This window comes from Podarcis vaucheri (assembly GCF_965113315.1).
Source record: "Podarcis vaucheri genome assembly, chromosome: 15".
Classification (NCBI taxonomy): domain Eukaryota; kingdom Metazoa; phylum Chordata; class Lepidosauria; order Squamata; family Lacertidae; genus Podarcis; species Podarcis vaucheri.
This window is the reverse complement of record NC_138753.1, coordinates 38,700,919-38,751,719: the sequence shown is the minus strand read 5'-3', so window position 1 is coordinate 38,751,719 and position 50,801 is coordinate 38,700,919. Positions and strand designations below refer to the sequence as shown.

The following is a 50,801-nucleotide window of genomic DNA, read 5'->3' as shown; positions in this document are numbered from 1 at the left end:
TCTACGACACAGCCTCTCCAAAAGTGATGATAAATACAGTGGTTTCGTTTTTGAAATGTATATATATTTTAAAAAATAAACAAAATATCAGCCAACAGGTTTCAGAGAAAGTAGATTTATTTTTCTGTACAAGGGTAAAACAGGAAGAAAAAGTTCAAAGGCCACTTAAGAAAATACATCCCGCCCCTCTTTCAAATCAAAAAGAGGAATCACACCTGTCTTTTGTTATCTCCTCCTTCCCCATGACCTGTGCATAAGGAATGACGAGAGGCAAAGTGTGCCCCCCACAACCCCCCCCCCCACTTCTAATGCAACTATGTGGAAAAGGCAAAAACACCTTTGTGCTCTGAAAGCCACAGGTCGCATCGACACCATACATTTAAAGCACTCTTGCACCACTTTGAACAGCCATGGCTCCCCTCAAAGAATCCTGCGAACTTGAGTTTGTTAAGGCTTCCGGGAACTGTAGCTGTATCCTATACAACTCTCCATACCCTCAAACTACAGTTCCCAGGATTCCTTTAGGAAATCCCTGGCTTTTGTAGCAGTGCAGGAGTGCTTCAAAATTGATGGTGTGGACACGGGTTTTGGTGTGGAGTGTCTTCTGCAGCAGCCAGGAGGTTTCCATTTAAGTCTTACTGTAAACATGGACTCTAGGTTTTGCGGAGAAGAACCCTGCAATTGGTCTAGATCAGGCGGCGCCCAAGCTAAAGCTCCCGATTTTAATCGTAAAACGGACCCTTCTGAGGAGGGGCCCAAGTGGGGTTGGGGAACTGGCTTCCTAGAACGAGTTCATTAGGCCTGCTAAAAGAGCCGAGGGGTGGGGGGTGGGTGCAGGGGGTCATCACCCAGCAATTGGTTCTGACCAGTATTTCCTAGACGAAGGGAAGACTTGGCATCGTAACGTCCTGTTGTAGGAACCAAGTGCGAGAGACTTGTGTTGTCCTTGTAGGATGTCCTCTGCTCCTAAGCCCTTTTGTGTGCCGGAGGACCGAGACAAACGCAGAACCTGGCACAGGTTTGACCAACCTCCCCAAAAAATTTGCCCCCAGACCGGGGACGCACAACAAGGCCAGCTTGTTGGCACTAGGTACAATTCCCCTTTGGCTCCTTCGAGGAGGAGACAGTCCCCAGTGGGAAGTGTTTGTAGCTGGGGGCACGCGTTTTAGTGCGGACCCCTCGCCCAGGCAATCATCTATGTCAGTAGAAGGTCTGCTTTGGGGGAAGCGGGAGGCTGGACGTCACACCAGCTCGTCCAAGAGGATGCTAATGCTCTGGTGAGGCTCCGCAGGGCCTGCGATGGGCTTGTTGCACATGGGGCAGACGCAGCGAACTTCCAGCCATTTCACGAGGCACCTGCAGCCAAAATGGAAGTGGGGGGGGGGAGAGGTGTATTTTGACAACATTAAAAGCTGAGCTGCTATAGCTTAGTGGGAAGTGCATGAGACTCTTAATCTCAGGGCCATGGATTGAACCAAAGACTGCTGCATTGCAGAACCCAACCCTATGATTCTAGGATGATGTTTTAGCTCAAAGGTAGGGGTAAACTTCAAGGGATGTGGGTGGCGCTGTGGTCTAAACCACTGAGCCTCTTGGGCTTGCTGATCAGAAGGTTAGTGGTTTGAATCCCCACGACGGGGTGAGCTCCCATTGCTCGGTCCCTGCTCCTGCCAACCTAGCAGTTCGAAAGCACGTCAAAGTGCAAGTAGATAAATAGGTACCACTCCGGTGGGAAGGTAAACGGCGTTTCCGTGCACTGCTCTGGTTTGCCAGAAGCAGCTCAGTCATGCTGGCCACATGACCTGGAAGCTGTACGCCAATTCCCTCGGCCAGTAAGCAAGATAAGCGCCACAACCCCAGAGTCGTCCGCGACTGGACCTAATGGTCAGAGGTCCCTTTACCTAGGGGTAAACTTCACAAATATGGCCCTCTGTCAGGCCCTTGGGAACCTCCCTAAGTCAAGCCCCCTCCCAGTCACACCCATTCTCCCCGGACTGTCCCCTCGCTGGCTTTGCTTTTTGCCGGGCTAGAATGTGACCTTGAGCTCTGATAGAGTTTCTAACCTTGCTTTGATGGGGTTGCCGGGCAGGCTGGGCGAGTGTGTAGAAACTAGAAGACTCTGAAGGCAACATTCACATTCATCCCTCTGCCCATTTTTGCCTATGGCCCTGCCGCACCACTGGCACACAGCCCCTATGAGGTCGCTGTGAAGGAATTACAGCACTTGGGCTCAGAAGTGTTCCCCAGCCACGAGGTAAGGTATAGCCTGGCTCACAGAGAATGCTATGGATCTGCACATGCGTGTGCATGCTCTGAGCACACATGTGGCACTGGAACTGGCATGTGCATGTTGCTTCCAGCATTTCTGGTTGCACAGGAGCCCGCAAGTGTGCAGACAGAGCCTCCAGGGGCCCAGCTGCTGCAATTCTCCTTTTCCTGCCTCTTCTGCTCCTATCCACAGCCAGACAGGGAGGCAGGGAAATGCAAGCTGCAAAGTGATCCTAGCCCTGGCTTCTCCAAGTCACTTGCTCCCTGTTACCCCACTGCCTTGCCATGGCTCCCGATTTCTCTTCGGAAAACGCCAGGGTCGGCTTGCACAAGCCAGCTGGGATTTTAACCCCAGGCGACTGCAGGTGCTGTGTTTGGCCTGACTCCCAGGGTTCTGGCACCCGCTGCATGGAGAGGATGCCAGGGGGTTAATGAATGGTTTGAACACAAGTTTATGGGCCCAGACAGATAATAATGGAGCCACCATTCATCCAGAGCAACCTGGATTAGAATTGGGGATTCTGGGCTCTGTGAGCAACTGCCCTGTGTTGATCGTCTGGGGTGTTATTCAGTCTACTCCTGGGCTGGTCCACAAGACAGGAAGATATCTCTAAAGCAGCAGTGCCTAATTTGGTGCCACCCAGATGTTGCTAGACTCCAACTTCCCTCATCCCTCACCATTGACCTTGCTGGCTAAGGGCCGATAAGAGCTGGAGTCCATCAATGTAAGAAGCGCACCTTGTTGGTACCCCTGCTATAGAGGGTTTCTTCTTTGAGCTGGGACTTCACCTGAGGCTCGGCAGTGTTGGGGGGCTGCCCCACCCACCATTTGCAAGCTCACTTTCAGGCTGGTCAAGTGGAGGCGGTCAATTGGCAGGTTACAATTCAACCCCTGTAATAACCCGCCAAACACTATCAGGGATAGGGGAAGGAGCTTGCAATCTCAACATGTTCATGGTGGGTAAGCCCTTAAAAAAAACAAAAACGTTCTCCCCTTTTAATTTCGTTCCAGTTCTGTTTTTAATATAGCTTTTTAAGGCCTGCTCCTTTTGCTCCTAGCACTCTTGACGCTGACATTAGTGAGGAAGGGAGGGGGTAACCCTATGAAGCCCCCCTCCTGTGAGGATTCAATCTGCCACCAAGGCAGCTGTTGGAAGGACAAATATTTCAAGCACGTTTGAAGCCCATGGCTCCCCCCACAAAAGACTCACGGCAACTGTAGTTTACCTTTCACAGAGCTACAATTCCCAGCACCCTTAATAAACTACAATTGCTGGGATTCTTCAGGGCGATGTGCTTTACAAGAAATGTGTGTATGGGGCCTGTGGGGCAGGAGTTGTCCTGACCCCCTGCCTGGAACATAATCACCATCTCTGTTTCCAGCTCTAATCTAGTTGGGGGGGGGGCTGTTTCCAGACAACAAATGATCTTTATTAAGAGCAAGACAGCCAGAACTGCCACAGACATTGGCTGCAACTGCAACTTGGAAACTTGTGCTTGAGCTTGCTTTCCCCTCCTCCCGTCCACTCCTTTTTTCCTTTCATGCTATGTCTTTTCTTTTAGATTAGGAGGTCGAGGGCAAGGGACCGTCTCAGAAGATATATATATATATATATGCAGGTTTTGGTGTCTTCGGGTGTCTTCCCGTGTAAGAGTCGGGGTGTCTGGGCGACGTTTCGACGAGGTCTCACTCGTCATCTTCAGGCTGGTGCTTTCGGCTTCTTGTTACTGTTCCAGTAACAAGAAGCCGAAAGCACCAGCCTGAAGATGACGAGTGAGACCTCGTCGAAACGTCGCCCAGACACCCCGACTCTTACACGGGAAGACACCCGAAGACACCAAAACCTGCATTCCTGTACCCGTGAAAATCTACGAAAGCATATATATATATATATATATTAGCCTTTGGGAATAGACGGTGTGATATAAATGCCACAAACAAATGAATAATAATACGTAAATTTCCCAGAAGCCCTCCAAGAAGGAAGGATGGGGGGGAGCAGCAGGCAATATGCTGCAAACCAGCCAGTAAAGCTGGCAGCTTTTTTTTATTTTTAAAAAGGTAATAAGAAAGAAAACAAATAGAAAACTTAAAAGAAGTTTAAGTTTTACCTTCAAATCATTTTACCTCTTCCCTGATCATTTCAACTCTATTCCAGTGGATGCTCGGGTTGCAAATGTGATCCGTGCGGGAGGCATGTTCACAACTCGCAGCTTTTGCAACCCACAGTGCCGCGTCTGCGCACGCGCAGGTTGCGATTTGGCGCTTCTGCATATGTGCAAAGCACGATTTAGCGCTTCTGCGCATGCGCGACTGCCAAAACCTGGAAGCAACCCGTTCTGGTACTTCCAGGTTTTGGCGCATCTGTAGCCTGAAAAATCGCAACCTGAAGTGTCTGTAACCCGAGGTATGATTGTATTTTGCTCCAGGGGTTCAGCCAAAATCTGCCCCAGAATTCAACTATATTCCTCTCAGTTGAAACAAACGTAGCCCTCATTTCGATGGGTTCTTTGTTCCTACTCTTGGCTTGGCAGATGTTTTAGCCCACCTTAAGGTGCAGAGCGGATAATAAACAATCCATCAAGCAAACAATAGGTGCAACCCTGGCTCCCTTCTGACCTCCGACAATGGCTCTGAGCCTTGGCATGTCACGGTCCGGTTTGATCCAGGCCTTGGCCTACTCCTGCCAACCTCCCGTCTCGCAAAGATGCCCTCCCTCCTTGCAGCCCGAGGTTTTCAGAAACAAAAGCCGGGCTCCCTCCCCTCGCCTCTTTCTGTGGCCAAAGGCGCCCATCTCCTCTCCCCAGCCGCATGCACCAAAGGGCGTTAACTGAACGCCGGGCGTCTTGCCAAGCCGAGAGGCACAAAAGCAGCTATTTGGCCCATCCTTGGCAGCTACTCACTTTCTGTGGAAGGCATGTTGGCATGGCAACACTCCCAGCTCATCTTTCACTTTAAAGTCTTCTAGGCAGACGGCACAAGTCTGCTGTGGAGAAAGGGGGGGGGAGAGAGAGAGAGAGAGAGAGAAGAAGAAGAGGCGTACATTACAAAGCTGTCTCCTGCGTGCCCACCCACGGCAGATCTCAGTGCAAAAGACGCGCCTCGTCATGTTTTGCAAAGGCTGGGTGAGAAACAGGAGTTAGAATGGGGCAGAGTCAGAGGAACTGCCCAGTTTTGCTTCTTGCCAAATCATTTGGCACCCAGTTGCCGCGGAAGAGACACAGCTCAGGGGTTGTGGATCTGCCTTGTAAAAGGTCCCAGGTTCAGTTCCTGGCATCTTCAGGGCAGGGCTGGGGTACTACTGCAATGCGCTCTACGTGGGGCTACCCTTGAAGGTGACTCGGAAACTGCAGTTAATCCAGAATGCGGGAGCTAGACTGGTGACTGGGGGCGGCCGCCGAGACCATATAACACCGGTCCTGAAAGATCTTCATTGGCTCCCAGTACGTTTCCGAGCACAATTCAAAGTGCTGGTGCTGACCTTTAAAGCCCTAAATGGCCTCGGCCCAGTATACCTGAAGGAGCGTCTCCACCCCCATCGTTCTGCCCAGACACTGAGGTCCAGCGCCAAGGGCCTTCTGGTGGTTCCCTCGCTGCGAGAAGCCAAGTTACAGGGAACCAGGCAGAGGGCCTTCTCGGTAGTGGCGCCCTCCCTGTGGAACGCCCTCCCACCAGATGTCAAGGCAATAAACAACTATTTTACTTTTAAAAGACAACTGAAGGTGGCCCTGTTTAGGGAAGCTTTTATTGTCTTGACACTGTATTGTTTTTAATATTCGGTTGGAAGCCGCCCAGAGTGGCTGGGGAAGCTCAGCTAGTTGGGCGGGGTATAAATAATAAATTATAATTATAATAATAATTAATTATTATTATTATTATTATTATTATTATTATTATTATTATTATCATCATCATTATTATTATTAATTGTCCTGGGGTTGTGTTGAGTTGTGTGGATCTGTGACAAATTCCATTTGGGCTGCAGCAGCTGGAGGAAGCTACCCTGGTCCAAGAAAATGTGTGGCCCCCCCTCTGAACGGCAACAACTCTTCAGGGTCTCTGGCAGAGGTCTTTCATGTCACTTACTACTCACGAGGTGCCCAAGATTCAACCTGGAACCTTCTGCATGCAAAGTAAAAAAAACACACGAGCTCTACTCTCTTAGGGTTCCTTCTTTCCTTCCTGCCAGGGATTTTGCTTCAGTCTCACTGATATTCACGGAATAACAGTTTATCTGTGTAAGTGTTTGGCAAATTTTGATTTGTCTTCTATGGGAAGATGCAAGGCAGAAAAAGGAGGTGCTGCTTCACACAGCACATAATGAAAGCCATGGCACTTGCTCCTCCAAAATGGAGTTAAAAAGAGTTTAGACAAATTCATGGAGCCTGGCAATGGCTATGAGCTGTGATGGCTGTGCACAGCTTTTAGTGTTGAAGGTAGTGTGACTTGAAAAGACAATTAAGGTAAAGCTTAATGAAGGATAAAGCTATCAGTGGCTGCTGGTTATCATAGCTACATACCGTGTCCAATTCTGGGCACCACAGTTTAAGAAGAATCATAGAATCATAGAATCATAGAGTTGGAAGAGACCACAAGGGCCATCGAGTCCAACCCCCTGCCAAGCAGGAGGATGCCAAGAAGGATGTTGACAAGCTGGAATGTGTACAGAGTAGGGCAAACTAAGAGGATCAAGGGTCTGGAAAGTAAGCCTTATGAGGAATGGTTGAAAGAGCTGGGTATATTTCACCTGGAAAAGAGGAGACTAAGAGGAGATAGGATAGCCATCTTTAAATATCTCAAGGGCTGTCACATGGAAGAGAGAGCAAGCTTTTGGTGGCTAATGTAGATTACCTCTATCTTTATACTTTTTGCACCATTTTCAATTTAGAAAGAGTAAAAATTTCGAGGTCTTAGAACAGAGGAAGGGTGTCAATATGTGTATATGTACGTAATGATTAGAATGATGATATGGTTTTATTTGTAGATGTGTGTTTTTGTTTGTTTTTTCTCTCTCGTATTTCGTTTTCTTGTTTGTACTGCTTTATTTTGGATTCAATGTTTGTAATTTCTGTTGTAATTTTGCATTGAAAATAATTTTTTTAAAAAAACACCTGGAAGAGGGAGTCAGCTTGTTTTCTCCTGCTCTGGAGGCCAGGACTCGAACCAATGACTGCAAGTTACAAGAAAGGAGATTCCAACTTTCTGACAGTCAAAGCTGTTCGACAGTGGAATGGACTCCCTCAGGAGGTGATGGAGGTTTTAAAGCAGAGTTTGGATGGCCATCTGTCTTGGATGCTTTAGCTGAGATTTCTGCATTGCAGGGGGTTGGACTAGATGACCCTTGGGGTCCCTTCCAACTCTACAATTCTATGATTCTCTCTCCACTGCCGGAGGCAGTATGATTCTGAACAGCGTTTGCTGGGAATCACAAGTGGGGAGAGTGTTGTTGCATTTTGACCCCGATTTTGAGCTTCCCATAGGCCTCTGGTTTGCCACTGTGGCCTCTGGCCTGATCCAGCAGGGCTCTTCTTACTTTCCCCTCCCCATGTGCCCCAGAAAGAAACTGCAAGGGAGCCTTGCTTTCTAAACGTTGGTTAAAAGCCAGCCCCTTTCATCCATCAAAGTGGATTCTATACTCACCCCATGTAAGTTTAGCTTTCTGGCATCACCTTTTAAAACCACCTGAGAGGAAGAAAGGAAAGAGAAGGAGGCAGATTAGCATCAGGGCACCAGAAATGAATGATCAGGGCATGTATTTTAATCCTGCTGACTACTGTGCAGACAGACAGTGACTGCTGCTGAACACTGAAAACCTTGGTTTATACAGAAACCACATAAATCACACAGGCAGACTTGCTGGGTGGGAAGATCTGGCCCAGATAATTCGGGCTTTGGCAAACTTCCCCATTGTTTCTCTCTCTGCTCAAACTTTTCCGTCCTTTCTGATCAGCACATAGCTTTGACTCTTCGTGGAAACGTCTGCTGTGCAAGCGCATATCTGCAATATAGCAGTGCCCTGCGAAAGCCACACTGAGGTCTGAGTTGTGTAGGTATTAGTGAGTGAAGGTGTACATCAAAGCAGTTCGTGGGTGGAAGGACAACTGCAAACTACTGATTGCCAGGTTATTCTGACGAAAACAGAAAAAGTGATGGAAACTGCCGATGTTCGCTTATTCATCTCACATCCGGAACATAAACCAGTCTGCTGGTATTCACGGTTTGCCCCCACCCCAGCCCACAAATGATATGCAATTGGTGATACGTAATTGTCATCAAATGATTTGAATTGTGTTTCCTTTGCACTGAAAGGAATGTTGTGGAAATAGTTACCTCATACATTACACTGAATCTGTCAATCTATGTGAATAAATATGCAAAATCCGTCAAATAGCAGAGAGATGAGTAACTCTGCATTTGGTGGAAACTGAGCCGCAGCAGAACGGAAGCAGCACAGATTGTCATGAAAACAGGACACAATGGAAACAACCAGTGCTTTTTTCCTGGGGCTCCTCAAGAGCACGCAGTACTGGCACCCTTTCCGCCCAAATGTTAAAAGTGTGGCACTTAACAACTTCATGGTTAGTAATGCCAACTTTTTTCCAATTAAAAAAACCACAGGAAACAACTGTCTTCTTACATCCAGAATGTTGATAGGTAGGGCTGTGGAAAGATTAATATTGCACACCTAACACCAACCACTGTCTCTGCATGCTAGCCAGAGTGGAAGTTGGTAGTGGCGGGCAGGCAAGTTGCTACACCAGCCTGGAGCCGGCACAACAAACAGGCCTCATGCCGTCATGTGTTGGCAATACAGCAGGCTCAGGATTCCTTCCCTGCCTCTGGAACATGGCATTTTGGGTCTTCCTGCTGCTGGTGGGTTCCTAACCAGTAGCACTTCCCCATGTTTGGTAGGTGGAAAGTGGTGCTCCACACTACCTGAATGAGGCCAGTGTAATTCTGCAGGCAGAGGCTGGCAGGACAGAGAGACACCTCTGCCTTCTATCCCTGCCCAAAGGGGAGAACGCATTGCTCTGTTCCTTCAGATTGCTTGGTTGGCTGGTTGTCAGGTGCTTGGGAAGCGCTGTGCAATGGGGGCACAGAAGCAGGTGCCCAAAAAGCCACTTTTTGCCAAGCTATGCTTTTATGTGCCCCACACCTGGTGTCACTTGTAGGGCAGGAGGCTGCAGCTTGCACAAAATGGCCTTGCAGGGAAATGGGAACACTTGGTGGGCCAGATTAGGCCTATGGGACAGAGCTTCCTCACTGCATATAAAATTTCGGCTTTACATGGCTATGCTAGGGATACAAGACTGGCAAAAGATTTCCTGCTTTGTTCTAGATTATGAACATTTCACTTCCCGTTGCACACTAAGGTGCTGGCAAGCCCAGAAAGAGGCATCTCAGCTCCTTCCCACACCTGCTCAGGAACTAAACCATTCCCTTGATCATAGTTTGGAAAGCAAAAGGGGAAAAAATATTTAAAACCAGGTCATAGCCCTGTTACCTCTTTGTATCCAAATCTTTCACTCTGTGCCTGATGTCGAAGTTTACTGCAGAGGGAAAGGGAACATTTTTTAAGTTAACAGGAAAAACCCAAACATGCTAAAATACTTCTAATAAAGGAGAGACTACCAGCTTCTAAGGCAATCTGCTATGCTAGCAAACAGCTCATACCATCCAGCATTTCTTCCTTACGCTTACCCAAAATCCAGTGTGGAGAACCGCTGGCCCTCCAGATGTTGCTGAACTACAATTCCCATCATCCTTGGCCATGCTTGTGGGGCTGATGGGAGTTGCAGTTCAGCAGTATCATAAGGCTTGTCTACTGTGCACCCATTTTTCAATCACTCGGTCCCACAAAGATACACTACTTACGGTCTTAGGTAACCTGTGTGATCCCAGCCAAACGGACGACTTCCCCTGCTCTCACAGAAACCTAATGCAAACATACTCCCAGTTTTGCCCTCTATTTGTAACAATGTCATGCCTTCAGAGCAGCTGATCTGCATCAGAGTTTTTATCAACACATGGAAGAAAAGGCAGGATAATCGTTAAGGCCAAGAAATCCCTAAACATTGGAACTCAATAGACAGCAAGCCGGCTCCTTCACTGTACTCTTTCCAGTGCCTGCTTAAAACATTTTTGTTTAGTCAAGCCTGCCCAGGCATATGGAAGCTACATGTGCTAATCTGTTTTTAGTTTATTGTTGATTTTAATCGGCTTTTGAATGTTTTTCAATATGTGGTTTTAACCGCCTCTTATTGATAATGCTTTTCACCTTTTCTTGTTGCATTCTGCTTTGAGGGTTTATTACAATCACGTGGCATATATAGGTCGTTAAAAAAAAAAAAAGAACTGTCATGTCAAAGACAAGCGGTGAGGCTTTGTTATGTTAAACTGGCAACATCTCATTTGATTGCAGTAATTTTATATGTGGGGCTGCCTTTAAAGATTATTTTACAAGAACTTATATTTAAAAGTGTATGCATGATGTGTTTCCCAATTAATCCTGGGTGCTTTTGAAGTAGATTTAAATATTTCTGCAATTGATTCATCTAAACCAGGGAGGGGGAGCGTCCTTTTGCTTGCGGGCTTCATTCTCTCCCGGGCAAATTTCTGAGGGATGAATGCCACTACAGGGCAATGCCAAGAGCAGAGGTGTCTAGCGTAATGGTACATTCCAGCCACACAAACGTCGTAGGTTTCTACACATGTGCGCAAACATGCCCTCCATCCAGGTGAGCAGGCGGCATTAAGGACACATTCCTACCCGACAGAAGCACGCAAGGAGTATGCAAAGAAGGATAAGTAAGGGGTGTGGCCTGGGAACAGGGGCGTGGCCTAATGAGAATCCCGAGGGCCAGATTTGGCCCCTGGGCTTGCAGTCCTCACCTCTGTACTAAGCAATTTAATCAGTGGAAAATTGCAACCCCAGCAAGAAACAACGAATAAAATCAATGTGCAATTATTGCCTACATTCTCTATGGACTTCTGAATGATGGCTTATCACCACAGATTGGGAGGCTGGTTTTCCAGAGAGCCGTTCGGCAGAAACAAAAACAACAACCGATTGGTCCCAGGCAGATAACACTTGCTGGGATTGGTTGCACAGAGTCATTCCTGCTTCCAGAACTTTTTTTCCCTAGGACTGCAAAGCAGAGGAAAGTGAGAATGCAACTGCTCAGCCTTATGCTTCAAGATTGAGAGCTCAATGGAAAACACGCTTGAGCTGCCCCTGGGCAGGCAGTTAAAATGCTCAAGGGATGCTGGCGATGAACCCGGCTCCAATCCTGAGGCTTAGAACTTTTGGTCAAGGCTCATTCAGACACCTTGCCAGGACAAGCACCCGTTCACTGCTGTGGAAGTCAAACTTCATGGCCTGAGCTGCTGGAGGCAGGAAACGGACAGTGAATAATAGTTTTGTTTGGGACTCACATAGATTTCTTTGTGCCCAAGCAGCACAAAGGGCTGGGCGAGGGGCCACCACATGGGAAAGAGCTGTAGCTCAGTGGTAGAGCAACTGCTGTGCATGCAGATGATCTCTGGTTCAATTCCCAACACCTCCAGGTAGAAGCCATGCCAATGTCATTCTTGACTTGCGGCCACATCAATCAAGAAGGACCGAAGAGCGATAAAGAACTCTGTATCTGGATAGTGGGATTAAGAGTGCTGAAACCTCAACCTAATCCTAAAAACTGAGGCCAAATATGCCCAGAACCAACTTTTTACTCTCTTCTTGTCGCATCTTCTGGCTGGGATTGCGTCAGTTGAACCTTTTAGTTTAGCAATGTAACACTGGTGTTTTGCAAAGTTTGCAGAGTCTGTTGGGCCTATTAATATTAGAAAGCCGCTTTAATTTTTTCCCCAAAGCCTGCTGAAATTTTTTTAGTTTAGGCAGGCCAACCCAGGCATGTGATTTTATTACGCATATTAAAGGTAAAGTGACCCCTGACCATTAGGTCCACTTGTGGCCGACTCTGGGGTTGTGACGCTCATCTTGCTTTATTGGCCAAGGGAGCCGGCGTACAGCTTCCGGGTCATGTGGCCAGCATGACTAAGCCGCTTCTGGCAAACCAGAGCAGTGCATAGAAACGCCGTTTACCTTCCCGCTGGAGCAGTACCTATTTATCTACTTGCACTTTGATGTGCTTTCGAACTGCTAGGTTGGCAGGAGCAGGGACCAAGCAACGGGAGCTCACCCCGTCGTGGGGATTCGAACTGCCAACCTTCTGATCGGCAAGTCCTAGGCTCTGTGGTTTAACCCACAGCGCCACCCGCGTCCCCATATTACACATATTAGTCCATCTATATTTTGATCACTATATTATGCCTACTTGTTTTTAGTCTGTTGATTTATCGGTAATTTCTAAAGCGTATTTTACTTCCTTGTGGTTTTTTTTTTTTAATTCAGTGCTATATAAATCTTGCAAAAGTAAATAAATGAAACTCATGTAACAAACATGCTCAGCTCTCAAAAAGTCTACAGTAAATATTGTTGACAAAACTTCAGTGATGGCTAACTCGATCTAAACCAGAGAATTCAAATTTCCAATGGAGGAGGTTGAGAGATCTCCCTTAAAACTTTCTCTCAAAGTAGATATTGCCACTTGCCCTGGGAAAAGTCAACGCTGACTACGTCTTTTCTTTAGGGATTTTGATGGAGACAGAAGCTCGAAAGAAAAGCTGAAAGAAATCGGCTCTTTGTCATCCATTTGGCTATTGCTAGACATCCCGGCTGCAGGCAAATGCACAGTTTAAAAATAAGTTTTCTATAAATAGCCGATAGAAGCAAGACATGTCTCTTCTTTCCCCCAGAAACAATGGATCTGTCTACCACCTGAATGAGGCCCTCCCCTCTGCAACTTCCTGCCATTTCCTGTTTCGTGAAGACAAGAGCTGGTCATCTTAGCTTGGCAGAATGTCCTCGGCTGGTTGTTTCTCAAGGGAGTGGTCACACAAATATAAACATCTGGTGCCAAGGCAAAGCAGTTATTCCAGTAAGGAAGGGTTAAAACTGGGTGGGGTGGGGTGCCTAGCTTTTTCATTTTAAGGTGGGGAAATGGCTAATGGCTTGTGCATGTGTCATAAGAGAGCTTCACAAAATTATTTGCAGTGGGGAAGAAGTGGTGAAGAGCTCTCTCACTCTCTCTCATTGGGATCAAACGATCTTGGTCCAGTATATCTGAAGGAGCGTTTCCACCCCCATCCTTCTACCCGGCCACTGAGGTCCCGCACCGAGGGCCTTCTGGCGGTTCCCTCACCACGATAAGCCAAGTTACATGGAACCAGGCAGAGGGCCTTCTTGGTAGTGGCACCTGCCCTGTGGAACGCCCTCCCACCAGATGTCAAAGAGAAAAACAACTACCAGACTTTTAGACGACATCTGAAGGCAGCCCTGTTTAGGGAAGCTTTTAATGTTTGATGCATTACTGTATTTTAATATGGTGTTGGAAGCTGCTCAGAGGCAGTAATTCTTAGAGGAAGGGCTGTTGCTCAGTGACAGAACATCTGCTTTGAATGCGGAAGGTTTCAGGTTCAATCCTCTGGAGAGCCTCTGCCAGTCCCTGTAGACCAGCGGTTCTCAACCTGTGGGACCCCAGATGTTGTCAAACTACAACTCCCATCACCCCTAGCTAGCAAGGCCAAAGCTCAGGGATGATGGGAGTTGTAGTCCAACAACATCTGGGGATCCACTGAGCAAAGATGGTCTGACTCTGTATAAGGCAGCTTCCTATGTGCCTATGGTCTCACAACAGTAGAGGCTGGGAATCAGGAATGCTGACCTACAACGGCTGCTGGCCTGATCCAGCTGGACTCGTGTGCGTAAAGAGAGAAAGGGTGGCAAACCTCTATTTTATCCCAATGTCTTAGGAACCTTGCCCCCATGTGCAATTTCCAAAGAGCTTGAATTTAAAGTATCTTGCAAGTCCCACAACTGGCATATTGTTTGCACCCATCTGTGTATTGTTTGCACCCACAACCAATCTGGATATACAATGGGGACTGCAAGCTCAATATGAGGAGCATCCTTTGTTTGCCCAGGAATGACATATCAGCCTGGGGATTGAACTGCCCTAAGAGGTTATGACCTATGCATGGCTTAGCAAAGAAGTAGCTCTAAATCATACTCAACCCTTCTCTCTCTTTCTTTTTTTGGTATTTGCTCAGGGGACTAGATAAAAGCCTCATTGTCCACAAGGCTAAAGCCAGGAGGCCCAGGCCTTCGCGGCACAGAGCAAAATTCATTCCTCCGCTAACTAATCTGCACATCCTACGTGGCACGGGGCAAAGTCTCCTCTGGCAAAAGCTGCACCCAGCATCGCATTCCGACTCCCACCCGTCCTTGCACATTCATGACGGGCATGGAAACAACACTCAGAAGCAGTTTGGCAAAAAGAAACCCAGGCCAACAATTGCTCAGGCCTTGAACGGACAGCGCTTGCACTGAATTAGAGCCCTGAGAGATTCGGGATGGAGCAACCATAGCTCAGGCCTCATTTCCACTAGAGCAGTATTAAAGGTAAAGGGACCCCTGGCCATTAGGTCCAGTTGCGGACGACTCTGGGGTTGCGGCGCTCATCTCACTTTACTGGCTGAGGGAGCCGGTGTACAGCTTCTAGGTCATGTGGCCAGCATGACTAAGCCGCTTCTGGAGAACCAGAGCAGCGTACAGAAATGCCCTCTACCTTCCCGCCGGAGTGGTACCTATTTATCTACTTGCACTTTGACGTGCTTTCGAACTGCTAGGTTGGCAGGAGCTGGGACCGAGCAATGGGAGCTCACCCCGTCACGGGGATTCGAACCGCTAACCTTCTGATCGGCAAGTCCTAGGCTCTGTGGTTTAACCCACAGCGCCACCCGCGTCCCTAGAGCAGTATTACATCACAGTTTAAACAGTCACAGCTTCCCCTGAAGAATCATGGGGACTGCAGTTGGTTAAGAGCACTGACAGTTGTAAGGAGACCCTCCCCTTCCCCTTGGTCAATCTCTCTTCACAGGGAACTCTGCAAATTGTAGCTCCGTGAAGGGGATAGGTGACTCTTAGCAGCTCTCGACTTCCGTAAAAAACTATACTCCCCAGGATTCTTTCGGGGAAGCCATGGCTGTGACAGTGGTATGGTAGTACAGATGGGGCCTGAGTTGAAGAGCAAATGGTTTATATGCAAACCTTCCACATTCTGTGTCCCCTCCACTTAAAAGGATTCAGGTGACAGGAGAGAGACGTCTGCCAGAGGTCTTAAAAGAGAGCTGCTGCTAATCAGGAAAGACCATACTGGGCTATAGACTGAGGGTGGGGCATCTGGGTTCAGCCTAAGGGCCAGGTGGAAGCCTGCCAGGGGTCAGCGGGGTCAGAGGCAAAAGTGGGCAGGGTAATGAATGCAAATCTTACCTTTGCACAGAAGGCAGAGGGCCTTCTCGGTAGTGACGCCCGCACAGTAGAACACCCTCCCATCAGATGTGAAAAGAAATAAACAACTATCTGACTTTTAGGAAAGTTTTTAATGTTGGATGTTTTATCGTGTTTTAATATTCTGTCGGGAGATGCCTAGAGTGGCTGGGGAAACCCAGCCAGATGGGTGGGGTATAAGTAATTATTAATAATAATAATAATAATAATAATAATATAATTAATAATAATAATAGGCTCCTTTCTACACACACACACACACACACACACACACACCCTCTATTCTCCATCCAGACAAACAACAGGCATTATCAGAGTTCAAGGACATATTCCAGCCAGGCAAAAACATGCAAGGAGAGTGCGAAGCAGGGCCAGTAGGTGGTGTGGCCTGGGAAGACTCTCAAGGAACAAACAGAGAGGGACACATTTGACCCTGTGTCTGATTGAGGTTCCCCGTCCCTGGGCTAGGGACAGCAATTCAAAGGACAATTAAGGAGTTATCTGTTTCAACAAGGTTTGCCTGATTCTTGACAGGCTTCCTCCTGACTTCCAAGGCTCCTTGGAACTTTCTTTGAAAAACCTGTTCTCGTGGTCTAGCAAGCCTGCTTCCTATAGAATCAGGCCACTGGTCCATCTCGCTCAGTGTGGCCTACACTGGCAGGCAGCTGCTCTCATGGGACAAGGGTCTCTACAAGGCCCTGCCTGGAGACAACAGGCATTGCACCTGGGAGCTTTCTGCATGCCAAGCCGATGTTCTGCCACCGAGCCACAGTCATTCCCTTTAGTAGATTTAGCTATTTGGTTTAAAAATATTTGAAGTTTCAATCCTCCCCCTCCTCTTCTTCTCTGACCCCAAATTATCTAGAAAGCAGAGAAGGAGAAGCAACTGCAGTCACAGGCCCAGGTGCGTCGCTTGCGTTTCCTCCCTCCTCCGCCATCTGCATCCAGCATCTCCCTCGGGGCTGTGACTCACCTAATGAAGTAGCAGCAGAAGATGAGGCTGAGCACAAAGACGAAGATCCCCGTGCCAAAAATCACCATGTAGATATTCAGCGGCAAGTCCTGGAATGTGATGGGAGGCATCGTGCAGGATTTGTTGGTGTAAACCAGCCCCAAACCACAGAAGCATCCTGGAAGCCAGGAGGGTAGAAGGGAGAGAAAGAGAAGATGAGACTCAGGGGTGGAGAGAGACAGGAGAGGAAGGCAGCAGCACAGATCTCCTTAGGATCATAGAATTGTAGAGCTTGGAAGGGACCTCTAAGTTCATCTAGTCAACCCCTCGGTAAGGCAGCACTACGCAGCTAGCCCATATGGGGATCAAACCCAAGACCGAAACTAAGCCATGGAGAATAGGGATGGGCAAATCTGTCCCTTTGGGCTTCTCCAAGTTTGTCATTTCCCCCATCTTAAATTCCTTTCTCCACATTTCCCCCAATATACGTACAGTACACATTTTTGCATGCGGTGTGAACTAAGGCACACCTTTCTGCAAGCTATTCCCCTAATACAATGCAATTTTTTAAAAATGCTATTTGCACAAATGCATATATTCTTGTGCATACTTTTCCCCAAACATAAGCCTTTTGTTTCATGTTGGCTGAAGGACTGCATTGAAACATGTGAAGAAGTGTGAATTTGGAAGGATACTTCAGTTCGCATATCTGTTTGGGAAACGCAGACCAGGCAAAATGCACTGAATTTCTCCCTCATCCCTCCTAGAGAATAAGGCGATGAATAGCTTCTAGTCATGATGGTTATAGGTACCATCTCCAGCACATACCATTTCCTTGCTTAGATAAACGAAAGAAAAACCCCTCATCCAAAAGAACAAAATCCAAACAATCACAAAAATAGGAAGCACTGATGGGAGCTTTTTATGTTATCACTATGAGCCTCTTTGAGCTCAACAGTCTTGTGGAAAAGGGTAATACAAGTATTAAGGCAAAAGGCTAAAGGGACCCCTGACAGTTAAGTCCAGTCATGGACGACTCTGGGGTTGCGGCGCTCATCTCGCTTTATTGGCCAAGGGAGCTGGCGTACAGCTTCCGAGTCATGTGGTCAGCATGACTAAGCTGCTTCTGGCAAACCAGAGCAGCGCACGGAAACGCCGTTTACCTTCCCGCCTGAACGGTACCTATTTATCTACTTGCATTGTGACATGCTTTTGAACTGCTAGGTTGGCAGGAGCAGGGACCGAGCAATGGGAGCTCACCCCATCGTGGGGATTCAAACCACCGACCTTCCGATCGGCAAGCAAGCCCTAGGCTCTGTGGTTTAACCCACAGTGCCACCCGCATCCCGTAAATCAAAAGGCTGCCTACTCCCATAAGAACCTGTGCAGAATCTAAGAGCTCCTCCAGATGACCTATTTATTCCACATTCAACTTGATTTCCTTGCACAAAACTGAAGTAGGAGGATAGACTATCGTATTTATTCCATTTTTTAATGGGGAGCTTATAAAACATTAACATTCATCCCAATCTGTTTATGGGGCATTTGCACATCTTCCCATTAGTTATTCATTCATCCCACCCTTTTATGGCTTTCCAAACTGCCAAATGTCAGGGTTTTTTTGGCACCCCAAGGTCTACGTCAGGTGTTTTTTGGCATCCCAAGGTCTACGTCAGAGGTCCTCCTCCTGTACCCTTTGGAGGTGGCAATTGGGTATTTTCAGTAGTGGCTCGGAATGCAAGGATCTGTCAATTCTGGTTCTCTCCATTTCTCATTTTTCCAGTCTTAAATTATGTTCTCCATATTTCTGCAGCAATTTGCTTTTAAAAAAAAGGTCATGAATATTCACTAGCATTTTAAGGGTGCATTTCTCATAATAAACACATTTCTGTTTGAAGCTCTGTCTAATGTACACATTTCTGCAAACACTTTCCCCTAATATAATGCATTTTTGTATGCCATTTTCACTAACATATTAATTTGTGTGCACACTTTCTCCCAATATACGCATTTTTCTAAACACTGTTTGGCTGCAAAATTCGGGCAAGTGTGAATTTTGAAGGACAGCTGTGTTTCACTACACTTTGTTTCAGAAAATGCAAATTTGATAGATTCACCTTAAAGGCACAATCCCAGTCCCCTTTCCCCTACATTCACCAAATGTCTGAAAGGAGTAAAAGAGCAAGGGTAGAAGCAGAGCCTTAGGAATGCCCAGTATTTCACTGACCACAAAGAAATGATAAACAGCAAAGCCAGTGCAGTGTAGCATAGTGGTTAACATTTTCAAATGGTGCCTGGGAGGTCAGGGTTCAACTCCACACTCAGTCATTAAGCTCACATGGTGACCTTGAACCAGTCAAGGTCTCTAAATCTAACCCACTTCTCAGGGCTGTTATGAAGATAAAATGGGGTACACCAAACCTTCAGCCACTTGGAGGGAAATAATATTGCATTTTTATTTATTTATTTTTTAAATGATGACTTCCTTGGAACAGTCATCTTTTTCCTGCCCCACAACAGGAAATGATCAAAACATGATCCCATCCACTATTTAAGGAATCAGTGCACAAAAGGAGGTTTTTGCTGACTTTATCTGAAGCACAGAACAGCTGTGGCTGGTTACAGGAAGGCCTGCTGGAAAGCCAAAATAAGAAAAGAAAAGCCTTTGGGGGTGCGGGTGCTAACAGCAAAGCAGAAATGATTAACAATGCATTAAAAATGAAATAATCAGCTGAGGCAGGGGGCCAGTTCTGAGGAAGTCTCTCACCATCAGCTGTTCGCAGAGCGCTGGCCCTTCGGATCCAAGCAACAATCTCCATGAGAATGGCGGTGGGGGGAGGGGGGAGGTTTTTCAGGAAGAATTTGCTACCTTAATTAGGCAAATAATAGAAGTGTGTGTACACATAGCTCTTGAACCTTGCTACACAACTCAAAAGTAGTATCTAGGTTCCAATGGAGACTAGCATTTCCTGTACTGATGGAGATAGATACACAGAAAGACCTATGGTCTCACAACAGCTGTCAAACTTGGCCCATAGCTGGTAGGGGAAAGAAAGATGAAGGCTGCAAGTCAAAATCCGGTTCCCCACTCCTGGGTTAGATGCATAAATAGTCTGACCTGATATCAGGCAATTTCCTTGTGTTCTGTGAGCTCCTTACGTTCCCAAATGGCTGTGGAGACTGGAAGGAGGGAATTGAGCTTCCAAGATGAGCACTATAGGAGTGTGTTGTCCCCGACCCCAATTTCCTCTCCCCTGCAGAGATTGATTTGAGGGTGGACAGAAAGGACTCACAAGCTGGTGTATTATCTACAGGCAGATCTCTTTCTTTCTGAGTAATTGCCTCAGAGTCTGCTGTTTGAAAGGATAAGCTTGCAGAGATCAGTGTCTCTAGAGAGATCTGCCTAGACATTGGGAAGGACGGGGGAGGAGTGGAAGGGGGAAATTAGCACTTCAATAATGAGGCACTGAAGTCCCTTTGATACAACCGAATCGGGGACACCACCTGGGCCCAGACGCAGACTGCACCCCTTGTTTCAGGACCACAGGCTGAGAAAAACAAAAAGGTTTTCCTATACACACACGCCGAGGATCACTGAAGATATAAAGCCAGCCTAGGATTCCAAAAATACATGTATTCCACTGAGACAGATATTGCTGTGAATTATTCCAGCCATCACCTCCTCAGCAACTGAAGCTTCCCCAGTAGTGAAAACCCAGAAGGGTGAAAAAAGTCCTTAATCACACAGGGAGCAGTGGTTCAGCTCCAGACCCTGGCACAAGGCACCCTTTGCAGGATACACACCCTGAATGGGCTCCTCTTCCCAAGCACCACTGTCACTGCTGCCTATTTAACTTGTGTGTGTCCAATTTGGCCTACAGCATCTTTGCCTTGCTGTTGTCTCCATTGGACCATCTGGAGCTGCATTATCAATTTGGATTGGCCGGGGCTCTGGAGGGTCTTGGCTAGAAGTTGTTGCCATTACCTTCTAGCCAGGCCAGCAGGGGGGAGTGACAGGGACATGGGGCCAGAAAGCTCATTTTCTAGTGCAATAGCCAATGTAGTGCCCCCTCCCAATGGTGTTGGCCTACAACTCCCATCAGCCCCAGTCAGTATGGCAGATGGTCAGGGATGATGGGAATTGTAGTCCAACAACATCTCAAGGGCACTACATCATCATCAATTTATTTATACTCCATATTTTTCCCTAATGGGGAAGGCTTATGGATAAAAACAAGAATTGCTAATAACTTGGGGGGGGGGGACAAGTAAACCTTGATGGAATTCAAACTATATACGGTAATATATAAAATCTGTTTGTTGACTCCCAAACAGATTTTATACCTGAAAGCGGAGATGAATGCTACACCCCATAGTCAAATTTGACTGGACTTAACCGTCCAGGGGTCCTTTACATTTTTTTGACTACCCCGTCCTAGTAGACTGCTTTGTTGAATTAAAAACCAATCATTTGCTACATTTAAAATGCTTTAAAATAATTAAATAAAAATAACATTTAGAGCCAAACCTCCCCAATTCACACTTTCCAAGACTTTACGTGAAACGAAACACAGCAATTCTTCGAAATTTGCACTTTTCCAAATTTTGCAATGCGATTCTCCAAACAAGTAACAGGTACAAAAATGCATGTGCTGTGCTAGAGTAAAGTGTGCATAAAAATGTATATATTAACTAAAATAACAAGCCAAAGTGCATTATATTAGCAAAAAATGCTTTGTAAACATGCGTCCATTAGGAAAATTGCATACCAAAATTTGAAATACTGGTGAATTTTCAGAACATTAAAAAAAAACACCCCCCCCTGCCATCTGTATGGAAATTTGGAAACTGAACTTAAGACTGGGGGGAAAAATGCAAAACTGAGATGAAATGAACATATTTTCCCATTCCTACTCTCACCTAGTGAATATTTAAACACATGAGGGTTTCAGACTCTTGAAGAGTCTACAGCCTATCCCATGCCACAAGCAGGACTTTCATATCATCACACATCAACTGAAGCACCATAGTTTGCAACAGATGATGTTCACATGTTCAGCTGGGAACCACCAACCATTAACTGAAGTCAAGTATCTGTATTTGCGATCCAGTCTTTAGAGTTATAATCCCCTCCATCTATCCCTTTGGAAGCATGTACATAATCATATAAAGAAAGTCACTAAACTCTTGATGGCGTACGTGGGCCCACAGTGGATGTTTATAGCCAATATGGAGATACGCAATTGCCAGATGTTTCCTGCAGCTGAAGACTGCAAAATTCAAGGCATTTGGGTAGAAGCTATTGTAGTGCTAAGAGAACGTTCAGCACGCAGAAAGATTTCTGCTTGTGCAAAGAAACTTCCTCCCTCTCTCCTTTCCCAAACCCCACAAATCTGTTCTAAGGGTTCCCCGAACTCCTAGTGGTGGAAAGGTTCTGCTGTGCAAGTAGAAATCCTTGCACAGATGGGGCAGGTTAGCTGAATACTGACCATTGATCCTGAACTGACTGAGAGGGCAGGAGCTGGTGTTTTGGGCTTTTGGTGCTGGCCTTTAAAGCCCTAAACGGCCTCGGTTCAGTATATCTGAAGGAGCGTCTCCACCCCCATCGTTCAGCCTGGACACTGAGGTCCAGCGCTGAGGGCCTTCTGGTGGTTCCCTCGCTGCGAGAAGCCAAGTTACAGGGAACCAGGCAGAGGGCCTTCTCGGTAGTGGCACCCGCCCTGCGGAATGCCCTCCCACCAGATGTCAAAGAGAACAACAACTACCAGACTTTTAGACGACATCTGAAGGCAGCCCTGTTTAGGGAAGCTTTTAATATTTGATGTATTACGGTATTTTAATATTGTGTTGGAAGCCGCCCAGAGTGGGCGGGGTATAAATAATAATTTTATTATCATCATCATCCTCATCACTTTTCTATCCCACCTTTCCCCCAATGTGGTTACATGGCTCTCTTCCTCCCTGTTTTATCCTCATCTCACAACAACCCTGTGAGGTACGTTAGGCTGAGAGGCTGTGACTGGCTCAAAGTCACCCAGTGAGTCATGGCTGAGTGGGATTTGAACCCTAGCCATCCTAGGCTGACCCTCTAACCACTACGCTAGACTGGCTCTCCTTCTAACAAGCATCGTCACTCAATGAAACAAATATATTTAGAACTCGCGACATCCAGACAGAAGCAACCGCAAGAACCAGTTTACAAAGCTGGGGTTCTTTGCGGAATTGTTTCTCCACAGCGAACCCTTCTCTCCTAATATGGAAAAAACGAACAGCTAGAAGCCGCCCATTTTGAGGCAACAAGAAAATTCATCAGCATTACGTAGTGCAGCGACCTAGATATTGTTTGGACGTCTTTAAAGGGGGGGGGGGGAATAAATGAAAATCAGCAGGCAAAATCAGAGGCAGAAAACAATGTGGGCTGTTGCAGTGACATAAAGGAAGACCAACGTACCATGATTCCTGTGTGCAAGAAATCCAACTCCCCCCAAATTCTGAAGCTGCCCTAAGAAAAATTAAACTATTAGTCTAGCTCAATATTGTTGATTCTAAGCTGATGGGCTCTCCATGGTTTCAGACGAGGGCCTCTTCCAGCCCTGCATGGAATGGGGAGCCACTGCAGAAAAGGCCCATTGCATCTCTGGATGGAAAACATGCATATGTGTGAGGGCATGGTTTACTGACTGGCTGGACCGCTAAACAAAGCATTCCATGCTGCAACATTTTGTTGCAGGTCCCTTTTGAGTTATATACTGTTATTTAAGGCACTACAGCTTTATCCTGCCTTGACAGAGATAGCTAAGCTGTGCCCCAGCCCCTCAATAGGTTGCTGGACTGCAACTCCCATCAGCCCTGACCATTGGGCGATCCTTCCTGAGGCTGGTGGAAATTGGAGTCCCAACAATATAGTAATAACAATAATAAAATTTCTTATACCCTGCCCATCTTACCGGGTTACCCCAGTCACTCCAGGCGGCTTCCAACAATACAATTAAAACAAAGCAACAAAACAAACAAACAAACACACACACAACACCATCAAAGATAAAAAGCTTCCTGAAACAGGACTGCCTGATGTCTATGAAAATTTATATAGTTGACATCTGCCAGGAGGGCATTCTACAGGCTGGGTGTGACTACTGAGAAGCCCCTCCACCTGGTTCCCTGTAACTTCACTTCTTGCAGTGAGGGAACCACCAGAAGGCCCTCAGAGCTGGACCTCAATGTCCGGGCTGAGCGATGGGGTGGAGACACTCCTTCAGGTATACTGGGCTGAGGCTGTTTAGGGCTTTAAAGGTCAGTACTTTGAAATGTGCTCGGAAACGTACTAGGAGCCAATCTTAGGACCAGTGTAATATGGTCCTGGTGGCCGTTCCCAGTCATCAGCCTAGCTGCTGCATTCTGGATTAGTTGTAGTTTCTAAGTCACCTTCAAAGGTATCCCCACATAAGAGTGCATTGTAGCAGTTCAAGCGGGAGATAACCAGAGTTATGTATCACTCTTGCGATACAGGGCGCGGGCAGGCAGGGTCTCACCCTGAGTACCAGATGGAACTGGTAGACAGCCATCCTGGACACGGAGTTGGCCTGCACCTCCCTGGACAGCTGTGAGTCCAAAATGCCCCCAGGATGCACATCTGATCCTTTAGGGCAGGGGTCAGCAAACTTTTTCAGCCGTGGGCCGGTCCACCGTCCCTCAGACCATGTGGTGGGCCGGAATATATTTTTGGGGGGAGAAATGAACGAATTCCTATGCCCCACAAATAACCCAGAGATGCATTTTAAATAAAAGGAAACATTCTACTCATGTAAAAACACGCTGATTCCCAGACTGTCTGCAGGCCAGATTGAGAAGGCAATTGGGCCACATCCGGCCCACGGGCCTTAGGTTGCCTAGCCCTGCTTTAGGGGCACATTTACCCCACTCAGAACTAGAGAGCCCCCCACACCTGCCCACCCCCTGTCTCCCAGAAACAGTACTTATGTCTTGTCAGGATTCATTTTCAATCCATTAACCGCCACCAACCCCTGCACCGCTGTCATTGTTTGAACCAGCCCGTGCAACTCTGCCTTTAACAGTCTTTTGGTTTGCAGGACTTAGCAATCAAATCAAATCTATTTCTTTTTAACAGCATGCTAATATAAATTATCTCTGCAACCCTGCGTCTGGACACCCAAGCCATCCCACTAACAAAAGCTTCCCCTGATTTCCCCTTACAACAGCCATTTTCAGCTTCCAGGCTGAGTTTGCTTATTTAGCAGAAAGTTATAAAGCTCTAACATTTGAGGCTTAAGCAGGCAAGTGGCAGACACACTCTGCTGCCGGAGGTCAAGGTCAGGCCAACAGGACTCTTGCCACACAAGTGCCATCTGATTCTACAGCTCCGCTCGAGGCAAAGGCACATGACTATATTTGAATCCTGGAGTCCTGGACCTATTCTCTGGGTGCTGGGAGTGCTTCATGAAGCTGTCAGGAATTGCAATTCATTTGCCTGCTGGAGAACTTTCAAAACGTGGAGTAAGCCAGGTGGCAGTGGATCAAAAATCTGGATGACTGTAGTTTTATTATTATTATTTTTAATCATTAGTTCCTGTAGACAAAGAAAACTTGGCACTAAGCGTTACTATCATGCTCAGTGCTGCTCTGAAAGATTAAAAGAAGATAAAAGGTGTCTATATTGAAGCTGAACCTGTTGAAGCAAACCCATTCTAGTAACTTGTTCATAATTCTAAGAACCACCTAATTCACAAACTGCCTGTGCAGTTTCCCATTTTCTGGTGGATGCTATGCAAGGGACCTGCAACAAGATGTTGCAGCATGGTGTTGTCCTGTTCAGGGTTCCAGCTAGCGACTCCCTTTCCCTAAATACTCCATTCCACCCACCCACTTTTTCTGTCATTCTCATCCGTCCAACATGCATTTAGCATTCCATGGCTACCCAGTAGGTTGTTTTAGGGAGGGGGTCCCAAGCATTGTTTACAGGGTTCCCCAGAAGTCTGCTGCTATCTCCCTCTTGTGCATGACTGGTGCCACTTCAGCTACAAAAGTATTGCCGCTTGGCGCAGGATTTGGATCCTTAAGAGCCTGAAAGCATCAAGCTTTCTTGACGTAGCTCCTGTGCTCATGAAAGACTTGTCAGAGCTCATCTCCTGCTCCCTTTTCTCCTGCCTTCACGGAGCCCAGAAAGCCTCAGGGACTCGGTTGCTTCAGGTCCCTAGCAGAGCATTCTTCTTTTCTACATTGGTCCCTTACCTTTCTCGCCCTGATCTGGCCACAGTGATCCATGCAATGGTCACCTAAAGGCTTGATTATTGTAACTCGCTCTACGCGGGGCTGCCCTTGGTATGTAATGAATGATGCTTTACAGGGTTAAAGAAAAAGAAAAATGGTGTTTAAAAAAAAAAGTACAAAGGTGGAAGTAATCTAATTAGACACAACAATATAGTAAGAGTAAATTTTTTGAGGTCTTAGAACAAAGGAAGGAAGTCAATATGTGTTTATGTACGTAATGATATGGTTTTTTTCTGTAGATGTGTGCTTTTTCGTTTATGTTTAGTTTAGTTTTGTTTCCTTTGGTTTTTTTCCCTTTTCCTTTTTTTTTTGTATGTTCCTTTTTTTGGTATAGTATTATTTTGGATTCAATGTTTGTAATTTTTGTTATGATTCTGCATTGGAAAATAATAATAATAATAAAAAAAGCTGACCCAGAAACTCTAGTGGGTGCAGAATGCCGCGGCGAGGCTCCTTACGGGGTCCTTGCTGCGGGATCACATTCATCCAGTGCTTTACCAACTGCACTGGCTCCCGGTGGAGTATAGGGTCAGGTTTAAGGTGCTAGTTTTGACCTTTAAAGCCCTATGCGGCCTAGGACCCATGTAGCTATGGGACTGCCTCTCTTGGTATGTCCCATGGAGGACCTTAAGGTCTACAAATGACAACACTTTGGAAGTCCCAGGTCGCAAGGTGGTTAGATTGGTCTCAACTAGGGCCAGGGCCTTTTCAGTACTGGCCCCGACTTGGTGGAACGCTCTGTCACAAGAGACTAGGGCCCTGCGGGACTTGACATCTTTCTGCAGGGCCTGCAAGACAGAGCTGTTCAGCCTGGCCTTTGGTTTGGACTCAGTCCGACCCTTATGTTTCCCTCCCCTTATGGTTTTGATGAGGCTGCATTTTAACCTGTAATTTATATTGGTCCCCCCCCCCCATTATATTTTTACTGTAATTTTACTGTTGTTAGCCATCCTGAGCCCGGCCCTGGCCGGGGAGGGTGGGGTATAAATAAAATTTATTATTATTTATTATTGTTGTTGTTATTATTATTACATGGGGTGGGGAAGCTTTTCAGCTCCACGGGCCTGATTCTTATCAGGCCCCACCCCTGCAGGCCAACTTTGACAAGTGGGGAGGGCAACACACCTACCAACCACTGGAGAGGGAAGCCTGGCAAAACCCTGGAGGTCAGGTGCTTGGGAATCTCTTCCACCCAAGTAGGGCAAGACTGACTTCCCAACGCATCGAGTAATGTGCAAGGGGGTTGATTCTGCTTTGTGCAGGGATCAGCTGCATGCACAGCTGAATAGGGCAGGATTGCATGCCCCCATCGCCGCAATCAGCTGATGGGCAAGCGGTCCAGTCAAGCTTTCTCCAGGATCCGCCACCCTGTTCCATCCCAACAGCTGCCCACCTGGGTGATGATTTCAGGTGGGCGTGATTTCAGGTGAGCGGCTTCAAATTGGAACCCCTGGTAGGAACCCAAGATTGGCCCATGGGCTAGATGTTCCCTAACTTTGCTTTCTTTTAGGGTCGAAACCACTCCTAGCAGAAAAATAATGCTATTTGTTTCAATTTAGTGCTAGGAAGAAGGTGTTCTGTGCAACAGACGGGGGCGGGGGAGACTGCTGCAATAATAATAATAATAATAATAATAATAATAATAATTTATTATTTATACCCCGCTAATCTGGCTGGGCTTCCCCAGCCACCCCGGGCGGCTTCCAACAAAATATTAAAATACCGTAATACATCAAACATTAAAAGCTTCCCTAAACAAGGCTGCCTTCAGAAGTCTTCTAAAAGTCTGGTAGTTGTTTATCGCTTTGACATCTGGTGGGAGGGCATTCCACAGGGCAGGTGCCACTACCAAGAAGGCCCTCTGCCTGGTTCCCTGTAACTTGGCTTCTCGCAGGGAGGGAACCACCAGAAGGCCCTCGGCGCTGGACCTCAGTGTCAGGGCAGAACGATGGGGGTGGAGACGCTCCTTCAGGTATACTGGATGGAGACCGCTTAGGGCTTTCAAGGTCAGCACCAACACTTTGAATTGTGCTCGGAAACATACTGGGAGCCAATGTAGGTCTTCCAAGACCGGTGTTATGTGGTCTCGGCAGCCGCTCCCAGTCACCAATCTAGCTGCAGCATTCTGGATTAGTTGTAGTCACCTTTAAAGGGGTCACCCACAATCCAGCATACTTTCAGTATAAACAAAATCAGGGGTGCCATCTACATTGACTGGCAGTGGCTCCCAAGAGTTTCAGGCAGGAGATGTTCCCAGCTCTCAAATCAGGTGCACAGTGGGTCAGTGGGTCTTTGGGTCTGGCTGCTCACCAGAAGGTTGGTGGGTCAATCCCACTCAGGGCAGGATTCCTGCATTGCGGAGGGTAGGGCTAGATTACTCATGGGGTCCCTTCCAACTCTACAATCCTACGATTCTATGATTCTTCAGCAAGGCTGGCTTACCACATTTCGAAGTGAAGCAAATAAACATTGCCATCAAAAAAGCCCCCATCTCCCAAATATGGCCATTTACTCCAAAGTCTACGATTAACAGCAGGTGCGTGAAGAAGAGGGAGAAGATCTGCTTTGTGAGAAACTCTGAGTCCTTGTGCTATTTGCAGTATTCTCCCACTTCCCGTAGGTCACCTCCTTCACGGAGGTGAACGGTTCACCTGGAGAGTCAGCTCACTGATGCAGCTAGAGAGGCTCAACCCCACGCAACACAGAAAGCGAGAAACTGGAACGAAACTAGGGGTTTATGCAAAGGCCTTTGTGTGGGGGTGAGCAGCAGCTGCAACTGGGTTTCCTGACAGATGGTGCCTGTTCTCTACAGACAAACTGACAGATGAGGTTCAATCCCTGGCATCTCCAGGTAGAGCTGGGAGAAAATCCTGTTTGAAACCCTAAAAAGCTGCTGTCAGTCTGTGTAGACAATACCAAGGGAGATGGGTCAATCGTGTGACTCAGTATAAGGCGGCCTCCTATGTTCCTACTCTGACTGGCAGCAGCGCTCTGGGGTTTCAGGCAGAGATCTTTCTTTCACATTAATTGCTGGGTTGCTTTCCCCCATCCCCCAAAATGGAGGTGCTGAGGATCAAACCTGGATGCAAAGCACCTGCCCTACGAATGAGCTATCCCTTCCCCTGCAGTTCCTAGTTCATGATTTAATTTTGAGAGGGACAGTGTGGTATAATGGTTAGAGTACTGGACTAGGAGCTGGAAGACCAGGGTTCAAACTCAGCCATAAAGCACGCTGGGTGACTTTGGGCCAGTTACCATCTATCAGCCTAACCAACCTCACAGGGCTGTTGTGAGGATTTTAAAAAATGGTGAGGAGAACCATATACTTGAGCTCCTTGAAGGAAAAGGTGAGATATAAATGTAATGAATGAAATAGGTACCGTATTTTTCACCCTATAAGACGCACCAGACCGCAAGACGCACCTAGTTTTTGGAGGAAGAAAACAAGAAAAAAAATATTCTGAATCTCAGAAGCCAGAACAGCAAGAGGGATCGCTGCGCAGTGAAAGCAGCAATCCCTCTTGCTGTTCTGGCTTCTGGGATAGCTGCGCAGCCTGCATTCGCTCCATAAGACACACACAGCCTGCATTTGCTCCATGCACACACATTTCCCCTTACTTTTTAGGAGGGAAAAAGTGAGCCTTATAGAGCAAAAAAATACGGTAAATAATCTGGAGTTGCAGATTGCAGTCTGAATAAATCACTGGGGATTTTAAATGTCTGCATCCTGAGGTTAAAATGCTCTGCCAACCTTGCTTGGGATTAAGCCCCATGGACTTACTTAAGAGTAGATGCGCACAGGATTGTGCTGCAAATTAAGCTGTGGGTGGCCCCAACCCATGCACCTTTGCCACTGTCAACGCTCAGCACTGAATCCAACCCAAGATTTTGCCTTTGAAAAAATTATGGCTGGGAAAAGCTTGCATGCAAAGGAACACAAAAGCAACAGCAGGAAGAGAGTGGAGGACTCTTTAGCTGTGTAGATTGCATCTGCTTAGAGAGGGGGCTGACCTGCCCGGGGGCCAGAGGCGAAAGTGAGTGGAGTAACTGGTGAAAAAGGTACCTTTGTACAGCCAGACTATTTTCGACACACACCTCTCGCTATGCTCCAACCAGACAAGGAAAAAGCGTCATCTGAGTTCAAAGGCACATTCCAGCCAGGCAAAAACACTCAAGGAAAGCATGAAGCAGGGCTGGGGGAGGGTGCTATGGCTGGCAGAGGTTGTGAGAGTCCCAAGGGCCAGACAGAGAGGGCCACATTTGGTTCCCAGGCCTAGAATTCCCTCCCATGGCCTTAGAAGACACCTGGCCTCTGGCCCTCCAGATGTTTCTGGACTGCAACTTCCATCATGTCTGGCAATTAGCCATGCTGATGGGTCCAGCAACATCTGGAGGGTCACCAGTTCTCCACCCCTGGCTTAGAGGATGGTCCCAGAACCATCTTAATAAAAACACTGAAAGTTTATCAGCATCACCTCTGGTACTCCAGATGTTGTGGACTACAACCCCTAACAGCTCCAGCCAGCTTGGCCAATGCTCATGGGCGATGGGAGCTGTGGCCCCAAAACATCTAGAAGTCACTGGATCGGGGAAGGCACTGATATCCTCTGACAGCTGCAGACGTCCAGGGTCTCAGGCAGAGAGAAGGCCTTTCCACCACTTCCTACATACCCATTCTGAAATGGAGAGGCGTGGGAGAAAACCTGGGGCCTTTTGCGTTCAAGACACATGATTTACAACTAGGCTGAGTACATCCCTTAAAAGTCCATTTGCTCCCTAGAGTTTAGGGTTTATAGACTAGAATTCTTAATTATTAATAGCGCATGTTGGGTGTGCTTATAAGATGCGCTGCCCCGTTCCCAAGAAGCAAATGAGAAGTGACGTGGGTGATCCTTAATAAAATCTGCTTTTTAAAACAAAGCTAAAACAACTTTAAAGCGGCCAGGGGAAGCTTTGATTTGGTTCAGACCAATTCAGTACAGGGGGAGGGAATGATGATTATACTCCAACCACTCCCCAAACTGTTGTTTTTCTTTTTGTTTTGGTGACACTGTTTTAAAACTGCTTTAAACAGTATTTTAAATTTCTGTAACTCACCCTGAGACCTTAGAGTAAGGGGCGGGTAACAAATTAAAATAACAGCAACAAAATCTGGAGGAATAAAGGTTCCCCAATCACCGCTTTAAACTTTCATCACTGTGTGATTTTCTTAACTCGGACAGTTCCTCCAAAGATGCTGTTTGTTTTGCTTGAAGAAAGCAAAATATACACACAGATGTGCTCCAGATAACTGCAGGCACAACTGACCTAATAACACTTTCAGTAGATGTGTGTGTGATTTAGATCAGGGAAATGGCCGGGGTGGGGAAATTGGGTTAAAACCCCCTGCCAGTGTTGTCAAAGCTCTGCTCAAGTAGCTTTGAGCAAGTAGTTAGGCTATGTGGTGTAGTGGTCAGAGCGCTGTTCTAAGACTGGGGAGATCTGGGTTCAAATCCCCACGCAGGCATGAAATTCACTGGTCTGACGTCAGGCTAGTCACATTCTCTCAGGTTTACCTACTTCACAAGGCTGATGTGAAGCTAAAACGAGGAGAGGAATTATGCTTGCTACCCCTGAGGTGCTTGGGAGAATAAGAAGATTTGAGCATGGGTCCGCTACACCATACTTATGGATCCAACAATCAGCAGGTTAGGCCTTGTTGTTGGTACCAGCACCAGGGGCTGGCCGGTTGACAGGTTCTTTAAGGGAAGCCATGACCTGGGGCATGAGAGTATTTTAAATGTATGGATGCGAGCTCAGCCTCGGCCTCCATCTGCAATATGGGGAATCAGAATGCTAACTCCAGAATCTTCTGCTCTGTTCCACACAAAGTAGGAACTGAGGCTTTTGTGTGGTGGCCCCTATCCTTTGGAATTCCATCCCCTTGAATATTAGGCAGGCACCCTCTCTCTTGCCTGGCTGGCCCCCACTGGAGACCTTCCTCTTCCAACAAGCCTTTTGAATTGAAATCTTTTCCAGTTTGCACCTGGAATTGTTTTTAAGCTGCTTTTTCACTTCTTGTTTGCTGCAACAAATTCAAGGGCAGATTCCAGCCAAGCAAAAATACTTAAGTGGGGTGCAAAGAAGGGGGAGGGCATGGCCTGGCAAGAGTCCCAAGGGTCACAAAAAGATGTCTGGGGGCAGTGGGGGCTGCATCTGTTCCCTGGGCCTGAGGTTGTTCTAGGGGTAAAGGAGACCCCTGACCATTAGGTCCAGTCGTGACCGACTCTGGGGTTGCGGCGCTCATCTCACTTTATTGGCCGAAGGAGCCGGCGTACAGCTTCCGGGTCATGTGTCCAGCATGACTAAGCCGCTTCTGGCAAACCAGAGCAGCGCATGGAAATGCCATTTACCTTCCCGCCGGAGCAGTACCTATTCATCTACTTGCACTTTGACATGCTTTCGAACTGCTAGGTTGGCAGGAGTAGGGACCGAGCAACGGGAGCTCACCCCGTCACACGGGGATTCGAACCGCCGACCTTCTGATTGGCAAGTCCTAGGATCTGTGGTTTAACCCACAGTGCCACCCGCGTCCCAGAAGGTTGTTCTACCCCTGTCTTAAAAGTTTGCTATGAGGATTACAACTAGCTGATGCTTTCAAAAAGCTTTGAGCAATTGAGAAGCATATGCAAAGATTAAATGTTATTAAAGTACATTCATGGTTAACATTGGACAAGAATTATGATTGCGACACAGCCCACAGGCAGCTGTGATGCGGATTGGCTATCAACACTGCAAGCCTTCTCGAAACCAAAAGTAACTGACCATGGTTTACTTAGCCTCTCCTAGGGGAGAGGTTTAAGATTGATAGGGCTGTAGCCCAGTGGTACAGCATCTGCTTTGTTTGCACACCAAAGATCTCAGGTTCAATCCCTGACATTGGGCTGAGAACATCTCCCCACCTGAAGAATGGCTGTCTGTCAGTGGAGACATTACAGAGCTCAACAGGCCACGTAATCACAGAAGAACTGTAGAATTGGAAGGGACTAGCCCTCTGTAATGCCCTACTTGGGGCTCAAACCCATGACCAAGAGATTAAGAGTCTCATGTGCTACTGACTGAGCTGTCCACAGGGCTTAAGACAGTTTCCTATTTATTTATTTACTTACTTCATTTATATACCACCTTTTCCTCCAAGCTCAAGGTGGCATACACAGAGTCCTCCTCCTCCCCATTTGAAGTAGGTCAGGCTGATTTGAACCTTGACCTTCCAGTGCTCTAACCACTACACCACACTGCCTCTCATGTTCCTCTTCTGTATTTAGCAGTAAAGTCGTTGCAGACGGTCCTGAGTGTGGGGACTCGGTCTGCCTTTCAGTTTACAGATCTGCTTCAATTACAGTTTTTTTTTAAAAAAAATGGTGGGAAAAGCAGCAGCAAAGTGAGACATAAGAGGTTAATTGAGCCTCTGACTTTGATGCCTGAGTGTCTGTGTGTACTCAAAATAAATCAGCCAGCTCTCTCCTCCTCCTCTTCCCCTTCCCTTCCATTGTCTTTGAAGCACATGGCCTAGAGGCTGGATGCTAGTTAAATTTCATGGAACTATAAAGGGAGATGGGGCGGGGTGGGGGGGAGGGAGAAGGAAGGAAGAAGAAAGTCAGAGAACAAAAGCTACTTGAAATAATTAATCCAGGCTCATCCCAAGCAGGGCTCTGCTCCTTTTAATTAACCATTAGCCCTTCTACAAAAGCAGTCACCATCTGCTAGGCCTTCTGAACGAAGTGCTCCCCCCCAAAAAAAAACTAAAACACTGTAATGAGGTTTTAAAGCGCTGTGCAAATGGTGTCCCCTCTGCAGCTGGGCAATTTCACGACAATCTCTGCCCTCTCCCATAAGGAGGGGACGGGGGCTAAGAAAGTCTGGAGCAAATGCACTGTTTATTTTGGGAACCCGTTTTAGCAGAAGGAAAACAATGCCAGCCCATCATTCTTAGGGCAGACACTTGGGTAGCTTAAACAGATCCCTGTTTGAGAGGGGATAACTTAGCAACTGTTTAGCAATAGGTACACTTGGCATTCTTGGAATATGGCTGCTTTTAATTATGCCCTTGACTCAGTGCTTTAGTGTTTCAATTGTCATCCTGATATTGTGGTTTTGCTTTAGATTATCTTTTTAAAGCGGTGTAAGCTGCTTTGGGGGCAGATACTTGCAGGAAAACAACACAACAACCAATAGCCAAGAGGAATGCAAGGGGTTGGACTACATGATCCTTGTGTCCCTTCCGACTCTACAATTTGATGATTCTATATACAGTACTGGAAAAAAGACAACGGTTTGGTCTGTGTGGGGCAGGAATTAGAGCGTTAGGCTCCGATTCTACACATTTTCAATGGGGTCACTGCTGAGCAAGCACACATAGGATTGCGTATGTCAAAGCAATGCATATAATGGAATTTGAAAGTAAATTACAGGCAGCCCTGTTGTCCCATTAGGGGGGGGAAATACCCAAAAGTTAACAGCAGAGGAACCCCTCTATGAAGACCAACTAAAACGTCACAAAGGAGTTAAGCAAGGACCCAACCATATTGGCAGCTCTTCTGAACTGAGCACATACCATAGATTTAAAGCGCAACCCTCTGCACACAAAGAATCATGGGAACTGTAGTTTACCCTTCACAGAGCTCTTACCACGCTATAGTTCCCAGCATTCTTGTGTGGGTTTTTTTTTTTTTTAATGTATGGTGGAAAAAGGGGAAAAGGCTTTTCGAGTCCGCGATGCTTCGGGGAGGGGCTGGACCTGACTCGGTGCCCTTAAAACGCTGTTTCCAAAGTAACAACAAAGAAGGGAGCCTTACCCCGGAGCGAAAGAATGCCCTCAATTTCTCCTCCCTCCCCTGCGAACCATCCCGGCAGGTTCCTTTTGGTCTCTTTAAAATCTGGGGAGTTTTTGTTTACAGACAGATTTTTTTTTAAAGATAAAATAAACAGGATCTGCATCTCCACCCGAAGACCGGACAATGAACTTGGCCGCCCGCAATGCCTGTGATTTGTTCGTTTTAAAGGAGCGGGGAGGTGAGGGGTTGGTTTTTGGCCAGCCCGTTTCTCCATCATCATCATCATCATCACCATCACCACCCTGGGTCGGACAAGCTTACCGTTACACCACTGGAACGGGTGCATCAGAGTCCCCAGCTCAGCTGCTTGCAAAAAACACCCGAGGTGCAGAAGGAAAATAAATACATAAATAAATAAATAGATAAAAGCCGCCCCCCCCCAAGAGAAGCCCCCTCTCTCCGCCCCCAATGCTCAGTTCGACTGGGGCTCAACAGTTCAAGGAGGCAGTCTTCTCTTCCTGGATCAGCAGCATCAATTGCAAGCCAAGGGCAGGGGAGGGGGAAAAAACCTGCACAAAGGGGCCAAGGAAGGCTGATTCCGACGAGCAGCGCGCACGCGACGGCCGGCCCCTCCGCGAAGCTCGTCAGCAGCGCTTTCCCGGGGAAAAGATTGTTTCTCGCGGATCCGTTCTACGAGGTTTGGGGACCTGACCCCCGGGCACGGAGACACCGCCCCCTGAAACTCCGCCCCCCTCCGAGAAGCAGCCAATCGCCGCCGCCAGCCAGCGGGGCTTATTAGCATGCTTTCTTTGGATGTGAACCGGGAGATGCGCCGGATGGGCTGCCTTTGGAACGCGGTTGCAGCCTATGGCGCTGCGGGCTTCGAGGGAGACAGAGATCGACCCTCTTATTCCGCTGAAGGATTCCAAGCGTGAAGTTTAAATGGGACCAGTGGCGTAGCGTGGGGGGGGGGTGCAGGGGGGGCCGGCCGCACCGGGCGCAACATCTGGGGGTTAGAGTTAGGGGGCGCAAATCCACGGGTTAGGGGGCGCAAATTACTTGCCTTGCCTCGGGTGCTGACAACCCACGCTACGCCACTGAATGGGACGGGATGGGCAGCAGTGGAGTTGCGGCTCTCTAGATGTTGCTAGACTACAACTCCCATCATCCCTGAGCCCTAGCCATGCTAACTTTGTCTGATGGGAGTTGGGAGGGAGTTCATTTGGAGGGTCACAAGCTCCTGACTGCTGCCTTATGGGGTGGGTGGTGTTTAGTTTTGGGTGGTTTGGGGTAGTTTTGTTCTGAAAAAATACAGGGCAGGGTAGAGCAGGGCGGTTGGTGGTCAGTTTTTCGCCTCCATCTGAAGTGACTTTAAGCAACCCATTACAATCTATTGCAGCCAAACAGAATGGCCCCTCTGGAATTGGTCGCACATGCATGTACACATAAATTTCTAAATCTGTCTGTGCTTGGCTACCCAGAGCTTAAATACACGACCTTTCACAGACCCTTTCAAACACAGGCATTTGCAGAAGATCCTTAACCTGGCATACACACAGAGAGAGAGAGAGAAGAAGAGAAGAAGAAGAGTTTGGATTTGATATCCCGCTTTATCACTACCCTAAGGAGTCTCAAAGCGGCTAACATTCTCCTTTCCCTTCCTCCCCCACAACAAACACTCTGTAAGGTGAGTGAGGCTGAGAGACTTCAGAGAAGTGTGACTGGCCCAAGGTCACCCAGCAGCTGCATGTGGAGGAGCGGAGACGCGAACCCGGTTCCCCAGATTACAAGACTACCGCTCTTAACCACTACACCACGCTGGCTCTCACTCAGAGAGAGAAATACAGGACAAAAGTGCATCAATACAGGACATAGCATTTTACACTGAAATACAGGACAATCCTCTATTATACAGGATAGGTGGCTGATGCTCAGTGCTCAGATTTCAGCGGGCTGAGCCGCAGCTTTTAGAAGACGAGCCATCCCACCAGCTGTAAGCCTGAGTGAGGATTTGAACCCATATCTCTCCAGGACTAATCTGGCACCCTAGCCACATTACCCTATATGGCTTTCATGGCTTTCATTGGCTAGCTAGGTAACTTTTCACTCAGCAGGTGAAACACAGTACAAATAGTTTAGATGGCCTGAAGGAGTACAGATTTACGATGGTTGGACCTTAACGTCATGAAGTGGGCTACCAATGCAATTTAAAAAGAAAAAGGTATTTGAACATTGAACAAATGGAGGGCATGGAATGGACTGTCCTGGGAAAAGGAGATGACTGACTGGCCCTCTGAACAGGAGCATTCCACACTGCAACATTTTTGTTGCAGGGACCACTTGTAGAGACCAAGCACTCACTGAAAACGTTGGGACTGTTCTGGCCTTGCACTTTCATCTGGACTGAATGGCTAATCCTGGTCACATAAATTCACCCTCGTGCTCTGCACCTTCTTGATCCCAGCTTTAGCAAACAATGGAATTGCATCTGATAAGCAGTAGAATAACGCACTAGGAAGGCCATGCAATGAGGCTATAAAGCAAGGTGAGGCACCTCAGAGATATAGCCCAGTCTCATCCATCGTTCTCCAGTTGTTACCAAATCCTTCCACTCGGCATCGTACCTTCTAACCGCGCAGCACCTGTTTTGTCACACTGGGTAGTGCCAGTTGCTGTGTCTCAAACAATCCCTTCTATTTCCCCAATTCAAGGGTGAGTGGAATTGCTTCTGTAGCCAAAACAGCACTCCCACATGGAAGCAGGTCGTAATCAAAGAGATCTGGGGGAAGCTCAACATTTGCAGAAGTGCATAATTTTTCTTTAAAAGAAAACAACTGTGCACACCGCACTTTGCAGAACAGGAGTGTGCTGTTGTTCTGCTGTTGAGCTTCCCGAAGGCCAGTGAGAAATGGACAAGGCAGCAGGACTCTTACGTTCTTAAAGAACAAAAGCCAAGCAAAGCCAGTGCTTGACCTGCTCTTTCGCGAATCCCCAGCTGCCCCTTTTCAGGTGGAAAGGCTTTCTCACTCTGGGCTGCTTCCTTACCTTCAAAGCAGGCTTTGAAGGTGCCGATCAGGCTGGCTGGCAGCCACTCTCTCCGACACCTCCCAAAGCTCCAAGCTGAGCAAAAACTGGTGGGAGTAAAGGCAGCTGACAGAAACTGACATCCAGCATCATTCTGTTGCAAGTCCTCATATTTTTTCCCCAATTTTTAAAAATTCATTTTATAACACAAATAAACAACACAAACAGAAAAACAAACAATACAAACAAATTCTTGTCTTATCCTTATTTTTTCTAAACATTGTTAGGTGGGCTTCCCCAAGTCCCCCCATCTGATTTTCATTTTACCTCATCTTTAGCAGTTTACATATATCATAATTTCTAACCATTTTTTTATCACACTTACTTTTACCATAAAAATATTCACATTTTATCACTTACAAATAATACTATTTTAAAATACACTATCTTCTACTTCTAACCCTGCAGCCTATATCCACTTCCAAAGCTATTCTAAGATTTAAATATTAATAATAATAATAATAATAATAATAATAATAATAATAATAATTCATTATTTATACCCCGCCCATCTGGCTGGGCCTCCCCAGCCACTCTGGGCGGCTTCCATAAAAACCAAAAATACAATAAAATATCACACGTTAAAAACTTCCCTGAACAGGGCTGCCTTAAGATGTCTCCTGAATGTCAGGTAGTTGTTTATCGCCCTGACATCTGCTGGAAGGGTGTTCCACAGGGCGGGTGCCACTACCGAGAAGGCCCTCTGCCTGGTTCCCTGTAGCTTTGCTTCTCGCAGTGAGGGAACCGCCAGAAGGCCCTCGGTTGTAACTTCCACCGTTAGCAGCCGTTTCGTCCTTTTGAAATGGAAATCCTCAAACAGCTCCATTACGCAACAGCTTGAAAGGACTCTTGCCTACTCTAAGTGTATTCCTTTGTGAGTATGTGAAGCTAGTTATAATGTACAGCGTTGTTATTTTTATGTTTGTAAGACTCATAAGATGTGCCTGTTGATTTTCAACATGTTTTCAGTTATTCTTTTAAAATAAACTTTTATAGTAGAACATGTTGGTATTTGTGCCTTTTCCGAGGGAATAGCTAAATCCAAGCCTTCCGTTTAGTCACGCTCTTCCGAGTGAACTTCTGCCTGCAAGCCTGTGGATGCAGCTTGTAAGGGGGGGGGGTTGCCAGGTTAATGAGACACACCTTTCTCCCTGGGATGTGACTCTGGGTTCCCCTGAACAAAAGGGAGTGGTGGCAGCCCTACCGGTGTAATTTCGGCCTGTGTTTGTGAAAAGTAACTCCCTCGCCAACCTGCTCAAGAAACCTGGACTGGCCGGAGAGCAAAGTCAGGCGATGGAGGGGTAGTGTGGGCGAGAGGAACATTACTACATATTATATATTAACATATTTTTTTTCAAATATTCCTTGAACTTCTTCCAATCTTCTTCCACCGTCTCTTCTGTCTGGTCTCGGAGTCTCCCAGTCAGTTCGGCAAGTTCCATATAGTCCATCATCTTCATCTGCCATTCTTTGATAGTTGGTAAATCTTGTTTCTTCCATGTTGCAAGTCCTCATAAGAACATAAACAAAATCTGCAGGATCAGTTCACAGTGACCAGCCAGATGCCCGTGGGAAGCTCAAAAGCATGACTTGAGCAGAGCACAGCAGCAGTCTCCTCTTGTGATGTTTTCAGCAATTGGTATTCAGAAGAATACGGCCTTTGACAGCCTTGCCTATGTTTTGGAAATAGATTAAGCTGCAGCAAGATGCTACCTAGCTCCCTTGACAATGAATAAAGATTGCAGGGATAGGTATTACAAGCATGCTGGAAGAGGTGTGGGAATAGATGAACTTATTTCAGCATGTATTGGGACTGCCCCTTTTGAGAAAATGCTGTTTCAGATATCTTTCTTAGTTATATCAGGAGACAGGCACCTATTCCTATTTCTATTCTTGAAATACATATCAAAGACTTAGATTTGCGAGCATCTTGATATTAATTCAAATTATGCTGCTGATTGCAAAGGTTTGCCTGGCTAAACTTTGAAAATATTCCAACAATAAAAAATGGATTATGTAAGTGCAATATGGCAGTTTACAGTATGTGAAATCTCCAATTGCTGGTGGTTTACAGTATACATCACATTATAAAGTGGTGTGATTAATAGTTTGGAAAATATTGCTGCATGAATGGATAACTGGGGATAACTGATAAATAGGGGGTGTTATTGGGTTGTTGTTTTTATTTTGATTATATATTGTGGTTTTATATTTTGATTTTGTTCTGAGAACCACCCTGCGACCTCTGGGTATAGGGCAGTATACAATTTCAATAAATAAATAAAAATGAATAACTATGTTGCAAAGTTGCAAGGTGGTCTTATTTTATAATGTGCTGGAAAGTATTGTCTGGATCTCTAAAAATTCAAATTAAAAACTATTACTAACTTTCTTACTTTGGTGCTAAATGTAATATATACCAACAATAGAGGTTTCAAGTATTCTAAGAAGTATGGTATTTGAAAGCTCAGTGTGGATGTCATTATGTCCTCGATACATCATTGTAGTTGCTTACTTGTTGACCTTAGGTCAGTCACGGTCTCTTAGGCAAAATTACCTCGCAGGGTTGTTGGCAGGATAAAATGGGGAGGGGAGGACCGTGGATGCCATCTTGAGTTCCTTGGAGGAAAAAAAGGATATAAATGTGAAATATACTTGGAGTCTAGTGTGAATTTCATGCTCTTTATTCAGCTCATAGTAGCAATGAATGAAACTTTCCCCAAAACATCTAGCTATACTGTACACAATGGGCCCCGTGTGATTGGCTAATTCCGGGCTGCTCCTGTAGGCCAATCAGGTTGCGGATTCACCTCCTCTGGAAGCCTGATTAGCTGCTCCTGCAGGCCAATCAGGTTAGTAATTCACTTCACCCAGGAGCCTGATTGGCTGCTCCTGCAGGCCAATCAGGTTGCTGATCCACTTCCACCCAGAGCTGGATTGTGTGGCTCCTGTGGACCAATCAGACTGCGGCATTCTGGATCCTATTGTTCTAGGATTCAGCTCAGTACATAACAAAATGTAACAAACAACCATGAAATATACTAGAGTCGAGAGTGGATTTCATGCTCTTTATTCAGCTCGTAGTGGTGAGGAGGAATGAAAGTTTCCCCAAAATATCTGCTTTATATACATTATTTACACAATGGGCTGCACGTGATTGGCTAATTCCGGGATTCTCCTGTAGGCCAATCAGGGTGTGGATTCACTTCCACCTGGAGCTGGATTGGGTGGCTCCTGCCAACCAATCATACTGCTGCATTGTTCTAGGACCAATCAGACTGCTGCATTTTGGATCCTATTGTTCTAGGACCAATCAGACTGCTGCATTTTGGATCCTATTGTTCTAGGACCAATCAGACTGCTGCATTTTGGATCCTATTCAACTCAGTACATCACAAACCATATGTGGAATACACTGCGGCTCCCATCTTCCTTGGTATATCTTACTCCAGGGACTCTGCATTTATGAGTAATATCCCCATCACAGACAAAAGCTGGACAAACAGATTGCACTTTTCCCTTGCCACAATGGTTTCCTACATCCCCCCCCACCTCATTTTCTTTTTGACAAGCCATGTGGAGTTCCTCTAAAACAGTGTTCCTTTTGAAGAGGCAAAAGAAAATGCACGTGTGAAGGGGCAGGGAATCGTTGCTGTTTTGTGGCAGATAAATCTCTCTCCCCTCCCCGCAACTTCCCCAGTCAGCATTCTGAAACTGCCTTGAAGCTAGCAATAAGGCACAAGATTAAAAATGTATGAAAAAGTTGCCTATAAAGATGATGCAGTGGATTACTATCCGTCAGCATTCCCATTATCCAGTGTGGCTGTTAACTGAGAGATAACTCACTCTCACTATCCTGCTACTGTGTGTTGGAAGCAAGGAGACCTGGGAACTCATTGGCCCCTCTAGATCAGCACTGTCGAGTATGACTGACAATGGTTGTTGGCATCTGTCTGTCCCAAGAGACAATGGAGTATGCCTCCAGGGGTGAAGTCTAACCGCTGTATTAGCACCTCCCGGCGGCAGTGTGCATCATGAAGGTCCTGGGCTGCTCAGATGACAAGACCCCTGTCTCAGCCTCACTGATGTGGTCCAAAGAAAGCAGAGCAATGCTTTTGGCACCGGCAGGGCTGAAGGAGTTGCTGGAAGGAAACATGCAAGGAGCCATTCAAGCATCTTGGGAACTCCACTCAGGATGGGAGAATATGTCAGTTTCAGTTTCTTGCTGTTTCTCATTTTCTCAATCTTAAATTGAGTTCTCCACATTTCCATATTGGCTTGCCGTGTATAGATATAGATATTCCTCATGATAATTCATCAGCATTTTCCTGTGATGCAGTCATATGCTTGAATGCAGTCTTGCCTAATATACACATTTTTGCAAAGCAATTGTCCCCAGTGCAATACATTTAGTATTGTTTTCATGTATCTTTATGTGCACTTTGCCCTAGCACATACATTTTTGTATGTGTGACTTGGTTGCAAAATTCAGAGAAGTGCAAATTTCATAGGATGACTGAGTTTCGGTTCGTGTATCATTTCAGAAAGTGTGGATAAGGTAGGTTTGCCTTTAAATGCAAACTTAGGCAGATTTCTCCCCATCCCTACTGGCAAGTGGCTCTCCAGGGTTTCAGATGGAGGGCATTTCCCAGGACGTTCTTGCTCTTTTACCAAGTCCCTTTTCCCTGCAAGGCAGATGCTTTAATGTGCAGCCAGTGTGGTGTAGTGGTTAAGAGTGGTGGACTCATAATCTGGTGAACTGGGTTCGATTCCCTACTCCTCCACATGCAGCTGCTGGGTGACCTTGGGCCAGTCACACTCCTCTGAAGTCTCTCAGCCCCACTCACCTCACAGAATGTTTGTTGTGGGGCAGGGAGGGAAAGGAGATTGTTAGCCGCTTTGAGACTCCTTCGGGTAGTGATAAAGCGGGATATCAAATCCAAACACCTCCTCCTCCTCCTCCTCCTCTTCTTCTTCTTGTGTCAATAAATCATATATCACAAAAATACCATAGGTCTCCTGTGACCTCTTTCCAAAGAAAACCAACCCAGGGTGCACACAGGATCCCCTGAAACTTCTTACCCTTTCTCTTGAACGTTGTGTTAATTTATTCTACAGCTGCCTGCCCAGCACGCCTTAGAAACATGGGAAGCTTCCTTGCATGGAGTCAGACTGCTGGCCCAGCTCGCTCGCTCTTGTTTACCCTGCCTGGCAGTGGCTCTCCAGAGTTTCAGACAGAGAGCTGAGCCTGGGATGTTTGCATGCAAAGCATGTGCTCTATGACTGAGACACAACCCTAAGGCCCATCGGACAGTTGCTATCTGCCTCTTTCACCTTAGAGCCATGGGCTACTGGCTTAGAATGAGGTATTTTGCTCCTCAAGCGCCACCTGCTATCTAGACCCCTTTCATATAGTAGAAACAAAACCAAACCAGAAAGACAAAGGAACAGATCTGCTTCTTACAAGGAATCTCTAGTAGTCTGGCAGGCACCAAGCCAACCACAGAGCTTGTCTGGGATTATAATCCATTCCAGACACAGGGCAGGTGCTTGTTAGCATCCCATCCGACTTGCAGGCGGAACACGGCACCCTTCGTGATCCTCTATTGTTTGCATATTTGTGAGATCCAGACAGACAGCTGCCCAACCATGTAATGAAAGGTCTGCTTAAATTTCAAGAAGTGTGTGTGTGTGTGTCTGTGTGCGTGCGTGCGTGTGCGCGCGCTTGCCTGTACTCGCAGAACACAGAAGCATAACCAAGCCTCCTAATAGCCTGGTTTGGCATCTGTTTACAGCACGGCTGAGAACATTATTTATTTAAAATGCGCATACATCACCCTTCACACGATTTGGTTTACAAATTTTAAATGTCAAACAACACATTATTTTTTCATGCATTCATTCTTACTTTTATGACACCTCCTAGTGGCGCAGCAATAAAACTGCTGGCACATATGCAAAGCTAAGCTGGGTCAGGTATGGTTTCAATTTGGATGGGGAATCACATGCTGAGATGTATTGCAGGGGTGTGTGTGGAGTAGATGACGCCTCCTATGATACAAAACCCTTTGATTCTATATCTTGCCCTCCCTCCAAGGTAGAAAAAAGGTAAAGGACCCCTAGACAGTTAAGTCCAGTCAAAGGTGATTATGGGGTTGCGGCACTCATTTCACTTTCAAGCCGAGGGAGCCGGCATTTGTCCACAGACAGCTTTCCAGGTCATGTGGCCAGCATGACTAAACTCCTTCTGGTGTAACAGAACACTGTGACGGAAACCAGAGCACATGGAAACACCGTTTACCTTCCCTCCACAGCGGTACCTATTGATCTACTTGCATTGGCATGAGCCAGTGTGGTGTAGTGGTTAAGAGCGGTAGTCTCGTAATCTGGTGAACCAGGTTCATGTCTCTGCTCCTCCACTTGCAGCTGCTGGGTGACCTTGGGCCAGTCACACTTCTCTGAAGTCTCTCAGCCTCACTCACCTCTCAGAGTGTTTGTTGTGGGGGAGGAAGGGAAAGGAGAATGTTAGTCGTTTTGAGACTCCTTAGGGTAGTGATAAAGCGGGATATCAAATCCAAATTCCTCCTCCTCCTCCTCCTCCTCCTCTTCTTCTTCTTCTTCTTCTTCTTCTTCTTCTTCTTCTTCTTTCAAACTGCTAGGTTGGCAGGAGCTAGGACAGAGGAACAGGAGCTCACCCTGTCGTGGGGATTCAAACCACCAACCTTCCGATCGCCAAGCCCAGGAGGTTCAGTGGTTTAGACCACAGCGCCACCCACGTCCCTTTCAAGGAGTCCTCCAAGAAGCTCAAGCTGATGCATGCTATTCTCTGCCTCCCCATTTTACCCTCACAACAACCCAACGTACTAGGTTAGGCTGAGAGACAGTGACTAGCTTGAAGTCATCCCATGAGTTTTATGCCTGAGTAGGGATCTTCCATGCACACACCACAGACCACCAGTTTATCAAACTGATTTGCTTGTACAAAATGTCTACTGTTGTAAGATGATGTCCAGTTTTTTTATATTGAACATCCTTTCTGATTTGTTTATAGGGCAGTTATATGACAATGAGCATGCATCCTGATTTACTGGTGAGGTATTTACACACCGTCCTATTAGTCAACCAGCAGATAAGCAGAGCCATTGGCAAGATTATTAAATGCTTGAAATATACTTTCAAAGCTTATGAGAGTAAGTAGGGTTTTGTCTGGGGTTTAAGAGAGGACAATTTTGCCTCCAAGTGAGCCAGTCTCCTTGGAGGTGGGTGAGCCCTAGCTGTAGGCACCATAGACAAGAGACAGAGAGGCCTTTTCTCTGGTTGACACCTGCTTCTCCTCTAACAAGGAAGGAGCAGGGAGAAGGAACTCAGCTGATAACCTGAGAACGTGGGCAGGATGGACCGTATGGGAAGTGATCCTTTATGTACTTGCGTCCCAAGCCATTAAAAAGCAATAAAAATCAATACGAGCACTCTAGATTTGGCTCGGAAGGATACAGCCGGCCAGAGGAGCTCTTTTAATGCCAATGAGACGTGATCTAAATAGGCAGGGCCAGTCCAAAGCCTAAAAGCTGTATTCTGTGCCAACTGAAGTTTCCAAATGATCTTCAGAAGCAACCCCAGGCAGAACCACAGCAAGCTTCTCCTGGAGAAGCCACAGCCAAGAAACCAGCCCAAGCTGGTAAGAGGCCCTCCATGCCGCTGAGGCCTCCAGTGATAAAGTGGATCCAAGACAACCTCAGACTTCATAGGGGTTTTCTGCAAGTGCCGATTCACCGGTTCACTTGGGCAGCGAGCTTGGATTTGTAAGTTTGCTGGCAAAGGAAAAATGCCCATTTGCGGGCACGGTTTGAATCTTAATGTATGGTTTTCAATGAAACTCAGTAGTAGTAAATGCTTGCCTCCTCCTCACTCTGCATGACTGAGTGTTGCTAAACTTTGCATACCAACACAGAGGCATGGTCAGAAAAAAAATATGGAATGTACTTTTGGAATTCGTTTGTCAGTAAGGGCTGTTTTAGACTTTTCTCTGCTATACTTCTTTCCCTTGACAGCTGTCCAAGTTGGTGGGCACAATTACGTCTTGTGATAGCAAATCCCATAGTCTAAATATGCTTGGAGTGAAGAAGTACTTCTTTTTTTCCTGTCCCAACTCTTCCAATATTCAGCTTCAGTGGATGACCACAAGTTCTAATATTGTGTGTGTGTGTTGCAGCCTTTTTCCATATAGGAGTTGACCATTTTGGTTGCCATTTTCTGCACCTTCTCCAGATCTAGAACTCCCTTATTGAGATTGTGGGATATTTACAATGCGGTCAAAACCATCAATTCATGCTTTGCTAGGTATGCACATGATAGGAGGTGAATCTCACAGTCTTCCTGTAAGTTTGCTAGAGAGAACTCTGAGAGACACACTCACAGTGCCCTGACAGGGGAAGAGCATAGCTATATCTATTCTGTGACCCACCTGGCACATGCTCTTTTCATCACCGTCATTATCAAGCCAGAAAATGTGAAGAACCTCTGCATGTCTGAGCTCCAATGCTCAGGCACCATTTTAAGCTAGACTTAAGTATGTCTTTGTAACTGAATTACCATCTTAAGCCTGTCTGAACAAAGCTGCTATGTCTGTTAGTCTTCAACAAGTATTCTAAGTGAGTAAGTGTTGTTTTTACCTTTTACAAGACTGTTTGTGTAATTATTGTTTTAAGGGGGAGAAAAGGAGGGAATACCAGAAGAATCCAGTCTGCCTTAAAGCATCCTGGATTACTTAAACTAAAACTTAAATTATCCTAAGGTTCTTTTTAAGCTGTAAAGGGATACCACTCTGCTGAACTCACAAACATGAGGAAGGAAGGATAATATGCAATAAATATATCATCTCCTAGCATCTACACACATCCCTATAGAGGGTGTGGTGACAAGGACTACATGCAGTATTCCCAGTGTGATCACATCATAGATTTGTACTATGACAAGGATATTAATCGTTGAAGTCAGATGCTGCAAGAATCCTACAAGGAGGCCACAAAAGTGGCATATTACCCCTGAACTGCTATTCCAGGGTTTGCTTTCTCTGAACCTGGAGGTTTTATTCAACTGTTTGGCTCCAAAACTAATGATGGAAGCTTCCAGTGCTGCAGTGGGTCTGTGCAACTGGCTGTTAACCAGAAGGTTGGTGGTTCGAGCCACACAGGGACAGCTATGGGCAGGATTCCTGCACTGCAGAGGGCTGGATGAGATGACCTTTGGGGTCCCTTCAAACTCCACAAATCTATGATTCCATGAAACTAGCCTCTCTACATGAGCCTCTCCATCCATTAAAAGTTGAGGGACAGGATTTGCTGATGAGCTTTCCTCTCTCCAGGAGATAAGAATGTGTGCGTATGTGTGAGCAAACAGAGCAAGGTGTGTATCTGTAAACAGAGCAAAGTATTTTCTGAAGTGGGCCCAGTGCACAGCGGTATCGTCAGGGCTGGACTTTGGGGCAGAGGTCCAGGGCCACCGCGCAGCAGAGCAAGGAGAAAGCCCCCCCTCAAAAGCAGTAGGACCGGCTTCCCAGATTTTGAAGCGAGTGAAGTAAGGCACATGGTTGCATTTGGTAAGACCATCAAGTCTAAAAGGACCTAACTGTTCCTCTCCCATTGTGTTGGAAGACCTTTGCTTAGATTATCAAAATTGTACAGACTTTTATATGAAAGAGCATCTATATTGTTTTAATGGGACTGAATGGATGTATTTTGAGTTGGTGCTCTCTCTCTTTCTCTCTTGAGGTGCCAGTTCATTTCTCCTTCTTTAGGTTACTTAGGAGGCAGACAAAAAAGAAGAAAAGAAAGCCAGAAGAGATTGTTACAGCCCTGCTGGCTCCCAGCCCCTCTATATTTTGCCCAAATGTTATCTTCAGTGAGCTTTAGGTTAATTCCTAGAGTTAGATCCCCACCATATATTTAAAGCCCTCTTCTTCCACTTCACCAGTCATGGCTCCCACCAAAGAATCCTGGGAATTATCATTTGTTAAGGTTGCTGACCTCACAGACCTACAATTCCCAGCACCTTTAACAAACTATAGCTCCAGCCAGAATGGCCAAAAATATGGAATTATGGAAAGTGGAGTCCAGAAACACCTGGAGGATACAGGTGTAGCAGCTTCAGAACAATTGAGGAGAGACTGGCAGGAAAAGAAGTTGCTGCCTCTTCACTGAACAAGTAGCTGAACTAATGGCCATACTGGCTTGGGCTGATGGGCTTTGTAGTCCAAAACATCAGGACAGAGAACCAGGTTGGGAAAGGACCTTCTCTGGACCTTTAGTTGCATGAATATAAGGGGTAGCTCATTCATTACTGGTTTGGGTCAACTCTTGGTGATCACCACCCTCAGCCACACTACCTAGGAGCCACACTGCCCTCTTGCGTCTATTGGAATTCACAGAAATTACTTTACGTGTGAACTAGGCACTGACCAGACTTGCGCTGGTCGCTTTGGTTTGACTTCACCCCTGGAGGCACACTCCATTGTCACTTGACAATGGACAGACGGATACCAACAACAGAATACCAGGTCTGCACCACTTGTGATCCACGAAGCAAAACATACTTGTTTAGCAAGGAACTGCTTGTTTTCACACACTCCCCCCCAATGGCTTCTCTTTGTTTGTTCACTTTTTAGGGAACACCCAGATGACATCATCATCAGTTTGTTACAACCCAGTGTTTCCTTCATTGTCCTGCCATTACGACTATTTTTTAACCTGATTTGTGGCCATTTGAGGGTAGGAAAACCTCAATGGCACCACACCTCTGTCCATTGCAGATACATAAAGCACTATTGAGGCTTGGAGGGACTTCTGTTCCTTTAATTAAACACTTCCTGTGTGTTGGTTGACCTATTCATTGCTTTCTCTTTAGCAAGGCTTGCGTGTGTATGCTGCTTTATGTTGCTTGTATGTATACACATGTATTCAAGTGTTAGTAAGCTATAATCTGTTCACTACCTTTTGAGTGACCTCTCTGAATCATCCCAATATCTGTGTTGGTTCCTACTGTGTGGTGTAGACAGCACAGTCCTATTAGGACTTAGATTGAGGGTACAGTGGTACCTTGGGTTAAGTACTTAATTCATTCCAGAGGTCCATTCTTAACCTGAAACTGTTCTTAACCTGAAGCACCACTTTAGCTAATGGGGCCTCCTGCTGCTGCCAGAGCATGATTTCTGTTCTCAACCTGAAGCAAAATTCTTAACCTGAGGTACTATTTCTGGGTTAGCGGAGTTTGTAACCTGAAGCGTATTTAACCCAAGGTACCACTGCACTTCTGGTTACGTACTTAATTCGTTCTGAAACTGTTCTTAACCTGAAGCACCACTTTAGCTAATGGGGCCTCCCACTGCCGCTGTGCCGCCGGAGCATGATTTCTGTTCTCGTCCTGAAGCAAAGTTCTTAACCCAAGGTACTATTTCTGGGTTAGCGGAGTCTGTAACCTGAAGCATCTGTAACCTGAGGCGTATGTAACCCGAGGTACCACTGTATTTCTGTGGGTGTAGCTTGTCAAGCCACCACTACATATCCATGAAAAATGCAACAGACCAGCCCCACTTTTCAACTCATCATCTTAAACCCTATGCAAGTCCATTCAGAAATAAGTTCCGTTGCATTCAGTGGGGCATAGTTAGGCTTGCCATGTGTGCTCTTTTTCCAGGACACATCCTCTTTTTCGGGGGTAAAATTTCCATCCGGGTGGATTTTTAAAATTTGCCAAAATATCTCTGGCTATACTTTCTGGATGAGACATAGACATAACTGATGGTTGAAGATTTGATTTCCTCTTCTCTTCTCCTGCCCCCCTCAGCAATATTTCACAGCTTCTATAGCTTACACATAGTAGAGGTATTTAAAATGAGAGTTGTCATAGTGTCCTCTTTTTTGCTTTTTAAAATATGGCAACCCTAGATTCCCAGGTAAGCGGGTATTCATCACTAACTATCCCCCTTCTTGCATCTGTGGGGGGCATAAACAGGAAGCAATGAGACTGAATCTGCAATCAACAAACATTGAACTGAAGTTGCCCAAGCCCTTTGCTGAACAGGGCTTACTTGTGAGTTGTAGGGGCCAATGCCCATTGAGACTGGTGCAGTGGAGAGTGTGGGAATCATGCCTCCAAAATACTATGCAAAGGCTTAATGCTGTAGTATTAACATCAAAGTAGTCAGTCCCCCCCCCCGTTGGTTCATTTATCAGCTGTATAGAGAGTGAGTTTTAACTGTGAGAACAGCAGGTGTTGTTTTATGCTGATGTGTGACTCACAATCAGTCTGTAAATATTAGTCTCAGATACAAATTCATGTAAAAATGTTTCAGTGTACCAAGTAGAAGTAATGCATCATTTTTAAACTTTAAAGAAAGTATTTTGCATAGTCTTTTATCAGAAGGAAAAAGATGACCATTTAAAAGGGTCAAATGACCCTGGGCAACTTCCACACATATAATTCTGCACAGAAAGCAGGGAGGCCAAAGGTTGGTGGGACCAGAGCCAGTGAGAGGCAGAGCCAACTCATTCTAGTTTTGTCCCCATCCTTCTCCCTGCTGAGTTCTAAAAGGGCAACACTGAGACTAAGGGGGAGGAACTTGGCAGCTGCGATCGCCACCTGGGTGGGAAGGCAAGCAGGCAGCCAGGAACTGGATGACGGCAGACTGAGGTTGGCATCTATAAGGAGAACATGGCTATGGAGGAAAGGGATTGCTGAATAATACAGCTGTGCAGAACCTCCGATTTAATTTTCCTTATATACTGATGAAAAGGACCACGACATCATTTCTCACACCTGGTGCTAAAAGTGCCTTTGAACTTCTTTTGTGCCACTTCCACATCCAAAATGAACAATGGGGGGGAGAGCAGGCGGAAGAAAGCCATCTTTAAACCAGACATTACACTCTAGCCAACGACATCAATTTATTTTCATTGCCAGCGTAGGAAATGCCAAAGCTGCTGGAACTCT

General features: G+C 46.4%; 1 protein-coding gene across 3 annotated transcripts; it reads right to left on the bottom strand.

The window, feature by feature from the left end:
- Nucleotides 1-298: 298 nt before the first annotated feature.
- Nucleotides 299-35,433, bottom strand: RNF122 (ring finger protein 122). Of its 3 annotated transcripts, none has more exons than XM_082200727.1 (6): nt 35,052-35,433; nt 16,651-16,807; nt 9,774-9,819; nt 7,910-7,951; nt 5,173-5,252; nt 299-1,356 (listed from the first exon to the last, which is right to left on the bottom strand). In XM_082200727.1, exons 1-6 carry the CDS (start codon nt 35,074-35,076, stop codon nt 1,242-1,244), a joined length of 465 nt encoding a protein of 154 aa, XP_082056853.1. In that variant the 5' UTR covers nt 35,077-35,433; the 3' UTR covers nt 299-1,241. The 3 variants fall into 3 exon arrangements, with proteins under 3 accessions (XP_082056853.1, XP_082056852.1, XP_082056854.1); XM_082200726.1 differs by having other exon boundaries at nt 5,173-5,255; nt 35,052-35,432; XM_082200728.1 differs by lacking the exon at nt 35,052-35,433 and adding an exon at nt 34,752-34,920 and having other exon boundaries at nt 5,173-5,255.
- Nucleotides 35,434-50,801: the final 15,368 nt, after the last annotated feature.

What these genes read in the sequence shown, in the direction of transcription:
- RNF122 (XM_082200728.1), bottom strand. Translation starts at nt 34,893, where the DNA reads ATGCAGATCCTGTTTATTTTATCTTTAAAAAAAAATCTGTCTGTAAAC. An exon ending in GGGCATTCTTTCGCTCCGGG is followed by an intron (nt 16,808 to 34,751) that starts GTAAGGCTCCCT and finishes CCTGGCTTCCAG; the next exon opens with GATGCTTCTGTGGTTTGGGG. An exon ending in AAAGATTTGGATACAAAGAG is followed by an intron (nt 7,952 to 9,773) that starts GTAACAGGGCTA and finishes TCTTCCTCTCAG; the next exon opens with GTGGTTTTAAAAGGTGATGC.